Raw genomic sequence first — 51,435 nt, forward strand, 5'->3', positions numbered from 1 at the left:
TGGGCAGGGGCTGCGGGAGGACGAGAGTCATGTTTGACGGGGGACAGAGTGTCCGTGTGGAAAGATGAAAAGTGGTGGTGATCACGCGACACTGTGAAGGCAGTTCGTGCGCCGGATAAAACCACATACAGCGGTTAAAACAAAATGTCACGTTATGTATTTTTTACTGTCACAAAACCTTTAAGCCTAGACTCAGCGGCATAAGAATGCTATGCTTAAAAAACTCATGGAAATGTGTCCGTGCACAAACATGGAGAGAACAGAATACCGAGCTCCTGTGTTCCTGTGACTCTGCTTCAGGGCCAAGATCGCCTCGTCTGTACTCCTGTCCTGCCTCCCTTGCGGGACTATTTTATTTTAAAGCAGTTGCAGACCTAACATTTTAATTTAATTTTTCAATTTACATTCAAGTTAGTTAGCTTGTAGCACAACCAGGATTTCAGGAGTAGGTTCCTTAGTGCCCCTTCCCCATTTAGCCCATCCCCCCTCCCACACCCCCTCCAGTAACCCTGTTTGTTCTCCATATTTAAGAGTCTCTTAACATTTTGTCCCCCTCCCTGTTTTTATATTATTTTTGTTTCCCTTCCCTTATGTTCATCTGTTTTGTCTCTTAAAGTCCTCATATGAGTGAAGTCCTATGATTTTTGTCTTTCTCTGACTAATTTCGCTTAGCATAATACTCTCTGGTTCCATCCACGTAGTTGCAGATGGCAAGATTTCCTTCTTTGTGATTGCCGTGTAATGCTCCATTGTATGTATACCACATCTTTAGCCATTCATCCCTCGATGGACATTTGCTCCTTGCTCTTTATTTCTTGAAGAGACGGAACACTTTGTCCATAGGACGTCTGCCTTCTGCGTTGTGCAGACCCACGATCCCGTTTCCCAGAGGCTGACAAAGATCTGGCTGTCTGCACTTGCCTTCTTTTGTGAGCTTGGGGCTGACCCTGTGCTCGGGACAGCCAGCCTGCCCAGCCACGAGAGCTGAGGCCTTGAAAAGTTCCTGGAGGCAGGACAGCGTGAGCAAGGGCCGTGCCGACGGTACCACGGGAGCCAGATTTTAGTCTTACGGGTGCGGAGGTAACCCCTGACCCCAGGCCTGCCCCGGAACACTTGCTGGTGTGTGTGGGGTAGGTCATGGGTACGGTGTCTGTGTGGGGTGATGGAAAGTTCTGGAGATGGATGGTAGTGATGGCTCTGAAACACTGATGTCCTTAATGCGGCTGATGGAACACTGACACTAAAGGGGTAAAGTGGTATATTATGCTACGACAGAAAATCTGTAAGTATGGCTGCTGCTTTTAAATAAAGAAGGCTTTATACTATATTCAGGCATCATGAGACTCTATTGGAAAGTTAAAAATACATGTAAATGTAACGGAGAAGACTGTTTGAATCCTTTTTATCTTGTACACCCCCTTACGAGATGGGACATGAATTTGTAGATGACGCCTACATATCTTGAAGTAATTTAGCTCATAATTTCAACCTTCTTTGTTTAATTTTTTAAAGGTTTTTTTCATTGTAAGTACTCTCTCCGCCCCACCACGGGGCTCGAACTCACGACCCCGAGATCAAGAGCCGTGCACATTGCACCGACTGAGCCGGCCAAATGCTCCCCCCAACACACAACCTTTGTGTTGTGGAGATAGTTTCCGTGTCTGTAAATTCAGTGCATTAACGGTCATTTCTCAACTTCAGGAATTTGAGAGTGTGTTTTGCGGTAAAACTGGCAGAAGGCTCAAGTTGACCAGACCGGACTCCTTGGTGACGCGTCCCGCACAGGAGAGCCTACAGAGCAGCCCAGCCATGGACGTCAAGTGACCGGCACCGACCGCGAGTTCCCGGCAGTGGCGGCTGCCGCCCGGGGCCCCCAAGCGTCTGTGCAACCCAGGAGCCCCGGCGGTTTGACTCTAGGGGGACGCAGGTCAAGTTGATGGGCCTCCAGTGGGGACGTTAAAGCACGTTGTGTAAAGATGTTTGTCTAGAACAAAATACTTACTAGTCATTCGTGTCCTCTTAGACCATTTGGGGATGAAGACGTTGCCAATTGACAAGAAACTTCTCAATTACCTGCCTGATTCCATCATGTTTCTTAACATGATAACTTTGAAAATTACCATCCTTTGTAATTTCCTTAGTCTTAAAAGGTATATTGCTTTTTACTTATTTTATCTGCATTTTAAATGTGCCCGCTTAGCAACTGGAACAAGTTAAATTTTTCTTAATTAGAAGTAGTTTGGAAATTTCACTCTTTTGTTTCTCCCTCCCCTTGTACCGACTCCATTCACACAGGACCATGTTGTGAGATGTGGTCCATTTCCAGCCTTCCTGCTGGACATTTTCCAGACTCCCTTTGAAGCCATTTTTGTCCGTAAATGAAATATCGTCACAGTGGGTTACTTCACACCCTGATTTCCATATTGAGAGTCCCTACTTTCTGTGTAATAAACTCTAGTGTTTGGAACTGAGTTTTTCAAATGAGTGGCTTTATTTATCACAACAGGTAATAGCAGTAGACTTTCGTGCAGTACAAAGTCACCTTCAATAAATACTGTTAATTGGAGACGGTAAAAGTTTGTACACAAGAAAAGCGGGAAAATCAGACTAGACCATGTGTAGTCGGGATGCCGTACGTGAACTTCTTTATTTGTTACACTGTGGTCGTTAGATTTCATAGATCGTCTCGCTGGGACCATGTCTTTGTCCTTCCACAAATGCTGTGTAAACAAGCTGAATATTTTCTATCTGTGGAATCGTACAGAACTGCGTGTGCGGCCTGTACCCCCAGATGCCACGTCACGTAGGGCTGGGCTGAGGTACGACGTTTCAGCTGTAAATACATGGGAGACAGAACACGAGGACAGGGCATTGGAGGACGCTCTCAGGGACCCAGTGTCCAGTCGCTGCTGTCGAGGACACGAGGGCCAGGCCGGGAGGGCCTCGGGGGACGTCACAGCGCGGCCCGAGGTCTCTTCTGGGACCTTCCGGAGCTCCCTGCTTGCAGCACAGCCTCATCTTCTCCCTCACTTCCTTCAGTTGCGTTTCAGGAGCTTCTAGAACCGGATTTTTCCCCGCCCCCTGCCATCACGGCTCCTTGGCAGGCAGAGGTGTCACAGATGCCGGGGGTCCCCTGAGCACCAACAGCACCAGGGAGGCCGGGATCTCCCGGAGGCCCGGGCTCGCCTTGGGCCCCGTCTCGGCCGTCCTTGCTCACGCCGGGTACGCCCTGCGGTCCTGGAGACGAGTCGGAGCAGGAAGGTGAGTGTGGACGGTGGGAATGGACAGCCATTCCACCTGCCCCCCCACTTTGGTCTTAGAGCTTATTCCCCACTCTGGAAGGGCCCAGGGGAGGGGAGGGGGTGCGGGAAGGAGGTGAGGTGCAGTGAGAGGTGCGTGGAGGTCCGGGATCTGTCCCAGGGGTGGCGGCTCGGACTGGAGCTGAGCTCGGTCTGTGGTGAGCCAGGGGGGTGTGCGGAGTTGTCTGGTGAGCAAGGACGGAGGTGACCGGGCCCCCGAGCAGGTGGAGGCAGAGTGGCCGCTGCCTCGCGGGCAGCCCCAGGTGTGGGGGCCGGCGGGCCTCGGGCCCCCGGCCCCTAGGGCGTGGGTGCAGGTGAGACCAGGCCCGGAAAGCCGCCTGGGAAGCCCCTGTCTCTCCACAAAACATGTATATTGATGTCAATTCAAACGTCCAGGATACATACGGGCCAGTGAAGGGATTGTGTTAGAATTTAGCTGAAATAGATGGTGGGTGGCCTGCACTAAATAGATTCTCCTGAATGGGTTCTCGAGTAAGCGGTTCCACAAAGTGATTCAGACAGTTCCTGACCTTCTAAGAGAGTTTGCCAAGAGAGAACTCGTTCCTTTAGAAGGCCGTTCGTCGCCCAAGCACGCCCCGCGCAGAGTTGGAAGCAAAGCCGACAGCGGCCGGCACACGTACCTTGGAGTCCCTGGTCTCCGTCAGGCCCGTCCAGACCCGCGCCCGCCGAGCCTTTGTCTCCTCGGTCTCCCTGGGTCCCTGTGGGAAAGCAGCGGACGTGAGCCCCAGGTGCGTGACCCACCTTCTGACGCCCACTTTGCAGGCTTTTCCCCAAAGCGACACGCTCAGGAAAACAGCCCAAGCATCACAACCAGTCAAGGTGGTTGACGCTTGAATGCATCTCGGTTTGGGGACCAAGGGCACCGGCACGGGGCGGGGCAGGACTCCGGGCCGCCCGCAGGGAACCTCGGGGGTTCCATCGGTGCGGATGGACGGCACGGCGTCTGGGAGGGGGGAGGAGGTGTGTGCGTCCGTCTCCGGGGCTCAGGTGGTTCGGGCGTGAGGATATGGGAAATGGCGCTGCTAACTTTGGAATACTTTACGCTTCACAGATGAAGAAAGGGATTTACAGATTTAAGTTTCCCTTGGAAGTATTTTTCTTAGGCTACTTTTCAGAAACAAAATTATTGGATCGGTAAGTTGGAAGGGACTGGAATCGTGAGCGTGATCTCCCTCGTTTGGGCCGTGAGGCTCGCTGGCGGGGCCAGCCGGCCACGGTGGCGCAGCTTAGAGGTTGGAAATGGGGTGAGTGTTCGAGGCCGTTTTGGAAAAGGTTAGTGCCCGCCCACTCACACACGGGAGGCTCCGATCACGGGCACCGAGCACCCCGCCGCCAGCACAGGCCGGCCCCGGGGCCCGTGGGGGGCGCGTCTGTGACTTGAGCTGGTTCCTAAATTACATCTAGTGCATCGTCGACCTTTAAAAGGGAGCTCCGTACAGCTTTTGCCTTTTGCCACAGAAACGTTCACGTGTGTCGGTTTTTACGAAGGCACATCCTATGGTGTATAAAGGGGCTTCTGTGTGCTTCTCACGTTTGTCTGTCCTTCCCCCCAGATGTTCTGACGGTATTTGAGAAAAACATCACATTACAAAAACGTGGCAGTGCTCGTGGGAGAGAGAAGGAGTGCGGGGGCCACTCACCTCTGGGCCCAGGGTCTCCCAGCTCTCCGGTGGGACCACGATATCCAGGGGGCCCTCGCGCACCGGGGTGGCCGATGGAGCCGGGGGGCCCCGGGGGACCTGGGGGTCCGGCTGGACCAGGCCGGCCCGCGGATCCCGGCGCTAAAGGCTTCCTCAGGTGAGCTGCTAACTGGGCAATTTGTTCTTTTGAAAAACAAAGGGGCACGCGTTTATTCAAAGCGGATTAGCGGAAGTGTTCTATGCCGCGGCTAACACGTCAGGGCTGCCCGCCTTCCAGAAGGAAGTTTCACAGATTGAAAGTGGCCCGAGCTTGGTGTCAGGGCACGAAACTCTAGTGCTGCCAGAGTACCGAGCAGTGAGTCAAGGCCCAGAAGGAGGCGCTCCCTTTGCGCGAGCTCCTTAAAAGCCCTGTGAATCAAAGTGGCCGAAAGATGCCACTTAGTTCGGAAGGGCTGAAAGGGCCCAGTCCCCGTCCCTCGTGACTGATTCTTTGAGCAGACGTTTAGAGCGCCTGGCCCGGTATTAAATCCCGGGGGAGGGAGCCCCCACCTGGTGCAGATGGACAGAGCGGACCCCCAAGGACCCCAGGCAGCTGGGCAGGGAAGGGGGTGGGAGGGCACTCACCGCTGAGCATCGCCCCACACAGCTCCCGGATGTGCTGCTCGCTGGCCTCTCGCCCCTGAAACGCACCCCGTAAGCTGGTCAGCGGACAGGGGGGCAGGCCGGCACCTCCAGGGGCACCCCGCCATCACTCTCGGGAAGGTGACGCCCGCCCCCGGACGCCGACCTCAACACAGGGAAAGAAGCACGTACCGGGACTCCGGGCTTCCCAGTGATGCCAGGCACGCCTTGGACGCCCTGGAAACCCACGGGGCCGGGCGGGCCTGGGACACCATCCACGCCGCTGGTGCCGTTGGGGCCCGGGATGCCCTTCGGGCCCAGCTCCCCTCGACTGCCGGACTAGGGGAGAACGGGACCAGTGCCCAGAAGCCCCGCCACGCACGCTCCTCCCTCTTGCCCCGCTTCCGGGCAGAGCCAGCTTCGCGACCTGCAGGCCTGTGTCTCCTCTGGGCTTTGCTGTCGGGACGGCTGCCAGCCACTTACCTCTCCTTTGGGACCGACGGGACCACCGGGACCCTGCGAGAGAGGAGCCGTTGCGTGTGTTGCTAGGCAGGCGGGCAGTTGCTTCCAGAGAACCAGGCCAGCGTGTTACTGGTCAGGGATGGCCTCGAACAGCCGGGAAACTACAACTTGACCGCTTCAGGATATCTTGTAAGTATGTTTTTATCTCGCTGGGGTTGTGTTATGACCACTGATGTTTTTGTGACTTAGTTTTCCTAAAGGGTGTTTTCAGTAGCTGCTTTGTACTTTTTCTCACATGTGTTGACTTTGCTCCTGGCCGTTATTATCATTATAATAAATGACGCTAAGCTGACAGTCTGTCCCTAAGGTTCCCTTTCCCCAGCTGTGTCCTCCTCAGGAAGCTTCCTGGCTGCCTGTGAACAGGCACGTGGTCCCAACCAGACAGCAGATGGCCCAGGACCCATTCTGCCATGCCGCCGTCGGCGAGAGCAGACGCCTCTGGGCTCCGCAGCCGGCAGGAACTGCCACCCCCATCAGATTATCAGGGACGGGTTTCCAGGGTCCTGCTGGGTCAAGGTCATCCGGGAATCCCCCAAAATAAACCTCGAGCGCGCACGCACACACACATACACACACACACAGAGCCCTGACCACGTCCTGGCTACGGTCACAGGGCTGTGGGCTGTGCCAGAGACGAGGGTCCCCGGGGCCGGGTCGTTGCCATCTCCCCCGGACACCTCGACAGCCTTAGTCACCGAACTGAAACCCTGGCCACGGGGCAAAGACCCTCCCCCCGAAACCCCACGACCGTCGTGCCCCAGCCTCCAGGAAAAGGTCCACCTGTCCATGAGCTCAGTCAAGGATTTTACTCTAACCATAACTTGATTTTTAGCTCTGTGGAGGCAGAGTTTTCTGGAGTTTTATCTGAACCGTGCCCCAGTTCCCGCCGAAAGTCACCGGTGACGTGACTGCAGGCAGCATCACGTGGACAGGAGCCCACAGGACCCACAGGGACACATGGGCCCAGCCCCTGGCCTCCACGCGGCTTCCCCCACTCCCGGGACCAGCAGAGACTGGCCTCCCCCGGACGCGGCTCGTTCACACTCAGCTGTTAACACAAGTGAGGCCGACTAGGTCACACTCACCAGCTCTCCTTTGTCCCCAGGAAGGCCGTCAGAACCTGCAATGCCCTGGGAACGACACGCCCCGACGTTAAACCACGTTCTCAAGCCTCGGGAGCTGGTTCGCGAGACCCCGGGCCAGGGGGACGCAGGCTGACGTCCCTTATTGACCTGACACGAGGCTTTCTTGCCAAGCAGAATCCTCAACCAATATAAAAAGGACCTGGGGCCACCTGGAGGTCACGGGCCCAGCTCCCTAGCCTTTCCAGAGGGGACAAATTTTTGACCTACAAACAGGCCTGGAGCCCAGATGCCGCCCTTGACGAGCTCACATTCCCAGAAGGTCCGCAGGAACACCCCCTCCCCCGGGGGCCCCGGGAGCCGAGCCGGGGAGTTGGGCTGGGTGTCCAGAGCGGTCACCTCCACTCAGAGGGAGCAAGGAGAAGCCGGTCATGAAGACAGCGGGAGGGAGAGAGGAGCTCCAGCCTGCACCGACGGGACCAGCGGGCACCCGCTCACCTGGTCTCCCTTCGGGCCTGCGGCTCCTCCGGGGCCCTGGCAGAGAGAAGGCTCGGCCTCAGAGGAAGCCCAGGGCCCCCGGGGGGTGGAGCCCAGGGGCCCGGGCGCGTCCCCCAAGTGTCTCAGGGACGCCAGAGCATCGCAGCACGCGGGGTGCCGTGGGTGTTTAATGGGCCTCCTTGGGTTGGGTGTTGCTTGTACCACCAGCGACCGTGCGGGCAGCTGGCACCCGTAACCCTCGGGTGGCGTCCCGAGTGGGACCGGACGTGTCTGGGGAGGTGCAGGCTGGGGTCGCCCCGAGAACAGAGAACATTAAAATAACAATTGTCCGTCTGCTCGAACAGAAGCAGGAGCCAGAGCTGCCCTGGGAGGGGATGGAGGAGGCCGGGGTGGGCAAGGTGGGGGGGAAGGCGAGGACCCTCTGTGAGCACAGCCCCCCGGCCCCCCCCCTCCCCGCAGAGGCCCTGGCCCCCGGGGTTTCCCGCCTCCCTGGAGGCTAACGAAGGGCCGCTTTCTCGGCCAGTGGTTTCTGTGGCCCCCGCCCTGCCCGCCTCCCCGGAATGAAGCGAGGTCTGGACGGCAGCTCCTGGGCCTTCCCGTCTGCAGGGGTGATGGCAGAGGCAAGCGCGGCCTCGGCGGGGCCTGGGGCGCGCGTCCAAGTGGGGCCTGGTCCTGCCCCGCCGGGCGCCTGGGCGCTCTGGCCCGACCGTCCCGGGACCACAGGGACCCACACAGAACCCACCGTCACAAGACCGCTAGGAAAGTTAGAAGCAGTGACGGTTAACAGCAGTTGTGGTTTTCACGCTTGTCTTAAAGCAACGTAACCCTTTGTCCGACCCTCAGCTGAAACCCGACGGGCCCCCACGGAGCCAGGAGCACCGGCCGGGCCACCGGCAGCATGTGGTCCTCCCCCGTGGGTCCCAGGGACTGTGAGCAAGGGCGGGGCGGGGTAGGGCACCCCCTGCTGGGACAGCCACTTACCCGGTCACCCGTGACACCTCGGAGGCCCTGGGGGCCCGGCAGGCCGGGGTCTCCTGTGTCGCCCTTCCGGCCCTGCAGACAAGGACCCAGCTCGTCAGCACCCACAAAGGAGCCCAGCGGGGACCCCTCCCCTGCTCAGCTGGCCCCTCTGGGCGTAAACCCCGCCCCAGGTCTCACCCACCTGGAAGCCTCGGACGCCAGGGGCTCCAGGAGGGCCTTGCGGGCCCAGAGCCCCCTAAAAGACAAAAGGAAGGTGTGGGTCCAGCTCGCCTGCCCCCAGGGACGCCGGGCAGACACGGGAGCTGGCCACTCGCCGGGGACAGAGATGGGGGGCGGCTGGGGGTTGGGGTGAGGCATGCCCTCAGACCCCACGTGCCCGTCAGCCCTGGGAGCCAGGCACCCACACCCACGGCTGCCTGGGGCCCTGTGGCCGGTGTCCCCACGATCCCATCTATACACCTACTCGGACGTGAGGGGTGGGAAGCCCCCACTGCACCTCACGGAGCCTGCGACGGGCGCTGTGACTTCCTCCCTCGGCAAGGATGGGACGGCTGGGCCTGGCCCTCGGTGTCTTTCGGCTTTCGCGGGCTCAGCTCACCGACGTGTCCCAGATGCCTCCCCAGCCCGCACGGCGACATGGAGGTGCCTCCCTGCCCTTCCCCCCCCCTCCCCCTTGCCAGGCTACACCCGCCTCACTCACCGCCGAGCCCCTGTGGCCAGCCTCACCGCGCTCCCCAGGCACGCCAACGTCTCCCTGCACGAGGTCAGGGGGAGGGGGACAGGGGTCAGCAGGGTCCGTGGACTTAGGGCGGGGGGGGGAGGGGGAGGGGGGGACACTTACCGGGATGCCAGGCTCTCCCGAGGGTCCGGCCTCACCCAGCTCCCCGGCTCGGCCCTGCACGAGAGAGAGCCCCCCGAGTGTGCGCTCGTCCCTCCCTCCGGGGCCCGGACACCACCCCCACCCCCACCCCCAGCAAGACGGAGAAGCCACGTACCAGTTCTCCCTTCTCGCCCTTGGACCCTGCTCGTCCGGGGAGGCCCTGCGCACGTCAGAGGTCCGGGCTGTGAGCCCGTGGCAGAGCACCCCCAAAGCGGGGCTCCCCCTGCACAAACTCCCACTCGGGGACGTGCAGGAGAAGACCCCCGTCCCCGAGCCCCCACCGGCGTAGCCCCGGCACCACCGAGGGAAGCCCACACGCTCACCGGCAGCCCGTTGGGACCCTTCTCTCCTGGGGCACCGTTGCGACCGGCCTCTCCCTGCGGGAGGTCAGGGGACAGGGTGCTGAGGCCCGGGAGGCCCAACCCCCGCAGACCCCTTCTCCCCTGTAGGCCAGATACCAACCTTCTCGCCATCGAGTCCGGGCACGCCGTCCCGCCCATCCTTGCCCGGCATACCCTGGGGATGGGGGGTGATATGAGGCCTGGGGCGCGGCGCGTGTCCCGTCACCCCACCCTCCCTCCCCAGGCCGGTGTGTCAGTCCCTGCAGGGAGGGGGGGGCGGAAGACGCCGCCCTCCGCGTCTGCCCGGGGTTTTCACCACGCCCACAGCCAAGTTCTGTTGCGGCCCGTTTTGCAGATGAGAAGACAGAGGCTTGGGGGCTGGGATGTGGGCCTTCCCGATCCCACGCTCTGGACTGATGTGGGAACAGAGAGCACGGCCCAGTGTTGGGAAACCAGCAGGAGGGCAAGCTTTCAGAGGAGGTCCCCAGGGGCCTGTCCTCGTCTGCGTGGGTTGGGGCTGGGAGGGGCTGAGCAGGGGACCGGGCGGTGCGGGTGCCCCAGGACCCTCAGAATGCCCCACACCTGTGCCCACCGGTCTACCCAGCCCACCCTTCTGTCCCCTGCGGCAGACGCTCTGCCTCCTCCGCACGGTCGGGGCTGCCCGGAACACGTGGCCCCGTGCCCTGCTCAGCCACTGGTAGGAGGCTCCGGACGGCGACAGCAGCGTTCGGCCAAGTGAGGGCCACACGCCGGCCGCGGACAGCCCCAGGCGGCTGAAGAAGGGTTCTCCCGGGGGGGGGAGACACTTGCAGAAGATGGGAGGCCAGCAGGGGCAGCAGGGGCCTGCTCTGTGCAGGGACACCAGGGACACCGGCCGTTGTCTGACACCGCGGCAGCCGCGGGCACTCACCGGCTCTCCGCCCGGCCCGGCCACTCCAGGGGCTCCTTTGGGACCAGGTCTGCCCTAAAAGACACATAAGCCACTGCATTTGGGACCTTGAGGAAGAGGAATGCTCCCCCCCAGACTGTGTCCCTGGTCCCCAGGCAGGCTCAGGCCAGGAGCCCTGCACACGCCCCGTGCCCATGACTCCCGGGCACCAGGGGCTGTGCTCAGGGCTGGGGGATGCCCAACCACGGGCGGAAGGGCTTGTGGACTCGGGACCTGTCTCAGCATCACGCGGCCGCCTCCCGGGCCTCTGGCCACGGGACTCAGTCGGGGGGACGACGAGGTTGAAGGCGTCCTCAGGCAGACGCCAGCTTGGGGCTGTCCCCTCATTGCTCGATCATCTCTCAGCTTTACTCACGGTTGCTCGCTCAACCTGAGAGTCATTTTCTCTGTTATTCCATTTCACAGTTGGGCAACGGCGCAGGGCCCAGGGCCTCTGGCGGGATGAGTGTAGCGGCCGGAATGTGCCCCCAGGAGTCTGGTCCTACAGCCTCCGCCCCGCTGCTCCCGGCACGAGCTCGTCAGAGCCACCAGAACTGCCGGTGACCCAGCTGCTGGCCAGGGGCCACCCCACCCTCCCTCCCCAGGGGTCGGCGTGTCTGGAGGAAGGACCCAGAGAATCAAGGTCACTTTACTTACAAGGTCACCCTTGGGGCCACGGAACCCGTCTGGGCCCCTCTCGCCTCTGTCACCCTAAAATGACGGGGGGTGGAGGTATGGAAACAAAAAGTTAACTGCAGAAGGTGGGAGGGCTGGATGGAGGGTCACAGGGGCCAGAGGGACGTTGACCACACCTCACACACGTCCAGAGGGAAGAACACCAAAGTCCCAGCGAGAACAGGCCCTCGCGGTGAACTCAACCCCCCCAGGTGTACCCACTCCTGCCCCCAGGTGTGCCCACTGGCACCTGCCCAGGTGTGCCCAGGGGTGCGTGCCCACAAAAGGACTCTGCTCCCGGAAGGGCCAGCCTGGCGCAGCCCAGGGGACTGAGGGAGGCGTCTGAGTGAGGAAGAGGAAGGGTACAGAGAGCCCAGGCCTGCGGGGGGCCACCCTCCACCCCCAGACACACACATACCACTTTCCCAGGGGCTCCTGGGATCCCCAGCGGCCCTCGGAATCCGATGGGACCCTGTAAGGAGGCGGGGGGCCATCTGGGGCCTCTCATCTGGAGCCTGGCCAGCATCCCTTGGAGGACGTGGCTCCAGCCAGAGAGACCCTGCCTCCAGCACCCCCAACAGACACCCCCTCCCCAGTCAGCTGCCCAGGGGTCCCAAACCGTCCCCCACCCCCTTTTCCAAGGCCTCCACTCCGCTCGCCTAGGGCCCCTCTCCACCTGATGCGGGGCTGACTTACCCGATCCCCGGGGGGCCCGGCCGGCCCCGGCAGACCTCGAAGTCCCCGAGGCCCCTGTAAGAGGAAAGCTGGAAAGGCAGGGCCTGGGCCAGGAGCACCCCCAGGACCGCACGCCCCCCGGGAGCCACGGAGGGCCCTAGGGGCTTCCCTAGAAGCACCTGACCTCGGGCCAGGCCCTGGAGGGGGCAGGACCACAATTCCTAGGACCTGCAGCCTGGCAGAGGCAGGACCCTGGCCCGGTCCCTCTTACGAGTGTCGGTGGACCGTCCCCTGCAGTCCTAAGCAGTCGAGGGGCTCTGGCCCCACATCCCCACCCACGTCTGGCCCCTTCCCCCGCTCACCTGCAGCCCTACAGTGCCTGGGATGCCAGCCGGCCCGGGGGGCCCAGGATCACCCTGCAATGGAGATGAGGTGCCGTGAGCTGGGTCAGGCCTGAGCCCTCCCAGCACCTGTCCAAGCCCACTGGTCCCCCCAGATGAGCCCGTGCAGCGGGGGCCGTGGCCCTGTTCACAGCTGAGCCTCTGAGGTTGGGGGCTTCTGGCCTTCCTCTGGAGGGCAAGGTCCCTGTGGCTTCTGCTCCTGCAAGGCCCCCAGCCTTTCCCAGACGCCTCTGCCTGGCTGGCGTGGGCACGTCTACTGCCCGAGCGGCGACCTCACCGTGCCGGACATGTACCCAGCCTCACCTGGTGCCTGTGGGTAAGGGCAAACCAAAATCTTCCGCGGCCAGGGGCCACGGGGGGTGGGGGGGTGGCAGGGGCCTCCAGGAGACCTGTCCGGCCACCAGCGGGGCCGCCTGAGCTCAGGGAACTTCCACGTGAGACCAGGCAGGTGGGGGGTTCGTCCAGGGACCCTGCCCCAAAGCACTTGGCTCCGACTGGCCGGGCCCCACAGAGGAGGCGTGCATAGCACGCCCCAGAGGCGGCCGGCACCCCCTCCCTGACCCACCGCCAGCGGGGCCCTGGCCCCCACCCCCCACCAGGTGCCCCTCCCTCCCTCCCACCCCCGCCCGGGCCAACGGCCCATATTCACCTTCTCGCCATCCTTGCCGACCTCTCCTTGCTCCCCTTTGTAGCCGGTGGGCCCCTGAAAGCCAGTGGGGGCGAGGAGTCACAGCCCACCCCCAGCAGCCCTGAACAGAGGCCCGCGTGGCCGCCAGATCAGGTGGGGAAACTGAGGTCCGGTCAAGAGGGGGCAAGGCCGGGCCAGGGAAGGGAGGTGGTGGCCTGACGCCAGCTTCCCTGGCTGCAGCTGTCGCCATGCCGCCCGGTCCCGGGGGCCACACCGGTGCCCAGCCCGTTAACAGTGCTGAACAGGGGGGTGGGGACAGAGCAAGGCCCCCAGGCTGGGTCGGAGGCCAGCTCTCCCTTCTTCCTGGAACAACCAGGGCGGGCTTTCTGGAAGCCCGCCTCCCCCCGAGTCCCCTCCGGACCTTGAGGCTCGGGTCTGAGTCACCCTGTGGCCGCCGCTCACCTTGAACCCTGGCATTCCTGGGGGCCCGGGAGGGCCTGGGGGGCAGATGGCCGGGCACTGTTGGAAAGCAGAGTGGTCAGAGCGGGACCTGCCTCTCAGGTCAACACCCAGGGGCCCTGAGACGGGCCATTCCAGACGAGTGAAGGGACCTCAGGCCACACCAGGGCCTCCCGGGGAGCCCGGACGGGCCCTCGCTCAGTGTGGCCGCCCGGGGTGGGGTGGGGTGGGGGGGTGCAGAAAGGCACTGCCCGGAGCAGGATGGCGGCTGCCTGGCCCCTCGCGGGCTCGCGCTGGGAGCCAAGCTCCCCTTTCTCCGTACTCAGCGCAGCGGCTTCACAAAGGGGCCCTCATCCCGTGTTCCCGCAGCAAACCTCGGGCCGGGGCTCCTGTCAGTGCACAAATGCTCTCTAGGAACGGACAGGTGTCCTGCAGACACGGATGGGGCACTCCGTGCCCAGGGCACCGTAACGCCAAGGGATGGCGCTGGGTTTCCTAGATCATTCCGCAGCTCATCTCTGCCCCTGCCTGGCCCATCGCCAGGGGCCCAGCCATCCTCCCGATTCTGGAAGGTTCTGGAAGGTTCTGGAAGGTCCCTAAACCCTCCCTCTGCGACATGCCCTGGTCAAACACTCCGGACGCAGGGGTGGAGCCACGGGCGCCGGCAGCGGGCAGGTCACATCCTTCAGGAGCACCGGACGCCGACCCCTCCGCGCGCACACAGCGGAGAAGGACCTGGGGTCGCCCCAGACGCGGTCTTCATTTTCACGGGAGCGACAAAGCTCACAGGTAAGAGTGAGTCCCAGACGCTAGTCCAGAGCCTTCTCTGCTGGGGAAACCCTCTGTGCCACCCGTTGTAGCCGACACCCGCCGAGTGTGGCTGAGCGGTCAGCGCCCGGCTGCGCCAGGCTACAATTGGATTCTGTTTCACTTCGATTCACATTCACGCTCCTGTGAGCAGGGGGTGGGGGTGGGGGTGGGGGTGGGGGTGGGGGTGAGGGGACCCGGGGGCAGGAGCGCGAGAGGGAGCAGCTCATAGCCAGTGGGCAGAGTTGGCGTGGCGAGGCCGCGCCCAGAGCTGGTACCACCCACGCGGACCCGGGGGGTAGGGAACGAGCCATGGGGTCCCCGAGGCGGTGGGCTGGGCTCGTGCCCCCTCCCCCCAAGACGGGCAACCTTCACAAATGGCTGTAAGTGCCTACCTGCAGGTCAGTGGCGCCTTCAGGGAGGACCCCTGGGTGACCCTGGGACACAAAGACAGCTGACTTGGATGCTGCCGTCCCCCGCCCTCCCTGTCACCCACCACTCCGGACTCAGTCCCTTCATCCCTCATGTGGCCAGTGCTGGGCATTAACAAGGACAGAAACCACCTGTCCTGAGCCACTGGGCCTGAGCCCTGCCTGTCCCCAGGTCAGCCGACCCGGCTGCCACTTTGGCCCCGGACTCCGCCCGTGTCTGAAAAGGGGATGGGAGTCCACGTGGGTGCGGCTGGGGGCCCCGGGGACAGGAGAGCCACGTCATCGCTGCCTGGCACTAACTACCCCAGCGAAGCCCTGGGGTCCCCTGCCTGGTACTTACAGGGGGTCCAGGAGGTCCCGGGGGGCCAGGGAGGCCCGGTAGTCCAGAGGGTCCCTGGGGGGTGGGTTATGACATTCGGTGAGGGTGACCAGCGGTCTCCCTCCCTGTGCCCTCACGGGGACGTTGCCACCTGCCCGCCTCCCCCAGCCTGGCCTGTGCATGTGCCCACAGCGCATCTCAAGGCCTAGCCTGTCCTTGTCCCTGAATGTCACTTGGGGTTTCCGTCAAGGGCCATGAGAAAGGAAATGGGGGAGGAGGAGGGTGGAAGAGGTGAGGGGAAGAGGGAGGGAGGGAAGGGAAGAGAAGGAGCAGAGGTGGGAGGAAGCCCTGGGGGTTGAATTGGGGGTGTCCCGGTGGGCAGGGCCCTTGCTCTGAGCAGGGGGGAGGGTCAGGGCCAGCCACTCACCGGGGGGCCCCGGAGGCCAGCTCCACCAGGGATGCCACTCACTCCTGCCTCTCCCTGGGGGGGGGGGGGGGTAAGGACGTGAGAAACAGGGGTCTGCACCCACAGACCCACACAGGGCTCGTCTGCCCCCTCTGGAGGGACAGGAAGTCCGGTGGGGGGCGGCTGGCCCCAGCCCCGGTTTGGGACCCGGCAGCCCGCCTGGCCCGGAGTGTGGTGGGCGTGCTTGGGTGGGGCCGCGAGGGTGGTCAGTACTCACCGGGGGTCCGGGGAGGCCTTTGCCCTGCAGTGACAAGCACGGGGTCAGAAGGCGCTGGGGACAGCCCACTCCCCTACCCCCATCCCCCACCCCCGAGACAGGCGGGCTGTACGGGGGGGGGACTCCCAGACTCCTGGGGCAGGGGGCCCTCCCTGGGGGAGAGAGGACACAGCCCAGATGGTGTCCCAGGACCCCGGCCCAGGCTGGCTCGGCCCCGGAGGGACAGCAGGCAAGAGGGCTGGACGCTGCCTCTCAGGGCTCCCGAGGGCACCCCGCCCCGGTCAGACCCTCTCTCTCCTCAAAGTCCCACTGAGAGGGGGAAATGACACTCACCCCCAGCCCGGGGGGCCCCGGGGGGCCCAGACTTCCCTGCAGAAGGAAAGAGGGTCAGGAGTGAGCTGAGCCCAGGCGCCCAGGACTCTGTGAGCCAACCTGTCCCACCCGCCCCCCCCTCTGAAGTGGGAGCTCTCCGTTTTACAGCAGATCGAGGCCCCGGGGGGACCTCTGAGGCCCAGCGGCCCGGACAGGTCTTTGCCAATAATCCCGCTGAGGAAAATCCATCCAGACTGTTGGAAACGACGCAGGAAGCAGCCAAGAGCAGGCAGGACACGCCCCCAGGAAGGCCCGGCGCTAGGGCTGACCCGAGCCACACAGAAGGGCCCTGTGCCCATCTCTCCAAGAAGCCTTCCAGGTAGCCCCCTCCCCCAAAGGTCACGAGAGCTTTGGCCCCTGCCCTTTCTGCCGCTCCCCTGTACCCCGAAGACGCAGGCCTGGCCCGGGGGGCCCCCGACAAGAGACTCCCTACAGAAACCCGGAGACAGCCGCCCTGGCGCGTAAGGCCGGTCGCCCCCGCCGGGTCTGAACGCTAGGACGGCTGCAAGCAGGGGCCCGTGTGTCGTCCCCCTGAGCCCACCTGCCCTTCTGTGGCCTCCACCTCACCGCACACGCGGTAGGACGTCCCAGCTGCCCTCAGGGCCACCAGCCTTGTGGACAGTGCTCAGCACTGGGGGTGGGGTGGGGACCTCACTCCCAAGCGGAACCCATCCAACTCGGGGCAGGCACTGACCCGTTCTCCAGGTGCGCCCTTGGGGCCCGGTGGTCCGTCCTGTCCTGTCAGACCCTGGGGAGAGAGGCAGGGGAGGGGGGGCTCGAGGGGTCACGCTGGGAGGACGGTCCGCCTCCCCCCAGAGGGCACTCTCCTAACTAAAATGGGTCCGGATACTGGGAAGAACCTTGCATGCGGCCCCTTCCTCTCCCAGGGCCTCTGGGGGAGGTGAGGAGCTGATAAGCCCAGCAGGTGGGAGAAGTCCCTTCTCAGAGCCCTGCCGCGGCCCCCGCGGTCCTGGGGCCAAGGCCTTGAGCCCCGAGGACAAACGCAGCCAGCCTGGGGCTCAGAGGGGCCCAGGTAGCCAGAGAAACGAGAGCTAGGAGCATTTTCACCCCTGCCGGGAGCTGGCTGCGTCCTCTGCCTGGGCTGAGGGGTCTGGGATGCAGGCCAAGGGACCCCCGCTGGGGGACATCCGGAGACTCTTGGGACCGAGCAGGCCCAGCGCAGGCCCAGCCCCAGCGGGAGAGCTGCAATTAAACTTGACTCCTGGGATACAACCCCTCCGGTCCCGGCTCAGGGGAGGAGAAGGGAGGGGGCTCACGAGAGGGGGCTCTCGGGAGGGGAAGGGGGGAGGGGGAGGAAGGGGCGGGCACACTCACGTCCACGCCGGGCAGTCCTGGGAGCCCAGCCTCCCCTGGTTTCCCTGGCTTCCCTGGGGCCCCTTTTGGTCCCTGGAGGGAGGAGGGGGAGGGCAGAGGCGTGAGGGCAGGTCCAGCCCAGAGCCTTGGCCTTCACCAATAAGGCTTGTGTTTTCCAGCTGCGGCGCCGCCCAGCAATTAGAGATTGGCTCTTCTCCACCGGAGGCCCAGCTGCCGGCTTTCCTGCGGACCCCCACCCAGCTGGGCCCGGCGCCCACCCTCACCGGCCCCAGCTGGCCGCCCTCTCCAGCCGCCTCCCCCCGCTTAGTCACCTCTGTAGGAAGTTCACCTGGATGCTTCGTCAGCCGCCCGGGCTAAGGGCCTGTGCGTCCCTCTGTGGGACCCCCGGTGTGCCCTAGAACCCTCAATTCCTGGGCCTGAACAGCTCTGTGAAAGCCCAGGGCCCCCTCGCCGGCTGTAGCCACCTGGCCTGGCTGGCACCGGCCCAAAGACCGTCTCAAAGCCAGCCGCCACCCAGGGACACGCTGAATCCCACACGCTCCCCTCCCGCCCCCTTCCCGCCTCTGAGGCCTCCTGCCTGGCGGGCAACCCAGGGCCCAGTGTGGTGGGAAGGGGACGTCCTGACCCCTCGGTTCTAGGTCCACCCCTCCCCTCGCCGTAGCTGGACACTCACCGGGGACCCTGGCAGACCCGGAGGCCCAACTTCTCCCTGTAGAGGGGAAGACACCCACATGTGACCAAGGGTCTCCTGAAGATCCCGGCCCAGGGGAGCAGAGACCCAAGAGGCGACACGGGACCCCCCTCCCACAGGCGACCTCATCCACATCTAAGGGGCCCCCTCCTCTCTGGGGCCAGGCACAGGGACATACCCCCCACCCCTCCACCAGCCTGAGAAGCCTCGGAAGGTGGGCCACAGCCCCTCAGACTTGCAGAGGCCCAGGGGGAACGCCACCCCCGTGACCACTAGGCCCGAGACCCTTGGCGTGAGGCTTCCAGGCTTTTAAGTGGAACCCTCCCCAGAAGGAACGGCACGACTCCCGTCAGCCTGGGGCTCCTGGGGGGCCGGGCGCCCAGCCCCAGTGGGAGGGGTATGGGGGCCCTGGGTCCAGGGCCCAATGTGGCCACCATGACCCGCCCTGCCCCCACCCTGCGGGGCTGTCGCCGAGCACCCTGCGGGTCGAGATCAACCAGGGTTGGTGTGGATATGAGACTCAGGGCCATCTAGGGCCTTGGGGGCCCAGAGAGAGACTGAGGACTGGTCAAGGGGGGCTCTCGCGGGTGAGGAGGTCCTGGGGCAGGTCTCTGCTTTACATGGAGGTGGCTGGATCGGGGGGGGGGGGGGGTTCACCCAAGACGGTCCTGGGGGAGGCTGGCCGCGGGATTTCAGCTGCTTGGATTGGGCCACACTTGACCTGGGGCACCCCTGGACACAGCATCTCTGGGGCAGAGCCAGCTTCAGAGCCCCCCAAAGCTGGCTCCAGCCCAAGACCCTCAGGGGACAGCCCTGCACCTCCACCCCCAGGGCCTCAGGACACAGGAGCAAGGGCCCCTGGGGACCCGGAGACACGCACATCAGTGCCCACATTCCCAGGCCAAAGACTACCGTGCACCCCCCACCTGCTCTGGGGACGGGATCCCTGCGGGCTGAACCCTGAACAGGAACAAGGACCGTCTTTGTCCCTTTTCACACCCCACACCCCGCTTCGCCCCAGCCCCAACGAATGGGAGTAGTTTTGTCTCCATCAGGTCTAGAGGCTCAGGGAGGCTGCAGCCAGACTAGAACCCCACGGAGCCCTCCCCACCCGCAAACTCACATCAATGCCGTCCTTGCCCGGTTTCCCAGGTGGCCCTTGGGGGCCCGGGGGGCCTTGGGGTCCCACTTTCTGAAACGGAGAAGTGTCATCATGCAGTTGACCCCTCCCACCCTCTCCCGCGGGTCAGCCCAACAGAGCGTCCCCTGTTCCTGGGTCGGGAACGGCACTGGGGGCCTGGCCCCGGGCCCCCCCCCCCAGGCCTGCCTCAGAGATCCCCCAAAGCCCGGGGCTGGCAGCGTCTGCTGCCTGGATCCTCCAGGAGGGGCTGCACCGCAGGGAGCCTCGGGGAACAAAGGCGACATTGTGCCCGTCTGGTGGCAGCAGCAGCCGACCAGGCCAGGCGAGGACAGGGCGACTCCTGGGCTCATCCACGAAGGGTCGCGCCATCCACAAGGGCTCCGTGGGGCGACCAGTCTCCGTGCTCCACGGCGAGGTGGGCGATGGGCCTCGAGGCTGCGCAGGCGGTCCCCAAGCGTCCCGGGTTCCGGGCTCACTGGCCCAGGGTGGCCGGGGAGGGGGCAGGTCGGTCCCCCGGCTGTGCTGCTCGACGCCCCGTCTCGGAGCCCCCGGACTCCCACCCTGGCCGCCGCTCTCCGGCCCGCGCTCACCTGCGCCTCGGTCACGGTCGCGGCCAGGAGCTGCCCGAGCAGGAGCAGGGCCAGGGTGGGGGCTCCGGCCATGGCTGCACTCGCGCTCTGAGCAGCGGCAGCGCCGGCGGCCTGGGCTCGGGGCGGACGGCGGGCGGGGCGGGCGGCGGGCTGGACGCCAGTTCCCGCCCCGCCGGCTGAGCACAAGCCCCCCATTCAGCAGGGCCCACCTGGGGCTTCCGCGCCGCCCCACGCCTCCCGCCGAGCGGCCAGGGGGAAGAAAAGAGACCCAGTGGCATTTTTTGGCCAGCCTCGGAGTTAAAATTATCCCCGAGACCGATGAGTTACACACATATACCTTTTAGCAAAAAAGAAAGAAGTTCTTTTCACCACTTGAGCCCGGAGCAGGGCGTAGAGAGGGAACAGTCCCGCATTGAAGGGCTCCTTCCGAGAAGGGGCAGCCCCAGCCCCAGCCCCAGCGCAGGGCGACCTCCTCGGGATCCTGAGTGCGACCGAGGCTGCCCAAGGCCCAGCAAGACCCCCAGCGAGGGCGAGCGTCCCTGTGCCCGGGGCCAGACCAAGCCACGCCTCTGGCTCCCGCGCCGTGTCCTGCCATGGGCAGAAGTCTAGGGCCATGCCTGCTCGGCCGGGGGCACCTCCCATGCCCAGGGGCCTCACCCCAAACTTTAGCAATCCTGAGTGGCCCATCCATGTTGCCCATCACTGGCAAAGGGCAGACTCTTACCCAGCGCTCCGCACCCCAAGAGAGGGCAAAGTGGCGGCCTCGGCCGAGAAGGAAGCCCCACCATGAGCCCGGGCCTGAGCACGAGTGGTGGACGGGACCCTGAGGCTGGTGTTGGCTGTTCCCGTTTTTCACAAGATTTGGGCAGCTCAGGGCTCGCCAGATTTAGGCAAACTCTGCTTCCCCCTGGGAAGGCACAGGAACAGCAAGGTAGGGGGCAGCACCTGGGGCCAGGGGCCTCCATGGCCACCCTAGGGGACTCTCAAAACTCCAAGTCACCTACAGGCCCATTGAATTTGCAGGATCTCACACCCCCCCCCCTGCCCCCCCAGGTGTCTGAATGTTTAGAATCCCCTAGGAAATGCTGCTTTAGGATTTAGGGTGTGCTGTATGAGCTTGGCTTCTCTTTCTCTTTTCTTTTTCCCTTCCCTCCTTTTCCCTCCTCTCCCCTCCCTTCTCCTCCCGTTCCCTTTCCTTCTTTTTATTTTCTTTTCTTTTATTTTTTAATTTACATCCAAATTAGTTAGCATCTAGTGCAACAATGATTTCAGGAGTCGATTCCTTAGTGCCTCTGACCCATTTAGCCCATCCCCCCTCCCACACCCCCCCCCCCAGTAACCCTCAGTTTGTTCTCCATATTTGTGAGTCTCTTCTGTTCTGTCCCCATCCCTGTTTCTATATTATTTTTGTTTCCCTCCCTTATGTTCATCTGTTTTTTCTCTTAAAGTCCTCATGTGAGTGAAGTCGTATGATTTTTGTCTTTCTCTGATTTCGCTTAGCATAATACCCTCCAGTTCCACCCACGTAGTTGCAAATGGCAAGATTTCATTCTTTTTGATTGCCGAGTAATACTCCGTTGTATATATATATATACCACCTCTTCTTTATCCATTCATCCATCGATGGACATTTGGGCTCTTTCCATACTTTGGCTATTGTCGATCGTGCTGCTATAAACATGGGGGTGCATGTGTCCCTTTGAAACGGCACACCTGTATCCCTTGGATAAATGCCTACTGGTGCAATTGCTGGGTCGTAGGGTAGTTCTATTTTTCGTTTTTTGAGGACCCTCCATCCTGTTTTCCAGAGTGGCTGCACGAGCTTGCATTGCCACCAACAATGCAAAAGAGATCCTGTCTCTGTCTGCATCCTCACCAACATCTGTTGTTGCCTGAGTTGTTAACGTTAGTCATTCTGACAGGGGTGAGGGGGTATCTCATGGCGGTTTTGATTTGTATTTCCCTGGTGATGAATATGTTGAGCATCTTTTCGTGTGTCTGTTGGCTACCTGGATGTCTTCTTTGGAGAAGCGTCTATTCATGTCTTGGCCCATTTCTCCAATGGATTATTTGTTTTCTGGGTGTTGAGTTTGAGGAGTTCTTTATGGATTTTGGATACCAGCCCTTTATCTGATACGTCGCTTGCAAATATCTTCTCCCATTCTGTCGGTTGCCTTTTAGCTTTGCTGATTGTTTCCTTCGCTGTGCAGAAGCTTTTTATTTTAATGAGGTCCCAGTAGTTCATTTTTGCTTTTGTTTCCCTTCACTCCGGAGACGTGTTGAGTAAGAAGTTTCTGCCGCCAAGATCAAAGAGGTTTTTTCCTGCTTTGTCCTCGAGGATTCTGATGGCTTCCTGTCTTACGTTTAGGTCCTTCACCCATTTTGAATTTATTTTTGTGTCTGCCGTAAGAAAGTGGTCCAGGTTCGTTCTTCTGCATGTCGCTGTCCAGTTTTCCCAGCCCCACTTGCTGAAGAGACTGTCTTTATTCCATGGGATATTCTTTCCTGTTTTGTCAAAGATCAGTTGGCCATACGTTTGTGGGTCCATTTCTGGGTTCTCTGTTCTGTTCCATTGATCTGAGTGTCTGTTCTTGTGCCATCCCTCTCCTTCTTCCTCCCTCCCTTCCTTTCTTTCCTAGTCAATGCGAGCGGTGGGGAAAGAGTGGCATGCAGAATTCCATCTGTAACTGACCGTGGACAATGTGGAAAACTCACAACCTCCGGCCCAGCCTGTAGGAGCTTCATTTCTGTGGGTGGGAGCTCAGGGCTTGCAGGGGGCTGTCGGTTTACCCGGGAGCAGCAGGTGGGAAGTGAAAAGGATAGAGCAGCGAGGCAAGATGACTGCTCACCGCTGGGGTGGACCGGCCGCCCCTCAGGTGCGAGGGTGTGTGTGAATTCCATCCAGAAGGGCCGAGAGACGCTCACAAGAGTTCTTGCCCCCCCCACCCCCAGCAGAGTCTGGGTCATCCTAGGACCCCCTCAGACAGCAGGGTGGGGCTTGGGGCCAGTCCCCGCCCCCCCCCCCCCCCCCCCCCGGCCCCTGCTGGACCAGACTCAGAGGCAGCCCAGCTGGCCTTCACCCGGGGCAAGGGAATGAAACCCTGCTCCACCCTTCACCCCCAACCCATCCTTAGCTCCACTCAGCCCCCCCCCCCCCACTGTTCCTGCCTTGAAGCTTGAACAGCCGCAGTGGGCTAGGGCTGGAGGAGGCCGGGCAGGGGGTGCCTCACATCTGGTACCACCAGGCAGAACCAAAGCATTACCCGTGTTTCGGACCATCACTCTCCGTGATGCTTGGTGGGTCAGAGCCAAGCACGGACCCGTCCCCCCAGAGTTGCTCCAATGGGATTTTCCTTCCTCTCTGGGGTTCCAGCTGCCCCACCGAACCTTGCTCCGTACTGGTCTACACTGAGGACTCTGACCGCTATGGGCTCACACTCATCTTGGTGCCTTAGTTTCTCCCCTCTGTGGTGGAAACGGCATCACCGACCAAACCGGAGTTCAGGCACCTGGGGTCCTACCCCTCCCAGCAGATCAGGGGTGGGGGGGGGGCGGGGAGGGGAGCCAGCAGCCCAGGACGTACGCCTCCCCACCTCCAGCTCTGGGGAACATCAACTCAGGGGCCCTCCCTCCCAATGACTTCCAGTTTGTGCAGCCCCCTCCCCAGGACGGGAGCGGACCGTCAGCGCTTTTTGTGAGAATGGAGCCCAAGTCGCAGCTGGTAACTCTCGGGGTGAACCGTGCTCCCTTCTCCCGTCCCCAGGAGAACTGTGACCTTTGTCACTTCGCTTGTTCAAAGGCAAGCGCGTGGCCCTCGGCAGTCTCCTCACCCCACTGGTGTCGGCGCAGAGGAGCCAGCGTGTCAGGAAGGGGGATCCTGGCCTGAGCCAGCCGCGACTCGAGGAGCGGGAGGTGTGCTGTGCCCACGCCAGGGCAGAGGGTCCGGAGGCCCCGGGGAGGCTGTGTCTTGATGCAAAGGGCTACCAGGGTAGGGACAGAGGGCACGGAGCCAGAGAACGCCGCCGACCTTGCTCCCCAAGGCACGACACTGTGCCCCATATCAGCGTGGGCACAGGTCCTGTCCGGACCCGGGCCACGCCACGCCCCTGCTCCTCCCGCTCAACCCACCCAAGGGGGCTGCGCGTGGGTCCCCAGACTTAAACTAGTGACAAAGGGCAGCCAAGGGACAGAGCGCCCGGCTCCAGAGGCCCCGGGAAGCTGCATGGTCAGGGTGTTCGTGTGTTGGGGGGCGCCCAGGGGACACCACCCCCGGACTCCCGAAGAGCAGTGCTCCTCCCCTGCTCACTCACGGGACTGCTGCCCATGTCCAAACACTCAAAGTCAAATGAGTTTATTCAGAAAAGGTTTCGGCACCAGACTAAGAAAATGAGCCCCCATTCCCACCCCCCAGACCCTTGAGGGCCAATTTACAAAGATGGGGGGGGGGGTGGTGGCTTGGAGGAGGGAGGCAGGAAGTGAGCTGGAGGTAAGGATCCCCAAGTCCCTGGCCTTCCCAGAGGGGGGATCTGCTCCTTCCACGGCTGCGGTGACCAGGAGGGACAGACCAGTACTGCTCCGTGCTGACAACAGCTGACCACGTGGCTCCCCAGACCCGTGGCAGTGGCAGGACGGAGGGCAGGATGCCCAGGCGGCCCGTTCCCTTAAGGCTTTCTGGGTTTGGCCTCAGGCCCCGCCTCTGCTTCCCTATCTACCGAGGGTCCCGCGGGGGCTGAGCTCCCAGGGGCACCCTGCTCTAGCTCTGCCAGGCCACCGGCCTCCTCCACCCCGTTATCCTTCTCTCTGGCCTCGGGGCACCCTGGCAGGGCGCAGCGCCGGGCGGGGGCTGGGGGCTCGGCCCCACCACCGGCACCCACCGAGTCGCCGCTCCCGGGGCCCTGGTCCACCTTCCTTCTCTTCCTCACCTCCTCCACCACCTTGGCCCCCGGGGGAGGCTGGGGGCAGGACTGCTCGGCCTCCCCCGGGGCCCGGCTGCCCGATTCCTGGGTCCCCCCGCTCAGGCCGCCCTGGCTGAGGGCGCAGCCCTCCAGGTTCAGGGCGATCTTCTCCACGTCCGAGGCGCTCTGGCCGCCCCGTTCCCCCGGGGCCTGCTCCCGCCGGCTGGCGTCCAGCTTCCTCTTCTTGTTCTCCTTGGGGCTCGGGGGCTCCGGGCCCCCCTCCCCGCGGCCCCCGGCCTCCCCTTCCTGGCCCCCGGCCCGCCCCGGCGCGCCGGTCTGGCCCCCCGCGGCGCCGGCCCCGGGGAGGGGGTCCGGGGCCCCGGGGCTCCCCTCCCCCTCCCCCGCGGGCAGGGGTGGCCGCAGCCTCCGCAGCTTGTCGTGCGGCCCCCACACGAACTTGCGGCGCGGCCGGAAGTGCTCCCAGGCGAAGCGCAGCAGCTTGCGGCGCTGGCGCGGGCAGCGCACGGTGAACACGAAGTAGTCCAGGGCGCTCTGGCGCACGGCCGGCAGCTCCTGGCGCACCAGCGTCTCCTCCAGGAAGAAGCGCGCCAGCGGCGCCTGGTAGCGCTCCAGGCCCAGCTCGCCCAGGGACTTGAGGATGCGCGTGATGCGGAGGTTGTTGTGGCTGTGCCTGGGGCCGGGAAGCGGAGGGGCGCTGGCGCGGGGGGGGGGGGGGGGGGGGGGGGGGGGGGGGGGGGGGGGGGGGGGGGGGGGCGGGGCGCCCCGCCAGGGCCCTCCCTCCTCCTCCTCCCCTCCTCCTCACTTCCCTCCCCCCTCCCCCCCTCCCCTCCTCCTCCCTCCGCCAGGCTCCGTCCCACCCTCTCATCCCCCTGGCGCCCTCCCCCTCCCTGTGCCCCACCCCAGTCCTGGAGAAAATGGCCTGTGTGCTGGACCCTGCAGGTGGGGATCCTGATGCATCTTTTAGAAGGGGGCTGCCCCCTGGGCCCCGAAGGTCTCCCCCCACCCCCCCGCATGGCTGGAGAAGAGCCGGAGGGGGACCCCCCCCCCCCAGCACGGGACCTGTTACCCACGTGCAGGGGCACTGGTGTCATCAGCAGACAGCAGACCCACCCCCTTTACCTCCTCCCCATCCGGTGCCTCTCACCAGGCACCTGCCAAGGTGAGGGTGCTATGGGCATCCTGGCCCACACCCAGGCGGACCCAGCGCGGCTAAGAGTGAAACTGACCGGCTCTCACGCCCCTATCAGTGGCACCACCCCCACCCTGCAAACACGGAGGGTGTTCAGAGAGCCTTTAGTCACTTGCCCGAGTGGCCCTGGAGTCCCTCCTCCGCCGAAGCGCTCCCCCCACACCTGTCTGAAACCTAGCTGCCCATCCTCCTCGGCCGTGGTGGGGGAGGGGCGGTCCTCACCAGTTGAGGTTCTGGAAGCGCTTCTGGTAGTTCTGTGCTCGGCGCACCTGACCCGAGCTCCTGTCTTCTAGCTGGATCCCGTAGAACCCCAGCATGAGCTCGTAGGCCTGCACAAACCGCTCCCTGACCTCCTTGCAGCTTTTAAATGCCTGAAACACACCCCCGAGGCCGGTGGGGAGCTCAGGGGTCGTCACCCATACATCCGGCCGGCCAACGCCCCCTCGGGCCCTGATTCTTCTAAAGGGCTGGACTCAGACTTTCAGGGTAAAACACCAGGGCGCAGGAGCCCGGATAGGAGTGAATGATGAACCTCTCTAAGCTGCCTCAGAGTCTCACTGGGGCCTGAGGCCCCGGCTTCACCCCCAGGGGAATCTAGCTCCTGGGAATCATGCGCCCCCACCCCACACCCCAGGGCTGAGCACGTGGCAGGAAACACGTCCTGTCCCCCCCCCTCCCCAGACCCTCTTGTCCCTCCAGGAGCGTCTGCTCCAGCCCCAACCAGGTGTGATGAAACTCCAGTCACCATGATTCTGCTCACAGCCCTGGCTCTGGGCTCCCCGATTGGAGGCAAATTTCTCTAGAAGCCTGTGAGAGCACCAGGGGGCAGAGGCAAGGGCCAGCGCGGAGGGGAGGGGCTCCCCCGGAAGGCTTCCCAGCGATCAGAACTCACCTCAACCTCCCGGAGCGTGAGGGGCTTGGCATGCCAGTTCACTCCAGGTTCACGCAGAGGAAACAGCCTGTGGGAGGCACGGTTACAGGTCCGTCGGCGGCAGGCACGGGCTCCCAGCCACGGCGCACACCCGCGGTCCCGGGAGGCTCACCAGCCTCTCTGGGCTCACGGCTCAACTCTAGGAGGGCCTGGCTGGATGAACATGTGTGTGCGCTCTCACAAGGCAAAGCCGAGGCGTGAGGGGGGGGAAGGCTGCAGGGAACCTGTTACGGGCCAGGGCACCCGATGGGTGCACACACGACTAGAAGAGTCATGCGCGTGCTCGGCAGCGAGCCGGTCTGCCAGTGCTGCCCAGGGCGTTCCAGGCAGTCCTCCTAATTCTTAGGTTCTCCTTGCGTCTAGCCGTCAGTGCTGCACAACTATTCCCCACGATGCGCTGTGCCCAGGAAAAGGCCCCCGACGTGCCATTTTCAAACGCACACTGTGTTTGTGGGGCAGTGTCAAGGCTCTCCAAGGTAGCCATGCCGGCAAGGATCACCTCAGGCCACTGTTCGAGGCCTGTCACTGTCAGTGTCCAAGGGACTCTGCGGGCCCACGAGGCCTGTTGGCACCGGGGCCGTCCCGTCCCAGCAAGCCGGCCTGTCTGAGGCTCTTCCTGCGCCCCACGCCCACCTACAGCCTCAGAGGCTGCGCACCACTGCTGCCCTGCCCCGCCAAGGCGGCCTGCCCAGTAAACCCCGCCCCACCGACAGCACCTGCTCGGTAAGCCCCGCCCCGCCGACAGTGCCTGCCCAGTAAGCCCCGCCCCACCGAGGGCGCCTGCTCAGTAAGCCCCGCCCCACCGACGGTGCCTGCTCAGTAAGCCCCGCCCCGCCGAGGGCACCTGCTCAGTAAGCCCCGCCCCGCCGACAGTGCCTGCTCGGTAAGCCCCGCCCACTCACCACTGGATGTAGGAGTGATTCTCTTCCAGGACATCGTAGTCCTCCCTCCAGTTCTGAAGAATGTCTTCAATGAAACAGCCTGGGGGCCCCACGGGGATAAGTCAGTGAGAAGCTGCTAGAAGTCCCCCCACTTTCCCTCCCCTCCTCTGTTGAGGACCTCGGGGCTCTGAAGCTTGTGTCTGTGTCATGTGACCGTAACCCCCCCCAACCGAAGCCCTCGGTTTCTTTGCAGTCCGACACGGGCTCTCCGTTGCTGCCTGAGCACGGACCCGAGTGAGAAGGGCCACGCTGGGCTCGTTGGGCCGGAGGGCCCAGGAGGACATGGGGTCCCAGACCCCCACCTGCCTTTGCAGAAAGGGGGCCTCACCGCCCCCTCCAAACCACAGCTGGTTAGCTGGAACCTGACCTCAGACAGAACCTCCAGCGGAGCCCCACCCCCATGGCCTGGCCTCCTGTAGGGCGGCCACTGTTTCCAAGGGCCAGTGACTCTCTGAGGCCACGTGTCCTCTGCTGCAATTGTGCTGCGTTGTAGTGGGAAGGCGGCCACGCCTGAACGAATGCGCGTGGGTGGCTTCCCACGGACTCTCCCTTATGGACACTCACAGTTGAATTTCGTGTCACTTTCACAGCACAGAACATTTTCCACCTTGAGTTGTTTCCAACCACTTGGAAATGGAACAATCACTCTTACTCGCCAGTTTACACGTGCGGCTTTCCCACCAAGGCAGCAGTAGTGAGCGACACGGCCCTTCCCAGGGCGTCCCCGCAGCAGCCTGCAGGGGGCGCTGCGGGGCAAGCCGAAAACCGCGGGCCCAACAGGAAGCCGTCCCCAACAGGGTCCCAGTGGGGCCACAGACGCCCCCCGGGACAGGGCGCAGGCGGCCCAGCAGACGCGCACCGTTGGGCAGGAACCGGATCTCGTTTCTGTAGAAACTCAGGTTTGGCATGTCACCGTTGCCATCCCGTTCTATCAAATCCTGAAGAGCCAGAGAAAGTTGCGGTGGAGACATCTCCAGAAATAGGCTGCCTCCGAGGGCCCCTCACACTAGAACGTTCGGGGAGCGGGCGTCCGCTCCTGGGCCCGTGAGCCTCGACATCCTGAAGGCTGGCGAAGACCCGAGTCCCCGGCCGGGGCCCCTCGCCCCGCAGGCGAGGACCAGCCTCCGCACTGGGAGGACAGCAGCTCCCTCTGACCGCCACCTTCCCTCCTCACCAGCGCGGGCCGGGCGGCAGGTCCCCTCCATCTGTACCCCTAAAGTAGCCTAGGGGTTGGCTGACACTCACAGTGCAGAGGGCAGGGGCGAGGGCCACGGAACGCCACCGACATGGGCCCCGACCCGCGGACCGACACACGGGGCCACGTGTGGCTGCGCCACTAGCTGGCGCTGCTCCCCTGCTCTAAAGGCTCCGGGACAGAGGCGGTCCTCATCACCCCCCTCCCCCGGGGGGAAGGAGCCGCAGTCCCAGGTGGGCCCTGGGACCTCGTCTGAGGAGGGGGGTGACGGGACGTCTTGTCCCGATGGCCTTCTCCCGGCGGAGGGCGGGAGACTCCGTCCCGGCCGGGCTGCCGAGGTGTGCGGGCGCCGAGGTGGCTACGTACCGGGTAGTGGTGCCGGTACCTGCGTGTGTCGCGCGCCGCTCGCCAGTTTCGGGACCCCGTCGTCCTGGCCTGGGGAGAGAGGAGATGAGTGAGACCCCTAGGGGAGGCCCACCCCAAGCCAGCCCCTGTCCCAGGAAGGGCAGCACGCACGGGGTCAGCTAGCAACAAAACCGGAAGGGACCAGAATGGGAGGAACAAGCCCTGCCCCCTGCTCAGCCCCCGCGGCCCGCCCCCGCTCCCAGGATCCCAGGCTGACCGGCACGTTCTTGGGGTGCAGCACCGTCCCCAGGCCCTGGCCTCACTGCCTCCTCCGGTACCTGCTGGCTAAGTCCATTTGGACCGCAGCCCCAGGACTTGCCCCTGGTCCCCCTGCCTTCACCAGTGCTTTCTCTGTGTACGGTGCTCTAAGTTGTCACAAGGCTTGTGTCTCGAAGGGCCGTGGCCTCCCGGCCTACAGCCCCAGGAGGGGCCCCAAACACTTGCCTGACGAAGAGATGAATGACCAAGGCCCAGGGAACCAGCCTGGCCCCCGCCCAACGCCGTAGACCAGACCCCGTGTCTCCGGGCCTCCGGCCCTATGCGAGAGCCTGCTCAGGGAGACACAGGGGCTCCTCGCTGCCCCCCAACACCTGCAGCCCCTATCTCTGCAGGCCAAGCTCCCCGGGTCCTGGGAGGGATAGAAGGTAACTTCACGGCTAGGATGCTGGGTAAAGGTGGCTTCACCCACCCTCTTATAGGGTGGGAGGCGTGAGCGAGGTTGAGCCTGGCCTGAGGTCGGACAGAAGCCGGGGCAGGAGAGAGGGCCCAGGCAGGTATGGCTCCTGGGCATGACTCCACAGGAGACCGACCGCTCGTCCCAGGGAAACACCTGGGTCCAGGATCCTGGAAGGAGCACTGCAAGGGGAGTCAGGAGGCCAGGCCTGTCACTGTGTCCCTTGGCTCTGACCCCCTCCCCACTCCCCAAGATGCTCCAAATGGTTCTGAGCTCCAGCAGGGGCCTGGGGGTGCCTCTCTGCCCAATTTATAGACCAGGGCCTGCTGGTGATGTTCTTGCCTACCAGCCAAGGGCCCGAGGAGACACCGAAACTCAGCAGGAGCTGGCCCCACTCACCATCCCCAGGTCAGCCCCACGGGTGCACAGAAGACACAGCCCAGGACAAATACCAGACAGCTGGGCCCCGTGTAGAAGTCAACGACTGTGGCGCCTCTCAGTGGCCGAGGGGCCAGCGCACTGCTGTAGGAGTGGGGCTCACAGAGCTACAGCAAGGACAGCATCCTCTCTCAATACGTGACCCAGCCGGCGGGCATCTGCCACAGAAGAGCCAGATCCCTGCCCGGTGACCCCTGGCCACTGCCCAGCCTGCTGCCTCCAGAAACTCATGCCTGCCCCAAACACCATAGATGTGCTCCGCCTTCTGGCCTCCCTGGCAGGCCCAGGAGCCCGTCTGGGTCCCTCTCCCTGACCAAGACTTCACCACACAGCCAGCTAAACCCCAAACCAGAGCTCTCATCTGTCTGGGGGAGAATGCAACCCAGAGATCACACGGGATGGAATTCAAGGCCCCACAGACACGATGCCAATACATCATCCTCCAAAAGTGACAGCTGTCACCTAAGTCCCGATAACACCTAGAACCCCAGCTGGGACCACCCTGCACTGGGACAGAATGTGAGGCTCAGGGGGTACCGGCCCCTGGTATTGAGTGACCCTAGTAACAAAAGTAACCAGTGGTAATGAGAAGAAAATAAATCCGTGGCAACAAAAGTAACGGATCGTAACAAGGAGTATCACCAGTGAAGACAAAAGTAACTGCTGGTCACCTAGGTAATCAGTAGTAACAAAAGTAACAGCTGATAATGACAAATCAGCAGCCATAACTGCCAGTAGCTGGGGCAAGCAGCCCTGGCTCAGGCAGGTCACATAAATGTGGCCTCCAAGGCCACTCTCGAGAGGGTGGGAGGTCCCAGCGGGTGGGCGCTGCACCCAGCGAGGAGCGGTGGGGGTGAGGCGGGCCGGGGGTGGGAGGGAGCAGGGCGGGGCAGAAGCAGGGGGCACCCAGAGGCAGAAAGGCAGGCAGAAGCAGGCGGCCAGCACGGAGAGCCGGGATCTATTCAGAGGACAGAGCCAAGGGCCCGGAGGCGGGAAGTGACAGAGGCGAGTCCAGAATGTGCCCAGGGCATCCGCTTGAGGAAGTATCATCACACCGCACGGATCTGAGGGTGGCCCTGGATCTCCCTGCAAGGTCCCCCCACGGGCTGGGCCGGAGCTGGGAGGCGCGGGACGGGGCGATCCTGAGGGGGGCACCAGCGGGCCTGGGTCGGGGAGAGGGCAACAGCTGGAGAGGGAGAGCCAGGCCCCAAGCCGGGTGTCCGGGGACCGGGAGGGGGGGCGGCCTTCCCGGAGCGGGGCCTCACCCCCACCTCGCGGCGGCCGGGCGGGCGCCCCCCGGGGCTGGGCGCTGGGTCCCCGGCGCGCGTCGAGGCTGCACCTGGAGCGCGCCGGGCCGCGCCGCCGGCGCGTCCTCTTCGTCCTCGTCCTCGTCCTCCGCGTCCGCGTCCCCTGGGGCGCCGGCCTCGCCGTCCTCGTCGCCCCCAGCGCTCGCGCCCTCGCCATCCTCGTCCTCGTCCTCCTCCCAGGTCGAGTCGCAGTCCGGGTCGTCCATGCTCGGGCGGCGGCGGGACCCGCGCTCCGGCGGAAGCGAAAGTGAGCGAAGGAGGAAGCGCGGGGGAGGGCCGGGGGCGGGGCCGGGGGCGGGGCGGGGGGCGGGGCCGCCGGCGCCGTCCGCCCGAGAAGGCCCCCCACGCTCCGAGGACAGCCCCTCCCCGAGAACGTCACTCCGGAGGACGCCCGCCCCCTTCCTCGCTGGGATTGCCCCCAGGGTGTCCCCCCAGGACCCCCCTACACGATATCCCTTCCCTTTGGGAGAAGACACCTCCCCAGGATGCCCTCTGGAGTATACCCGCTCTACAGGTATGTCCCTGGAGGATGCTCATCCCAGAGAATCACCCCAGAATGCCCCTGAGGACAACCTCCCCCCAGAGGAAGACGCCTACCTGCTGGAAACCCCCTCCTCCAGAATATCCCTCTTCCCAGAGGACGTTCTCCTGGAGGAAGTCTACCCACCCCCTGGAGGATGCCCACGGGAGGATGTCCCTCCACAGGGCTGACCCCAGGAGCATAACCCCTGGGAGCTGTCCTCCCCAGAAGGGAGGCCCCCCCAGGATGCTCCCACGCGGGATGCCCTCCAGGTGTAGGCTGGGGCTGTGGTCTCATGAGAGGCTCCTTTGGAGAGCAGTCTGCTTCCACGGTCCCCCAGACTGTGGGCAGAAGTCATTCTCGGGCAGTAGGACACGGATCCGCGTGTCCCTTCACAGACGGTTCACAAAGGCCAGCAGGAGGGTCTCTTTCCAGTGTGCCGGGAGTCGTCTGCACCGTCACCGTGGGCCTGGCCTCTGCCCCTTTGCCACAACCTATCAGCGGTAAGGTAAGGTGCTGCCTAGAGGGAGGGGACGCATGAATGACTGGGTGACTGGGGTCACCCTGAGGCTGCTCAACACAGGTGGCCCTGGTTAAACGTCCCCTCGGGGGCCTCTCTGGGCGCTGGGGGCAGCCGGCGGTGGCCGCCCTCTTCGCACACATTGGCGTGTGTCAGACAGCTGAAAATCACCTGCAGTTGCAAATTCCCCAGTGACCTCCCACAGATTCCCTTAATCTGTGCCCTCACATCTGCTGGTGGCCGCGGGAGTTCCAGCAAAGTTGGAGACCCGCCCCTCAACATGCAACTTGGGAGTGGCCCGCCCAGGTAGTATTTGGACTCTGTGACGACCGTGCACCTTCGGTGTTTCACAGCATTTTAGCTAAAACCAAAGTCTGGCCTTCTGACAGATCTAGCCAGGAGGGTAACTCCCGGGGTCAACGGGGTAGAAGGTGAAGGCCAAACCCAGCCCCCTGGGTCGCTGACCTCTCCCAGCTCTGCCAGCGGCCCCTGGGCCTCAGGGCTGCCTGTGACAGCTGAGAGGGAGCACAACCTTCCGACCTTGGCTGTGGGCACAGCTGAGGGCCCTTCTTGATGCGGGCCGTCCTCATCCATTCTCCGGGTACAGTCTCACCTGGCTGGAGCCTGTGTACACACGACCTCACTCTCTAAGAGGACGGAGGTGCCCCCCGCCCCCTCCGGAACGGACATCTGGGCATTTCTGTAAAAGGTCTGCCACCCGTGGGCAGGCTAGGTTTCCTGGGCAGCGGGCAGCCGCCGCGCCTCTGGCGGGGGCCGCGGGGGCGGATGGCCTCCCCCACCCCCTGGGCCTCACCTCCCGCTTGCCTGACTTGCAGGTGGCCCCGCGAGGCCCCGGCCAGGACATCGGGCAGATGACACCGGGAGGCCCTGACGCAGGTGTCTGCATTCCGGGGGCGGAATGCAGGGGTTTGGCTGCTCTGAGGGGCACTGCGGTGGGGAGGCTGTGCCTTTCCACGGGCCGAGCGGCAAGCCTCCCCGCCGCTGCCTCCCACCGGGGCCGGGAGACGGACCCTCCCAGACGCTGCCCGACTTCCGCTCGACCAGGAAGAGTCACCCTGAACCGCACCTCTGGCTGCTTTTGTGCAGTTTGCCTGGGGCCCCGCAGGGCGCGTTAACCCGGGAGCCCAGATTTCTGCTGCAGAAGAAGTCTTGTGCTGTGTCCTCCCCTCTGCAGCCTGGGGACGCCCGCTGTGGGCTCAGGGCTCTGGACAGCTGGCCGCCCAGGCTGGGGCGGGGCTGAGCAGGGGTGGGGGGCAGGACTGGGGGGCGGGCCAGGGGGGCCGGGGCGGGGCCCAGGGGAGCGACGGCGGCGCGCTCGCTCGGTTCCTCCTCCGAGCACCGGCAGTAGGTGGCGCGCCCCAGGGTGGCCCTGCCCCCGGTGGAGGAGTCTTGCAGGAGCTGGGCGGGGGCAGGTTCAGGTTAGACCTGCCTTAACGTTTTCCTCAGGCAAAACCAGTTGCAGCCTCGTTGTTTGGCCAAAGCCCCACGCCCTCCCGCCCCGCCCCGAGGGAGCCCCGCTGCGTCCCGTTGCTGCCCTATCGGTACGCACTTGGGAGCACTCTCTCCTTCTGCATCAGCCCTGGGGGCCCTGGGCTGGGCCAGAGCAGGGAGGGCTGAGGCCGCACCCACCTGTCCCCGCCCAGGGAGGCTGCGGCGTCCCGTTGTCGACGACCCGGCGTCCTCAGCGCGAAGCACCTCCCGGAGGTTTCTGGTCCCGGGTCAGTGGCGCCTGTGTCTCCCAGGGTCCTGCAGCCGCTCACACTGGCTCCTCCCCAGCGCCTCTCCTCTGTCACACTCCGTCTACCTACGTGGTGGGGGCACAGCTGTTCCCCATGTCACAGAGTGGACCCCTAGGCCAGGAGAGGGTAGTGCGGGGATGTGAACTTGACCTGCACAGGCCACACGCAGCACATGAACCGGACCCCCTGTGTGAGCCTCACCCCGGCTGAGGACTCCGGCCTCCGCAGGCCTAAGGGCGTGGGGAGTGGCCCCAAACCGGCACCTGGGGTGGGGGGCCATCTACCTTGCTGGGCTGGCCTTGTGCGCCCCTCCCCCCACATCTCCTGGAAGGGCAGCGAATGTTCAGTCATTAGGAAACAGGTTTGACTTACTGACTAGGCTTTTCCAGCATGTTCTGAGGTCCCTGAAGATCCTGCTCCAGACCAGGGTCTACGTCTGTAAGGGAAAGACCCCCGTCTTCATAGACAACGTTTGCCCCGTGGCCCTGACGGTTCTGACTCCCCAGGGACCAGGCTCCTCTCGGGCAGCAGGGTCCCAGCGACAGAAGCCGGCGCAGAGTGGGCCTTGAAGGAGGGCTGCCGGCGATGTGCTCCAGGCCCCGCGAGAGACGGCGGGCCGGGTAGAGCAGGCCAGCCTGCATGGGGCGTGGGGCACCGGGTTCCTGCCCTTGCCTGGTGGGCCGAGGCCCGGCCTCCTGCTCCGAGACGGTGGGGGGATTCAGCTTCCTGGTGACTTGTCCAGATGAAGGACCCGGGGCGCGGAGGTCAGCCGGGACTGAGGGCGCACCCTTCCTGCTCTGCCCGGACCCTCCTGTGCGGAGAACAGACTGGGCCCCGAGACTCGCGTTGCCAGAGGATGAGCTCCCGGACGTCCGGGCTCAGCCAGCCACCGGCTCTGCCTTGTCCGCCGTCCGGGCATTTCGTATCTGAAGGACTTGTCACACTCGACCACATTTCCACTCTGGCCCGATTTCCTGTTGGTCGTCAATACATTGTATCGAGGGAATGCTACGAAGCCCACTGAGTGTAGGCTGTGCTTATAATCCTTGGAAAAATAAACACTTCCTACCGTAAGAAAAGGGAACTTACTTTGGTATCAAAATCACGAGACTCCAGGCTGCTGCTTTTGTGCTTTAATATTCCGCACTCAAACGAAAGTATTTCAGGCAACCCTGGGCCCCCGCGCCCCTTCCCTCCACTCACTCATTTGGTCTGTTTGCAAGTTACCGGAGGATACAAAAATAGCCGCTACAAATCCTCTGTTTCTGGCATATAAAAACTGAGCGAAAAGTGTCTCAGCAGTCATGACCTTAGCACAAAACATCTCGGGAAAAATACAACACAGGTTTCACTTCTGCAGTGTTGTTTTCATATAAAACACTAGTAAAATAGGCTTCTTAAAAATTAAATAGTGAAATACCGCCAAATTATATACATCGTTACAGTACAAGCGAATGAGGCAAAACGTCCAGTTCTCAGTTTCTCAGGTGGGGCGACGGTCCGCCACGGGCTGGCCTGAGTCTCTCTCCCGACGGGGCAGCCGGTTAGGAAGAACGGCCAACAGATGGACAGACGGACAAACGGGCAGCACTGAGCTGCCCGGCAAGACCAGCGCTCCCCAAGGACACAGCAAGAACGGACTTCCTGCTCGCTGGTCCAGGTCTCCTTGTCGGTGCCCCTCGCCCTGCTCCGCGGGGCCTGGACCGCAGCCCGGCCGGCGAACTAGCACGGCTGGAGCTGACCCGGCGTCACGGGAGGACGGGGAGCGGGAGGACACGCCCCCGCGGCAGGCGGTCCCGGTCGGGCCCTGTGGGAGCCACAGGGGCGGCGGGCTGGGGGGGCGGGGGGGGGGGGGGCGGCGCGTCCGGCCCGGTGGCCGCTGTCCCCCTGCCCTGTGCCCGGGGCCGAGCGGCGTCTACGTTCGGCGCCGCTTGGCGGCGCTGGGGCTGGAGGGGTTGCTGTTTGCCGTCAGGACTTTGTCGGTGACGCGGCTGCGCTTCCGCTTGTCCACCCCCTCCTTGGAGCCCAAGTCCGAGGGGTTCTTGTCTTTGCTGGCCTTTTCCGTTGCTTTGCCCAAGCTTCCTGAAGACGAAAAAACTGGGAGACAAAATCATTTGGCTGAAAACAGAATATCCAGAATTTTACTTCCTCTTCCCGCTCGGTCATAAAAAGCTGCATCTACACACACGACGCTCCGAGCTGGGCTGCCGTGTGGCCCGCGGGCGGCTGGGTCCTCCTGAGGACCCGCCGTCCCTGCCGCGTGGAGCGTGTCCCCTGCACCCGCACCCCCTGCACCACGCACTTTACGTCCAGCGGCCCCGGGTGCCAGTGCCCCGGGCCGCCGCGGGGCTCGCTCGCAGTGTGGGCCGTGCACCAGGCCAGGTTTGCCCAGCAGCTCGCGCCCAGGCGGGTGGAACCAGACAGCGCAGCTCCGGCCCCGGGCGGACTCAACGCGCGGGCTGGGGGTGCGGAGCCGCCCGGCTTGCTCCTGGGGCCCAGGGCGGGGTCGGGGGGCGCTGCCCACTCACCATCGTCCGCCCCGTTGTGGGGGTCCACATCTTCCTTCATTTCCTCCTTCATCTCTTCTTCAATGACCACTTTTCCTGTGGGGCGACAGCTGACGTTTACCAAAACGGTGGGAGACGCGGCCCTGCCCAGCGCTGCGGACGGCTCAGGCCGGGGACGGCTGTGTGTGTGCTTCTCAGCTGCCGCCAGGCCGCTTTTAAAGAGAGCCCATTGTTCTTGAACAAGTTCCCGCCAGTCCCCAAGACACCCCAGACCTCCCAGTCCACCTGGGCCAAGAAGCACCCCGCCGGCAGCCCTCACTCCTCCCCGAGGCTCGTGCCCTTCACCTGACGCCACCGCCCTCGGCCCACGTCCTCCTTAATTCCCGAACCTGACCCGCCTGAGTCTCACCTTCTCGGACTTCGTGAATGATTTCTTCCGGAAGGACGAAGTTCCTCTCTGGATTTGGGAATGGAAGAATCTCAGATTCGTGCTGACGGCAAGTAGGGCGATTTTTTAAAGAAACAAAGAAAAAAATGTGATTTTAGTAAGTCACCAAAAACGTGTAAGAGCCAACTTAGGAGCACCTGAGGAGCAAGCACACGGCCGGTCCCCGAGAGCCGAGGGGGAGGGCACCAGCAGGGTGAGGACACTTCCTTCTTTCTGCCGGCAGTCTACCGGGAGCTGGGCTTCTCCAACAGGCCGCAGAAGGCAAGGCTATGGCTCTAGCCACCAGGAGTCCAGCCACCAGGAGTCGTCACCTGACCTGAGGCTGGGGCAGCCCCACTTCCCAGCATGCCGTCCCTGCCCCCAGGGCCAAAGCAGGCTTCGGCTGTCCTGCTGACCTGTCCCGCTCCCTCCCCACGAGGTGACAGTGACAGTGGAGCCTGCAGACACGGAGGTGCCGGACAGGAAAGCTACTGCCTCGGACACCAGGTGAGGACTACACAGTGGTGCCAGGGACACCGCTTATCAGAGTCCCACTTGCCCTACACGTCACACAGGCCCCATGTGCCAGAAGGGACGAGACCCCGGAGGCACGGGACCACCAGAGGAAAGGAAGGTGAGCTGGCGGAAGGGGTCTAGACAGGGAGGGGCTCAGCGGGAAGGGCCTCCTCTCTGCAGCTCGCAGGCCGTGGTAAAGCTCGGTGCTCAGCCCGCAGACGTGCTTGCGTCTCCTGGAGCTTTGGAAACCTGTGGCCCTTGGGGCTGCTGGTATCTCCGTGGTGGGGGCCACAGATGCACACTGCCAGGGTCCCGGGTGACTCTGGCATCAGCTCCAGAGGGACACTGGGGTCCGGAGCGACAGCCTCGAGGTCGTGCCTGGTCCCGCACAAGTAATAGGCCAGACTGAAGTTCCGGCAGAGAGGGGGGACCGGCTGCTTGCCCTGGACTACAGCCTCTGAGAGGCGCCCTGCAGCTCCCAAGTGCAGCGAGGGCCTGGTGCCAGCTGTGTCTGTGTCCCTGGCTGCACTGGGCCAGGGACCCTGCCACCCTGATGTCTGTGTCTTGCTTGGGGTCCCCACTGGCCTAGAGTCACGGCATGGAAGTCTGGGGACCAGGTGACCCCACAAGGTGACAGGTGTGGGGTGAGGCCCCTTCAGGATGACAGCTTGTCCGTGATGAGCTGGTCCCAGCAACAGGGACTTCACTTTCCAGGGTGCTTCCTACAGGCCGTGCATTCAGTCCCCAGAGCACGGCTGTCACCGCTATCTCCTTCCAACAGTAAGACAAGGAGCAGCGAACCACCTGCCCAAACCCACAGGAAGCAAGGGTGGCACCACGTTCGGGCAAGGAAGGCCTCAGGTGGGAGGGCTGGCGTGGCCCTAAGTCAGCCAGGGGGGCAGAGACTCACCCCTGCCCCGGCACAAGTGCCTACCCCTTTGCTTGCCTGGAGCTCCCGCTGCCCCCCAGCCCCAGGGGTCCACACCTCCTCTGAGCTCCTCGACCCCCCATCTCCTGCTGCCACAGAGCCCTGACGCCTGCTGTTCCTCTGCGGGGAATGTCCACTGTCTCCTCTGGCCATCCTGGCTTCCCAGTTGACCTGCCTGCCTTTCGATGAAACTGGCCGGGGGTTCTGTGGCGACAGGGCCCCGGCCTGCCTGGTGCCCACAGAGGCCACCATATTCACCTGAATGTGACTTAGATCCAGTCACCTTCCTGCCTGGCGCGCCGTGGGGCCTCCCGTGTGACTGCCGGGGCCTCACGCCTCCTCCACGGGCCTCAGCTCCGCACTTGTCTCCCCGGGGAGACTTTTGCTAAGCACCCCACATAAGGAAGGCTCCTCGAGGGCAACCAGCTACCCCCACTGCGTTTGTGAGCTGCTTGAGGTGCCTCGTTTGGTTACTGGTGCCCCCCCCCCCCCCGGGGAGGGCCACAGGCCACAGGGCTCCCTGAGGAGCAGCTCGGTCTGGGGCTGGGGGGCCCTGGCCTGAGGAGCAGGGAGGGTGGGATCCAGCTCACCAGTGCCTGCATGTCATACATGGTGCTCAGGTGGTCCCAGATGACCTTGGATGGGACCTGCCGACCAATGTTCTGGCTGAACTTGTCCCGGATACAGATCATGTGGAAGTGCCGATTGACACCTGTGGGAAGAGGGAGTCACCTGTGAGGAGGGGGGAGGCGGGAGGCAGTGAGGGAGCTGGAAGCAGGGGTCAGCAGGGGAGAAGTAAAGATGGGGGCAGGAGGGCGGGTGTAGGAGGTGCAAAGGGAGGGTACTGGGGGGCAGGGTGGAGGAGGGAGAGTGGGTGCAGGAGGGGCACAGCAGGGGCCAGGGGGAGGGTTGTAGGGGGAGCATCAGGGGCCAGAGGGAAGGTGCAGGGGGGCAGCAGGGGCCAGAGGGAGGGTGCAGGGGCGCAGCAGGGGCCAGAGGCAGGGTGCAGGGGGAGCATCAGGGGCCAGGGGCAGGGTAGACGGGCGCAGCAGGGGCCAGAGGGAGGGTCCAGGACGGGCAGAAGGGGCCAGAGGGAGGGCAGAGGGGTGCAGGAAGGGCCATAGGGAGGGTACGGGAAGGCGGAGGGGCGCAGGGGAGGCAGGGGTGCAGGAGGGGGTAGCGTCAGCGGAGGTGGGGTGGGTGGGCGCAGGGGTCGGAGGAGGCGCAGGTGGGTGGGCGGACGTGGGAGGCCCCGCCCCGCGCCCCGGCCGTTGCCCGGCCCGCCCCGCCCCCACGCGGGTCCGCGGCCTCGGCGGCGCTCCGCTCACCGACGGGCTTGTGGCCCAGCATGGCGTGGAAGAGGCACACCTCCACCTCGGGGCTCCACACCACCGTCTCCTCGGCCGGGCTGGTGGCCGCCTCCCCCGGCCCCTTGTCGCCCGGCGCGCCGCCGCCGCCCACCTCAGCCTCCCCCATGGCCCGGCCGCCCAGCGACGAGCCCCCGGCGGGAGCGGGCGCGGCCACGGCCTCGGCGCAGGCGCACTTGCGGGGCGGGCGGGCGCGCGCGCGCGGCGGGCTCGCGCTCGGGTTCGCGCGCGGCGCCGGCGCAGGCGCAGCGGAGGGTTGGGCCCCGCGGCTCCCCCTGGCGGCCCGGCCCCGCGGCGCAGCGCGGTCGGCGCGGGCGGGCTGCGGAAGCGCGGGGGAGAGGTTGCGGCGCCTGCGGCGCGGCTCCGGGTGAGGTTCCTCTGAGCCGTGCGCTCTTCGAGGCGGGGCTGCCAGCAGCACGTCCCCGTCTGAGGAGCTTAGGAAGAAGAGCGGGCCACTGACAGCGCCTGCCGGCGGGGGCTCCCTGCGACCGCCGCTGCCCCGGCCAGACCTGGCCTTGACCGCGGGCTTCGGTGGGGGCCACCCCCCCCACCGCCGGCCACGGAGGGGGCAGGGCCAAGGCGGGGCAGCCGACATCACCCAATCAGGGCCGCCGACTCCGCCCCGTCCCGCGGACCGCGCCCCGCCCCTCCCCAGGCCCCGCCCGCCGCGCTGTCAAGGCGCCGGACCCGCTGCGGCCTGCGCTCCTCCCCTCCCGCCGGGCTGTGGGCTCTCGGTCCCGCTGCCGGGACCCCTTCCGGGCAAGGCGCCAAGCGTCTCTAGGCCTCAGTTTCCCCCTCCGTGCAATGGAAGCAACAACGGCGCATTCCTCAGGGGTCCTGATGAAGACTGGGGGCCCTTCCCGCTGTCTGCTCTGGTGCCCCAGACCTGAGCCTGACGCGGACGCACGCCCAGGCTTCACAGTTAACTGTTGGTGTCACACTGCTGAGCGCTGCCCCTTGGCCGGCGCAGGCTCCGGTCAGCCACACCAACGGGGACAGCCCGGAGGAGTCCAGGCTCAGTTGCCTGGGGCCTGAGTCCTGCCTGTGAAGGGGGCTGCTGATGATACCGGTCCCCTCAGTGGCACATGGGAGCTGTGGCCCTCTTGTCCGGGGGTCGGGAGAGGCCCCTGGGGTGGCAACCTTGGACATGGGGGACAGGCAAAGGGACGGAAGGAGAGGCATGTGTGGCCCTGGGCTGGAAACAGAGCGGGCCTGGCCTGGCAGGCTAGGGTGGGTCATGGGTGGTGGCTTCTGGAGGTCAGTTCCTCCTCACTCAGTCCTTGACCAGGGACCGTGGCGAGGTGTCTCACCCTGACCCCCAGACGAGAGGATCCCATTTGTTCCTTCATGTTCATACCCCTCAGCAGGTGTTCTGCCGTGCTCCCTGCCTACTTGTCATTGCAAACCATTGGTGACAGCGTCGGTCTTCCCTGCCAGATTATCAGTCAGACCCAGGGGACCAGGGCTGACCTGGCACAGAGCAGGTGGACAGTGACCGTTTGTGGACCCAATGACCAACTGACCAACTCACTTTCTTGATCACTAGGGCTAAATGATCCCCCCCTACTGCCCACTGCCACTTGTGATGTCCACATCTTAAAAAGATGCATTTGGCCTCCCAAGCCTCTTAGTCCCAGCAATGGGGGGGGGGGGGGCTTGGACCCCCAGATGGGAAACATCTAGGCCCTGGAAAGGGATTTCTCCATGAGCCATCTGGTTTATACATGAGCCATCTGGTTTATACATCAGTCTTGTATGAGTTTGGCTACTGTGAGTTATTCCCAAGACCAGGTCTGGGTTCTGCCCAAGTGGAGTTTCTTGCCCGGGAACCGATGTCCTCTCTGGAAAGCAGTGACCATCACTTATAAAAGGGCACCTATCTTTCACTCCTAAGGGGACACGTGGCTCTTAGTTGTGAGAGCTGGGTTCAGAGGAAGGAGTGTTTGGAAGGCTTTGGTCAAACATCCCCTTGTGTGTCCACCTCCCTTGGGCGCACTGTCCTCCCCTCCGACTGAGTCTCTGGGACAGAAATAGAATTCCACCCCAGCATGGCTGGCACTGGCCCCCCTCTGGTGCTCTCACACTGGAGCTCACACCCGAGACAGTGGAGGGATACGCTCATGAAGGAAGCGCAGCCCCCACTCGCTCATATGTACCTGCTCTACCATGGGCCTCCTCGCGCCTCGTCCTGACCTCTGGACATCAAGGACAGCAACATCATCCCTGTTCCTGGGCTGAGGGACCTCCGAGGTGTGAGGTGCCCAAGGGACCCAGTGGCTGCCAGCCAGGGCGGCTGAGACTTCTCCTTCAGGGTCAGCTGTGGCTTGCAGCCCACACATCACACCTCTAGAGGGCGTCTCCCACCCATTGTTTGGACTCAGACCGGGGCTCCTGTCTCAGAACCCTGCAGGCAGGAACCACACGGACGCACTTGGTCTTCCCTTGGCAGCTGGCCCAGAGGGCCAGTCACGGCCTTTTGAAAAGAAAGTCTAATTCTTCCGATGGGCATCATCGCCGTGATGACCCCAAGGACGTTTATCCTGCCCACGGCGCATGGCTCTGTGGTCAGCTCCGTGGATCCTCACAGATCCTGTCCTGGTACCATTACCGCCCCCATCATGTCACCTGCAGGGCTAAGCCTGGTCCAGGGGAGGAGGGGAGCCGTGGGGTGCCAGGCTCAGCTGCCAGTCACTCCTGATTGGTCAGGGGGATGTCGCCTTCTCTGTCGGGTTGCCAGATTTGACATATAAAACTAGGGGCACCTGGGTGGCTCAGTCGGTTGAGTGTCTGCCTCTTGGTTTCGGCTCAGGTCATGATCTCATGGTTTGTGATCGAGCCCCACATCGGGGCTGCGCTGACAGTCAGGAGCCTGCTTAGGATTCTCTCTCCCCCTCTCTCTGCCCCTCTCCCACTCTCCCTCTCTGTCTCTCAAAATAAATAAATAAACTTAAAAAAAGAAGATTCTCTCTGCCCCTCCCCCCTACTCGCACGTGCTTTCTCCCTAAAATAAAAAAATAAAGGATGATGCTCAGTTACATTTGAATTTCAGATAAATAATGAGTAATTTTGCAGTGAAGGTATGTGTCAAATATTGTGTGGGATGTACCTACATTCAAAGTTACTCTTTGTTTATTTAAAGCACAAATTTAACTGGATGTTCTGTATTGTATCTGATGATCGCGCTCCTTTTGCCTGAATTACTTTCTGGTCTGCAGATTTTTTTTTTTTTTAGTGTTTGTTTATTTTTAAGGAGGAGAGAGTGTGTTCAGGGGAGGGACAGAGAGAGAGGGAGACACAGAATCCGAAGTAGGCTCCAGGCTCTGAGCTGTCAGCACAGAGCCCGATACGGGGCTCGAACCCACAAACCACGAGATCGTGACCTGAGCCGAAGTCGGATGTTTAACCGACTGAGCCACCCAGGCGCCCCTGGTCAGCAGCTTGATTGGTCTTGAAATATGGGGACTGCTGGGGCCATAGTGTTCTGTCCGTCTCTCCCTGGAGTGAGCCTTGTGAATTCGAGACAGGGAGGTCCTGTCACCGCTGGGAGCTCATTAGGATTTGTAGGCGGAGTGAGCCACTTGGGCTGTGATGGCCAAGGGCAGACCCCAGGCCCTGGCTTCCCAGGCGCTGATTTTGTGGGTGCAGAGGGCCCCCAGGTAAGAGCACACGACAATCGATTTCACCACCTCTGCCTTGAGGGATAGGCCCCTTGTGCGTGTGTGCACTTCATGTCCCTGCGCTCGGGGCTGGGCCACAAAGAGGCGGGGTCAGCTCTGGCGGCCTGGCCTTGTCAGGGCGCGGCCCCTCCCAGCAGCTCCTGTCACACGGGGGCTCGTCAGAACGGCAGATTCTGCAGGGTGGGCCCACGCACACGTCCGTGACACCCAGCTAGCTCTGCCGAGTCAGCCGGGGGTGGGGGGCAGCCCTCCAGGGTGTTCACGTGAGGACCACAGAGGGGTTCCGCCCAGCAGCCTCTCTCCAAGTTCTCAAGTGGCCTTGACGAGGGGTGGGGTCAGGCTGAGCTGCTCTCTATTGTGTTTTCTTGTTCTGATTTCCTGGGGGAGAGGAGCCTCAAGTTTACTGCCTGTCAGGGGACAAGAGGCCTTCCCAGCCCTTGGGCATCAGAGCCAGGCCCTGAGCATGGCTGTGACAACCGATGGCTTCACCTGTGACTGCAGGGACCAAGCAGTCAGGAAGTACCCTGGCTATCATCATCCCCCTTGTGGGCACGGAAACTGAGGCACAGGAGCGCCGGCTAAGTGATCTGCTATAGCAGCTGGGAAGCTGGCTTTGACCCTGTGTCCTCACCTTCCCCAAGAGCGGGGGTCCCGGGGGAGGACACTCATTTCTTTCTCCCCCTTCGGGGACTGACCAGTCTGCCCCTCCTCCTCTTCCCACGGCCCCGAGGGAGCCTGAGGACCAGTTTGCAGGAACCTCCCCCCACCCAGGACGGGCGTCACCACTGAGGGCAGTGGGGAGTGTGGGCAGGGGCGCAGGGAAGGGGGCCCTACCGCAGGCAGGACGTTCTGGGTTTATTCTCAGCTTCTTGGCTAGACGTGGCCCAGCCCCAAGGGGACAAGGAGCAGACCCTTGGCTCCCGAGGCTGGTAGCAGACTCCCACCCCCGAGAAGGCTCTGGGCCGACCCAGCACGGCCCCTGCCCCCTGCAGCCCCAACCCCCGTACTTTTCAAGACGGAGGACCGTGCCGTGGCAGTCGCCGAGTGCCACGAAGGCTGCGCCTGGGCTGCTGGTCGTGGCAGCCCTCGAGCCAGTTTCAAGGGGACCAATGAGGGGCTGAGTTTATTTTTAAAACATAGAATCTTTCCCCATCAGTTCAGCTCCCAGTGGCCAGCATGGCTTCCTTGGGCAACAACAGAAGGAAATGATTCATCGGGTCAATGTGGAGAATGTTCTCTTTGTAAAAGGGAACAATTCTTTTTTAAAAAAAGTTTACTTATCGCGCGTGTGTGTGTGTGTGTGTGTGTGTGAGAGACAGAGAGAGAGCACGAGTGGGGGAAGGGCAGAGAGAGAGAGAGAGAGAGAGAGAGAGATTGAGAATCCCAAGCAGGCTCCACGCTGCCAGCACAGAGCCCGACGTGGGGATCAAGCTCATGATTCGTGAGATCACGACCTGAGCCGAAATCAACAGTCGGATGCTTCACCGACTGAGCCCCCCGGGCGCTCATGGGAAAAGTCATCCTGAAAGAAACCCCCCACGGCCCACACTTCCCCTGAGCCAGGCTCTGCTGCATTCTGGCCTCGGTGTGTTTCTGTCCCCCATGGGGAGGTTAGACGCGGGGCTTGTCAGCTGGAAGCCTGGGGGGGACGAACCAGAGAGGGGACCAGGAAGTGAGCCCCTGGGCTCTCCGTGTACCTAGCAGCACTGAAGCGGGAGGGTGCACCTGCGGGTGATGTCTCAGGCCCCGGAGATAAGGAGAAAAGGCACGAACTTCTGGGAGAAACAGTGGAGTGGCCCCAGGACAACTCTGGGCCAGAATGATGGCGGGCTCCGACCGGCAAAGGGCTCGGACCAGCAAAGGTCACGAGGAAAGCAGTGCTGGGCCCAGAGCCCCCGGCCAGGCCACGGCCTCATCCAGTGTGGGGACCAGGTGCTGCGAGGGCACCGGCATGAATGGAACACGAGGTTCAGGATGCAGCCCGGTGCACGGCCAGGAGACCATTACCCTGTGCCTTCTCCCCCTCTAACCCTTCCCGACGCTTTTACTTTTATTAAAAAAAAAAAAAAAAAAAGAAGAGGAGGAAAATACAGGGGCGCCTGGGTAGCTCAGTCGGTGAAGCATCTGACTTCGGCTCAGGTCATGATCTCACGGCCCGTGGGTTCGAGCCCCGCTTCGGGCCCTGTGCTGACCGCTTGGACCCTGGAGCTGCTTCGGGTTCTGAGTCTCCCTCTCTCTCTCTGCCCCTCCCTTGCTCATGCTTTCTCCCTCTCTCTCTCTCAAAAATAAATAAACATTAAAAGAAAAAACAAAACAAAAAACTCCCTGAAAATACAGAAAGGGGATTATCTCCAGGGATCCAGAGAAAGTATTCGTGGAGGGAGGGATTGGAAAGCAAGTAAGGTGAGCGAGAGGTAAGCCTGATGGTACGCGGGGCTCCTGTGTAAGTCCTACCACAAATTATTTAAAAGTAAAAACGTGAAGATATACATAAAGACTGCAGAGGAAGACAGGTGCGTCAGGGAACCCACCACAGCGGTGGCTTTTTCCCGGCAGCACTTGCGTAATTTCATATAGGATTAATTCCCGGGTCCCGGCCTCTCTCGCTGCTCCAGAGCAAGCATTTCCGATTAAATGAATTCCCAAACCTTCTGAAAATGAAGTCAGCCTCATCTCACTTGAGGTCCGCAGAGCCAGTAGACGGAGGTGGTGGTCAGGGTGTGCGCGTGCCTCCGTGCTCTTCTCCGAGCGACGTGGTGTCTCTGCCGGGACCACATAGACCCAGAGATGGGGCTTGGGGGCCTTTGGGGGCAGGGCGTGGCTCTGGCTTCCTGGGGACTGGTGTAGAGAAAAGCTCCGCCCTGGTCGGAAGGAAGGCACTCACAGAGAGCCAGCAGGAGGGGAAAGACCCCGTCGCCCCGTGACAGGGGCAGCTGAGGACCCCCTACAGCTTCTGGCAGTGGCAGAAGGTCCTCCCCTGGGGCCACCTCAGTCCTGGCCGCTACTGCGGTCTGTCCCAGGAGGGAGTATTTGCAGAGAGCTGTCCCCCAACGGTGACACGCTTTCCGCCGCGTCAGGAGACCTGGCCGTCACTCTTGTCCAGCTCTGGGCACTCAGCCCCCACTGGCATCCGTGGGGCCGCTCTTGCCCAAGACGGGCCGGGAGAGGCAGGGGAGGCGATGACGAAGGACGGCCCCGGCAGGACAGGTTCTGACCAGAGTCCTCTTCGATGGCCGTCACTGCTCTGAAAATGCCCCGTGTGTGCACCGGGCTCCTGTCCTGTCGCTGGCTGGAAGGATGTGCCCCCTTTCCAATCGTTCTCCTTGGTTTCCGTACGGGCAGGCTCTGGGGGGCAAGCAGCGGAGGGGACCCTGGCTGGCTTAGGGGGTGGAGAATGACTGGAGGGCCCTGGCGCCCACAATGCTGATGGCAAGCGGGGGTACCCTGGGACAGGTGAGGTCCCCGTTCTCTGACTCTGTCCCTCTGGTCTGGGCTCAGAAGGGGGCGAATGAGCACCCAGCTGCTTGGGTCTTGGTGGGAAGAAGCTCTTTCCTCAAGGAAAACTGAGGTGTTGGGAGAGAGGCCGAGGGCCCCGCTGCACCCACATGACTCCGGGTCACGTGAGAAGGAGTCTCCCCACCGCCCTCACGTGGGCTTGAAGGGCAGGGGAAGCAGGACCACTCCGGGGAGCCCAGGAGGGCCCTATAGTCCCCACGTGAAGCAGGCGTCTCTGAGAGCCCTCCCACCCGGGCTCCCTGTCCTGAAGTCTGTGCACCGGGTCCCGGGTTGGAAGGCGCCCGCGGGGGCCCGGGCCAAGTGCCCCTGGTTAGCTAATCGCTGAGGCCGGGGGGTCCGGCTGGGTCCCCGGGGCCAGTGGGGCTCATGCTCACGCTGGCCCTTCCCGAGACAAATCCAGCCGTGCAGCGAGCGGGGCAAGCGGGGCTCCGAGCCCAGAGCCTCTTGTGGCTCTGAGGAGCGGGTGGCCAGAGCCAAGAGCTGTCCTCAGCCAGCAGAGCTCCAGGCAGGGTGGAGGGCTGCGAGCCGGAGCAGAACAGCAGGCTGTTCGACCCCAAGCCCAGAAATGCCAGTCGGGGCCCGGCCCGCCGCTGCCCGGCGAGCTGATTCCCAGAGCCCCGCGGTTGTCCTGGGGCCGCGAGCTGCGGTGCACAGGCCCCGCGAGCCCCGCGCCAATCTGCTCTCTGCGGAGCTGCGGGAAGGCACTGCGTGTCCACGGCCAGGTACCTGAGCAGGGTCCGTTTCCCGGTAATTCAGCCTGGGGAGCCTCGCCGGCGTTGCTGATGCCTCTGGCTTTGGTAAAGCGGCCTGGCTTTGCTCTACGGGGCCGGGCAGGTGGACAGGAAGTCTGGAAAGTGCTTCCTCTGGGGCTCGGCGCCGGCCTCTCCCATGGAGCCTCCGCGGTCTGAGCGTGGCGGACGTCCCTGGGCCAGAACTTGATTGCCGATAACCCCCCTGCAGCGTGCTGGGCCTCTGGGCCTCTGTCTGGGCCAGAGGGGAGGATTCGGGGTAGCCCACTCCCGGCCGCTGCCCTCACGGGCTTCGCTTGGTTACTCGCAGGGTCTCCCGATCCCGGAATTCCCGGTGTGGGACACGGGGCCCTTTCCCTCCTCCGTGTCAGGGAGAGATTATAAGCACATGACCTTGACACATCACGCGGCCCCATGAAGTCATCGCCAGACACATGGTCACCCCTGGGCTTCAGTTGGGGGGGGCGGCGTCCCTCATTTTCTAGTTCAGGAGCTTCCCCAGAGGAAGCGAGGACAGTGCTGCCCAGAGCTGGGCGCGGGCTGCTTGCTTCCTCACCTGGTCCCGGGTTGGGGTGCCGGGGCTGCTGCCAACCTCCCCCCCCCTCCCTCTCCCCTTCCCCGCGACCCCCTCCTTCCGCAAGTGCTGAGGGGTACGTGCTTGTCCTCTGAGCTCGTGCCCGTTCCTTGCCCGTCACGGTCCTGAGGTGCGTACTCTCTCCACACTCGGGTGGCCTGTGGGAGGGAGGTCCCTCCCGTGCGAAGCCTCTGAGTGGGGGAGGAACCATTTAGAAGCGGCAGGCAGATGGGGTGCTGGGAAGGGCTTGGACCTCCAGCCTCTGGGCTGGGCCCGTTCGGGGCTCCCTGTCATGGCGGACCGCGTGGAGTCTGGGGCTTGGCCCGTGGCTGACTTTCCACCCTCACGTTCTGTGGCCATATCACGGTCCCACCCTCACTTGAGGCTGCCGGCAGGAAGTCTGGTTGTGGGGTGTGCACTCAGGTACCGCATCCTGTCAGTGTGCTCTGTGGCACAGCTGTTCAATCCATTTCCACGATGCAGCCGCCAAACTGAGCAGCAGCCTCCTTTCCAAATGGAAATTTCCTTGGCAGTTTGGCAGGCACTGAGCTTGCTATTAGCTGCTTTTGTGGTTCTACAGGCAGGAAGTTTCCTCGGGTTGCCTCTCTGCAGATAGAGGGACAGGATGATCAATGAGAAGAGCATCGTTTTCTTTCTGAAGTGTGCTGCACGTCTCCTTCGCCATCCATCCGCCATCCACCCATCCACCGTCCATCCACCTGTCCATCCATCCATCCACCATCCATCCATCCATCCCTCCATTCATCCATCCATCCATCCATTCACCATCCATCTGTCCATCTACCATCCATCCACCATCCATCTGTCCACCCATCTGTCCATCCACCATCCATCCACCCATCCATCCACCCATCCATCCATCCATCCACCATCCATCCATCCATCCACCGTTCATCCATCCATCCATCCATCTGTCCATCCATCCATCCACCATCCATCCATCCATCCCTCCACCCATCCATCCATCCATCCACCATCCATCTGTCCATCCATCTGTCCATCCACCATCCATCCATCCATCCACCCATCCATCCATCCATCCATCTGTCCATCCACCATCCATCCATCCATCCACCGTTCATCCATCCATCCATCCATCTGTCCATCCATCTGTCCATCCACCATCCATCCATCCATCCATCCACCCATCCATCCATCCATCTGTCCATCCACCATCCATCCATCCATCCACCGTTCATCCATCCATCCATCCATCTGTCCATCCATCTGTCCATCCACCATCCATCCATCCACCCATCCATCCATCCATCCATCCATCCACCGTTCATCCATCCATCCATCCATCCATCTGTCCATCCACCATCCATCCCTCCATTCATCCATCCATCCCTCCATTCGTCCATCCATCCATCCATCCACCATCCATCATCCATCCACCCACCCACCTGCCCATCAACTCACCCATCCATTCACACATCCACCCACCCACCCAGCCACCCATCGATTCATCCATCCCCCCATCCATCCATTCACCCATCCATCCATTGACCCACCATCCACCCATCCATCATCCATCCCATGAACATTTACGGGGTGCCTGCTCTCTATGTACCAGGCCCTGAGGAGTGAACACAACTTACACCAGAGAGAAGAGAGACAGGTGATCAGAGAACATAATACATTGGTAATGAAGAAAAGCGTAACGAGACTTTTCTTGTTGAGGCAGGTGTGTTAGCAACAGTAGGAGGCCCCATTGCCCTGAGGCCATACAGGACTCCCGTGGGGTCCTTCTTCAGTGTCACCGTTCTGCACCTCTGCCAGCTATTTCTCCTGGTCGGGACTGTCCAGGACGACCCAGCTCGCCTGTCTCAGTGCAGCAGCATGGTGAGTGACGTTAATATTTTTCTGTGTGCCGTTGTTTCCCAACCACCCTCTCAGCCGCTGAGAATTCTGTTTCCCATAGAAATCGACGCTTGACGTCTCCCGAAGCCTTCTCTTTCTTCCGCCTGCTTGCAGAGTTGGGGATTGTTCCTCTGTGGAGTCTGGGGCCATACCCTTGTCTAAATCAGACAGCCCAGCAGTCTTCATATGCTGCGTCCAGGAAACCCTGAGCAAAGGAGGGAAGGAATCCAACCTCACGGCGTGGTGGGCACAGGCCACGCCAGGACATTGGACTGAATGGTTTCCTTAACGTTTTTGACATAACCTCTCAGTTCCAAGACTCGGAGACCTGGTGTATTCACCAGAGGAGTCTCCCTCCGTGTTGATGAGAAATCACCTGGAGTGTTTTTCCGCAAAGCAAACCCTTCCTCCCGGACTTGAGTAAGAAAGACGCAGGACGTTCAACTCATCTGTACACAATCCTTCTGGTGACCCC

At 63.0% G+C, this 51,435-nt stretch overlaps 4 protein-coding genes across 5 annotated transcripts in view; 1 reads left to right on the forward strand and 3 right to left on the reverse strand.

The window, feature by feature from the left end:
• TCFL5 (transcription factor like 5) overlaps nucleotides 1–2,471 on the forward strand; it is a 16,418-nt gene extending 13,947 nt beyond the window's left edge. For both annotated transcript variants that reach the window (XM_042930453.1, XM_042930454.1), the window contains exon 6: nucleotides 1,702–2,471. In XM_042930453.1, coding sequence (XP_042786387.1) covers nucleotides 1,702–1,824 — 123 coding nt within the window. In that variant the 3' untranslated portion in view covers nucleotides 1,825–2,471. The remainder of the gene's footprint in view (nucleotides 1–1,701) is intronic.
• Nucleotides 2,472–3,663: 1,192 nt separating this feature from the next.
• On the reverse strand, nucleotides 3,664–20,094 carry COL9A3 (collagen type IX alpha 3 chain). Its single transcript, XM_042930057.1, has 31 exons — nucleotides 20,021–20,094; nucleotides 19,413–19,481; nucleotides 18,272–18,307; nucleotides 17,599–17,670; nucleotides 16,958–17,011; nucleotides 16,225–16,260; nucleotides 15,892–15,915; nucleotides 15,636–15,689; nucleotides 15,230–15,283; nucleotides 14,854–14,895; nucleotides 13,655–13,711; nucleotides 13,214–13,267; nucleotides 12,526–12,579; nucleotides 12,185–12,238; nucleotides 11,907–11,960; nucleotides 11,471–11,524; nucleotides 10,796–10,849; nucleotides 10,007–10,060; nucleotides 9,868–9,921; nucleotides 9,660–9,704; nucleotides 9,506–9,559; nucleotides 9,365–9,418; nucleotides 8,846–8,899; nucleotides 8,665–8,736; nucleotides 7,684–7,719; nucleotides 7,189–7,233; nucleotides 6,065–6,097; nucleotides 5,774–5,920; nucleotides 5,585–5,639; nucleotides 4,961–5,143; nucleotides 3,664–4,018 (listed from the first exon to the last, which is right to left on the reverse strand). The coding sequence occupies exons 1-31, from the start codon at nucleotides 20,090–20,092 to the stop codon at nucleotides 3,762–3,764; spliced, it is 2,037 nt and encodes a 678-aa protein (XP_042785991.1). The 5' UTR covers nucleotides 20,093–20,094; the 3' UTR covers nucleotides 3,664–3,761.
• Nucleotides 20,095–24,355: 4,261 nt separating this feature from the next.
• OGFR (opioid growth factor receptor) lies at nucleotides 24,356–32,262 on the reverse strand. The gene is made up of 7 exons (XM_042930459.1): nucleotides 32,048–32,262; nucleotides 29,559–29,627; nucleotides 28,857–28,935; nucleotides 27,959–28,037; nucleotides 27,018–27,084; nucleotides 26,348–26,496; nucleotides 24,356–25,606 (listed from the first exon to the last, which is right to left on the reverse strand). The coding sequence occupies exons 1-7, from the start codon at nucleotides 32,219–32,221 to the stop codon at nucleotides 24,682–24,684; spliced, it is 1,542 nt and encodes a 513-aa protein (XP_042786393.1). The 5' UTR covers nucleotides 32,222–32,262; the 3' UTR covers nucleotides 24,356–24,681.
• Nucleotides 32,263–35,933: 3,671 nt separating this feature from the next.
• On the reverse strand, nucleotides 35,934–40,736 carry LOC122215322 (MRG domain binding protein). Its single transcript, XM_042930460.1, has 5 exons — nucleotides 40,522–40,736; nucleotides 39,784–39,905; nucleotides 37,732–37,813; nucleotides 37,344–37,418; nucleotides 35,934–36,912 (listed from the first exon to the last, which is right to left on the reverse strand). The coding sequence occupies exons 1-5, from the start codon at nucleotides 40,667–40,669 to the stop codon at nucleotides 36,731–36,733; spliced, it is 609 nt and encodes a 202-aa protein (XP_042786394.1). The 5' UTR covers nucleotides 40,670–40,736; the 3' UTR covers nucleotides 35,934–36,730.
• Between the last annotated feature and the right edge of the window lie 10,699 nt (nucleotides 40,737–51,435).

Source organism: Panthera leo, chromosome A3, assembly GCF_018350215.1.
Source record: "Panthera leo isolate Ple1 chromosome A3, P.leo_Ple1_pat1.1, whole genome shotgun sequence".
NCBI classification, from domain to species: Eukaryota; Metazoa; Chordata; class Mammalia; order Carnivora; family Felidae; genus Panthera; species Panthera leo.

Bases quoted from the DNA above. Each gene is read 5' to 3' on its own strand.
- OGFR (XM_042930459.1), bottom strand. From the start codon at position 32,221: ATGGACGACCCGGACTGCGACTCGACCTGGGAGGAGGACGAGGACGAG. The intron at 27,085-27,958 runs GTGAGTGGGCGG...TGCCTCCCACAG, and splicing joins AATCACTCCTACATCCAGTG to GCTGTTTCCTCTGCGTGAAC. The intron at 26,497-27,017 runs GTGAGTTCTGAT...GGTGTGTTTCAG, and splicing joins TCACGCTCCGGGAGGTTGAG to GCATTTAAAAGCTGCAAGGA.
- COL9A3 (XM_042930057.1), bottom strand. From the start codon at position 20,092: ATGGCCGGAGCCCCCACCCTGGCCCTGCTCCTGCTCGGGCAGCTCCTG. The intron at 9,560-9,659 runs GTACGTGGCTTC...TCTCTCGTGCAG, and splicing joins AGGGCGAGAAGGGAGAACTG to GGCCGAGCCGGGGAGCTGGG. The intron at 8,737-8,845 runs GTGGGTGAGACC...CCTTGTCTGCAG, and splicing joins CTGGCGTCCGAGGCTTCCAG to GGCCGGAAGGGCGACACAGG.
- LOC122215322 (XM_042930460.1), bottom strand. From the start codon at position 40,669: ATGGGGGAGGCTGAGGTGGGCGGCGGCGGCGCGCCGGGCGACAAGGGG. The intron at 39,906-40,521 runs GTGAGCGGAGCG...CTCTTCCCACAG, and splicing joins GCTGGGCCACAAGCCCGTCG to GTGTCAATCGGCACTTCCAC. The intron at 36,913-37,343 runs GTGAGTGGGCAG...TTTGTCTCCCAG, and splicing joins CCACAACGGGGCGGACGATG to TTTTTTCGTCTTCAGGAAGC.